Source organism: Paroedura picta, chromosome 6 (genome assembly GCF_049243985.1).
Source record: "Paroedura picta isolate Pp20150507F chromosome 6, Ppicta_v3.0, whole genome shotgun sequence".
Taxonomy (NCBI): Eukaryota; Metazoa; Chordata; class Lepidosauria; order Squamata; family Gekkonidae; genus Paroedura; species Paroedura picta.
In genome coordinates, this window is record NC_135374.1 from 32,897,225 (window position 1) to 32,950,312 (window position 53,088).

Here is a 53,088-nt window from a genome sequence, read left to right on the forward strand (position 1 = left end):
TCCATTTTATCTTACAAGTTCACATAAGAATATGATAGTAGTCCAGTGGCACCTTAAAGATTAACAAAATTCATTCCAGCAAAAGCTTTCATGATTTAGAGCTCACTCTGTGCTCCATATATCTGATGAAAGAAAACTTCTGCTGAAATACATTTTGTTAGTCTTCAAGGTGTCACTGGACTCCTGTGTTGATCTGTTATTGCAGACTAGCATGGTTTCCAATCTGGAATTAATGTAAATGGTTTAGCTTTTTGAGTTACACGGAAGTTTTTAAGAGCAAAGTTGATTACAACTGCAAATACTTCTAACCATTTTTAAAGGGCAGAGGTCATATCATAAAATGTTGAGCTCACATGTCACTGACTGATGGACCACTGTAGAAAAATGGAAAAAATAAATTGCAAATTGTTTCTTAAATTTATTACTTAGCTGAATCCTGTGATACATCACTGGGGTGTTCAAAGGAAAATAGTATTCCTAAGTTCTTAAAGTGGCTTGTTGGGTCACAACTGATGTTTTAACAATGGAGTGGGTTTTCTGGTTCCTTTGCAGTTCTCTTGTAAAAAACACTTTTGATTTGAAACTGGTTAGGTATTGCCTTCAGTATAAACATTACTGCAGCACCTTAGGATGGCACTCTTCATTTCCAAGTCCACCTGACTCTCTTGTGTTCCTTTTGGTAAAATCCAAGTATCTGTGGTCATTAATGCATTGATGGTTGTTTTAACTGAGCCAAAATGAATATTGTATTCCCTGGTGTAGTATAGGTCTACCAGCTGACCAATAGTAAGAGGGAAACCATTTCAAACCCACATTATGTGGAGAGGGCAGCATAAATCTCGACAGCATGGGGAAATGTTGACAGCCAACCCAACATTTAAACATTAATCTGCACTTTGCAAGCCAACTGTGGTCTACAAAATGATCATCTGCATGTTCTAAGCACACCACTGATGGTGTCCTATCACTTGCTACTATGCACTAGCCATTTATTGCCCACATCCTCTTTGTCAAATTATGTATGTGTTAACCCTAAACCAATTGTTCCTTGTTTGAATGTAGCTTGTGAAATGTAACACATAGTACAGGCGGAAGGAATGAAATGCTTTCCTTTTGTGGGCTTTTTTCTTTTCCTAAAACATCTGCCTTGTGAAATCACATGAAGAATGGGGGAGGCCCCACAGAGGAAAACATTACTTTAGTTGAACATAAATTAGTTCACCCACTGCAGTTAGCACACGCCCCCTGTTCCTAGATGTTCCGGTGAATAATTCTGAGTTTTGATATTCTCTACTAGTGAAACCTTACAGGCCCAGATATAGTCTACTGTACTGAATGTTCCTGAAACTGTAACACTAAAGGATTTAGTGTATATATATAGTCTCTGTTTGAAATTATTTTAATGATGTATGAAGAGGGGGGTTAATGGTTTTAAAAATGTAATGTTATTTGTTAGCCACCTTTGGGGGCTTTTGAGGGCAGAAAGGTGGGTTATCAACTTTGTAAAACAAAAATAAAATAAAGCAGCAGGAGACAAATTCTCAGCCAAACAAAAGTTAGCACATGTGATTCAACTCTGTTACATCATCAATATATCTAATATTCAACATGGTACCATCTGTGAATACTTAAATACAAAAACTGGAACCATGAACAGACAGAATAGATTCTCCTGCAAAACTATTCTCATTGTTGCAACTAGGTGGCCAGCTAGGGATGCCAACAATGGATTGGGAAAAACCTGGAGATTTTGGGGGTGGAGCTGAGAGTGAATGGATTTTGAGGGATTTGAGGGACCTTAGTGTATAATTCCAGGGAATGTCCAACCTGACATCCCTGTGGTCAGCTTTGCACAATTGGGTCCAATCTTGCAGCTAGAATTGTGTAGTTTTTCCAGGGGAAAATACCACTAATATTTCTGTCAAAGGGCAAAAAAATAACTTTTGGACAATCTATAGATATCAGTAGTGGAAAGAGATATCACAAGTCAAACTGGAACAAGAAAAAACAAAACACAAGAATCTTAATCCAGCTACAATAGTTGTGATATTGTTCTATTTTACATCTGAAGCCAATGGATCAAGTGACTTGAAATGATAATGGTCATTGCTTTCAGTGGTATTTACAACATAATCAAGAACTCCACACAGTGGCATAGTCTGCACTTACTTTGTTTATTCCATTGTCAATCCTGTTGAATTCAAACCGCTTTGAACTCGAGTCTTCCTCTCCCCCCCCATTGAAACAGGAAAGTCTTCTGCACGTGGTTAGGGAGGCTCAGAAGGGGGGGGGCAAATGGACACTCTTTCTTTGTTTTCTTGAAGGGGGGGAGGATCCAAGAAGTCAGAGGAGGGAAGAAAAAATCCTTTCTTTTCTTGAAGGGGGGGGAGAGGATCGAAGAAGGCAGGAAAAAAATCCAAGACGGACAGAAGTTGAGAGAAATTAGGGGTTTCTCTTTTAAGGCAAGCTTGTCACATGACCACCTGTGGCCAATCATGGGTTCTCTACCATGGAGGAGAGCCCAGATTCAAAACAATGCGATTTTAAAACATATTGAGCATTAAAATCACTCTAAGATATCGCACAATAAAGGTAGGGTCACTCCGGATCAATCCTTCTTGCTGCAGAAGGAAAATTTAAATCGCCCCAAATCAAAATGAAAATTGCATTCTGTGTAGAGGGCAGGGACTGAATCGACCTGGGATTGAAATAAAAGCTCCATGCAGTTTACACCAATGACTGGAGAATTAAAGTATATAGAAAGTTCCTTCAAGTTGTGTATTTCCAAGATGTGAAAGACTGATTTAAGCAACCATGGTGTGTAGCCAGTCATGATTTTTATCTGGTTTTTAGCCAAGTTGTCAATGTTGGAGGCCCATAAGGATCTGTGAAGACCTAAATAATTAATAGTTCCATCTAATAGCATGAGATTGCTGAGCTGTGTTAGTACTGTAAAAGGTAAACATCTGGGTTATAACTTGGTATCTCTGGAGAAAAATAAGTCTTTCTACTTATAAGGAAATGTGAATTGTTTTTGTTTAGTTTGTGTTTTATTGCTTCTTTGTAAAGTACAAGTGAAAATTTTGGTGGGAGCAAGCACCAATGATGCTGTGTATGTGGATCTGTTGAGGACCTAGCTTGAGGTCTGAGGCAGGATCCAAGACATGTAATTGACCAATGTGCCGCTAGATCCCATCTGACAGATCCAATCTGATTAAACCTGAAACTGACCTATAGTACACACTGGCAGGAAGAGCCATCATCTGTGTTGTGTATATATGTTGGGGTTTTGGGGGGTTGTTGGTTCAGTCTTGACTTCTCTTGAACCACGCTAAGGTCGGATTAAACAGTTTATTGAACTCCCTGTGTCCTGGCTTCCTTTGAACCCATGGATTTAACAAATGGGATTTCTCTCAGGTTGTAAGAAGTATTTAAAAATTCATAAATAAATGCCGCTGTGAAGGAGAGAGGACATGGCCTTGCCTAGCATGCTTGGCAGCTTAGGACCTCCCACACTTCAGTCTCTCTTAGGAGGAAGAGGCAACTCTACAGCTCTTTGTGGGATTAGGGACCGAGCCCCAGCTACAGCAAAAGGAGGGCATGCTATAAACAACGTCCCTGGAAGTGGCTAACAGGAAAGAATCGTAGCAAAGCAAGTTTATAATACTGCGAGGAAACGATGCAGAAAATACCATGAGGAGTGAGTGCAATGCATAATTAAAAATACTCCAATGGGTTTTCCATGGCGAAACCACTGCCACTTGCAGAATAAAAAATGAAACATTTTTTGCAGACTTTTTGTGAATTTTCCTGTTGTGCACAACCAACTCAGATCAGCTTTCTTTACTACTTGTGATCCTTGACTCTTACTGACAACGTACCAAAACAGGGTATGTTGTAAAGAGTTAGATGGAAGATATAATAGAAGATTGGGTATATTTCTTCAATACTGGCCTGCCTTTCACTTTGATGATGATATCTATTCTGGGTGGTCAAGTAATAGCAAGAAGAGAGTACAAGCAATGAAAAAATTCCATTCTGATCCTCAGACATGCCTATTTGGTCTCGCCACCTAAAGAGTAATAAAGGGAAGGGGCAGCAGGTGAACTCACCATCCCTAGAGAGTGATAGCTCCAAAGGTGGAAAGTATAATCAATTGCCCCTGCAGTGGCTTGAAGCAGCAAAGTGGGAGAGGTGGCAGCTAGGCAGACCCTTTAAACTGCCATGCAAGTACAGAGTACCAACCTATCCAGCAGGAGAGACTCTCAGCCTTGCCGGTGGCTGCAGTTAATATCTCGTATGAAATTTTATAACCCCGAGTAAAAGAAAGTGGTGGTTGTACCAAATCCCCACAATTAATGGAACTAATCCATTGGCTCCAAACCAAAGTGTCCCTCCAGTGTCAGGCTCACCAAAGCAGCAAGTTGATACCCACAAACCATTCAAGGACAATCCTGATTCATCACTACTCCACATGCGTTAGAAGATGAACACAAATAGCAGCGCTCAAAAACACCCTGTAGTTTCCTTGAGCTACTCTCCCCCCACCCCACTTCCTGCACAGAGCAACAGTTGCTGAGGTTTTGTTCGTATGATGTCTGGAGGTTTGCTTGCTTCCTGGTCCTAGAGGGCAAAGGAAGCACATACCACAATGTATGACTTTTAAAGTTTTAGAACAACTTAAAGGGTAGGAAAAAGCAAGGAAATGGGGGAAAAGAAGAAGACAAAAGTGGTCTTATTGTGCAGTCTCCCACTCCAACTGCTAACACAGAAAAGCAGGGAAGGATGTCAGGCATTTCTCTGCTGAATTTATGGCCTGCTGAAAATTCCAGTTCATTGTGAATATTTTTTCCATGCAAAATGGAAAATCATTCTTGTCCAGCCTGTTTTGATTATTGTTGGGGCCTCTGCTGCTCATAATCCAGGCATTATTTGATTTATCGCTGAAGAGCAGACTAGTTAGCAAATCAGCTCCCCTTTGGAAAACATTTGTTTATCCGTTTTGTTTAAATCCAGGTAAATCCTTCGCTGTAAACAAACTGTTCTGCTGTCCTTCCACACTTCTTAGCAATCTGATTTTGATTGTACAAATGTTCCCCATATGACTTGTCAGTCCAGCAGGAGACTCAGCAGTTCGGGGGCCCTTGAAAACAACAGAGTTATGTCGCTGGTGATGGGACAGTGTCACGTCCAGTATGACCAGAAGGGATGTCATTTAATCACCAGCTGTGCCCTGGTTGTGGAAAATGCCCTCCAGTCACAGATGACCTATGATGACAACCCAGTGGGGTTTTCGAGGCAAGAGGCTGCTTCTGCATCATGACTCTGGTAAAAGGTAAAGGTAAAGGTATCCCCTGTGCAAGCACCGAGTCACGTCTGACCCTTGGGGTGACGCCCTCTAGCGTTTCCATGGCAGACTCAATACGGGGTGGTTTGCCAGTGCCTTCCCCAGTCATGACCGTTTACCCCCCAGCAAGCTGGGTACTCATTTTACCGACCTCGGAAGGATGGAAGGCTGAGTCAACCTTGAGCCGGCTGCTGGGATTGAACTCCCAGCCTCATGGGCAGAGCTTCAGACAGCATTTATGCTGCTTATCACTCTGCGCCACAAGAGGCTCCTTCATGACTCTGGTATTACTTGGCAATCTCCCATCCAAATACTAGCTAGGGCTGACCCTGCTTAGCTTCCAAAACCTGATGAGATTGGGCTAGCCTGGGCTATCCAGTTTGGGACAGCTATGCCGCGGTTCCCTCTCTCCACCCCACCCCCGCATTAAAAAACTTCCCAGGCCGCAAGCTTGCGGCCCGGCAAGCTTCTTACTGTGGGAGGGGGGAGAGGGAAGCAGGGCCACACATGCGCATTGCACATGCACGGCCGAAATCGCGTATGTGCGGCACTTTCGCACATGTGCATGGCATGCACAGTCAGGCAATCGCCCTCCCTGCTGCTGCCGGTCCCCATCCTCAAAAAGGTTGGGGACCACTGCTCTAGCACACAGTGAAAACTCTACAGTTCAACCACAGAGTTTTGGCCAAATGCTGGAGCACTAATATGATGACATCATTTCCAGTTACTCCAGAAGTGAAGTCATCGCATCACTGCTACCACCAACTGGCCACCCTCCCCCCTTTTTTCCTCTTGCACAGCTGAGAGGCATCAGGAAGGGCTAGCAACAGGCCAATCTCCAGTCAGCAGCAGGAACCGGGCAACTCTAGCTTCCAAAAGATAATCTATTACCTCTGTAATCTGTTAGCACAGTGGTAGCTTTCATATGGAGACTTTGCTCTGGTTTTCAAACATCAATATGAAGTTATCCCCTAATCATCTACTTTCCGAGTTTTCCCTTGCTGCTTTGCTGTGATCTTTCCCTGAAGTCTTTAATACCTTCTCTCTTTTTTTGAAAAGAAAGTCACAGAAAAATAGTCAAAGAATCTTTGAATGCCACATGGATAGAAAAGTACACAATTTTGACGGTCCTACCAGAGGACCGGAGGGGATCAGCAGTTCCTAGATAACATCACAGCAATCTATTGCCATGATCTAGTCGCTTCCGCCTCTCCCCCCTAGTTTTTACTTTCAAATGTTTCCCTCCACTGTTTGCCCTACTAACCCAAACAAGGTCATTTGCCTTATTACAGATGAAGGGGAGGATGAAAAGGACTGGGAAGGAAATGTCTGGAGCAGCTACCTGTTCTCCTTGCTTGGTACACTGAAAAATAAATGTTGGTCACTTCGACTGCAATCTGACACTGATTGCCATGGGAATCTTGATCCAAACTCTTCCATAGAAAAAGTTCAATCAGCATCCTTTTGAAGAAGAAGAAGAAGAGTTGGTTCTTATATGCCGCTTTTCCCTACCCGAAGGAGGCTCAAAGCGGCTTACAGTCGCCTTCCCATTCCTCTCCCCACAACAGACACCCTGTGGGGTGGGTGAGGCTGAGAGAGCGCTGATATCACTGCCCGGTCAGAACAGGTTTATCAGTGCCATGGCGAGCCCAAGGTCACCCAGCTGGTTGCATGTGGGGGAGTGCAGAATCGAACCTGGCATGCCAGATTACAAGTCCGCACTCCTAACCACTACACCAAACTGAAGCAGTCATTAAATCCCAATAGCAAAAATCCCATTCATTCATTCATTCATTCATTCATTCATTCTATTTGTATGCTGCCCTCCCTTAAGGCTCAGGGCAGTTCACATAGAACTAAACAGAATAATACATGATTATAATGAATGAAAAGTAACAGTAATAATAATAATAAACAGAAAAATGACATTCTAATGTCTACAGTAAACCCAGGCATTATACACGTCACTCATTCTAAAGAAATAAAATATTTCATAGGGGCTTCTTTTAGCGCTTCCCGAATTCTCCAACTTTTTCCATTACAAGGGGAAAACAATATACTCTTCCCTGCCCCCCAGCTGTTATTCCCACTGCTGAAAATGAAACTATAAACCATACTTCCAGGTCTTTCTACCTCCTCCAATCCTTAATGTATAACATCATCATCATCATCGCAATACATGACCTATACAATTGTGACTGAGTTTAATTGGCCATAAGAATGCCCACACCATTTCCCTCTGGGTTTGAGACTGCAGGTCATAAAAAGTGTAAAAAACACAAAAATCCAAGATCAAGATAATCACTGATCTTACACCCCTTCTCTGAAATGATTCCTCTATTCCATGCTTCTTTTTATTATTTACATTATTCATAGTTCACTTTACTCACTGAGACTGAAGGCAGATTACACAGCGTAAACTGAATTAGCCTGCAGCATGGATCATCTATTTGGACTGAAGAAATCTGAAGAGAAATCACAGAAGACTCAAAAAAGGCTTCTATCAGCTGCAGTATAGTTAAATCAAGACGAGTAGTGTGTGACCACACATAAGTACAGAAAATGTATTACACACGAGACAATTTTGCCTTGACCCCAGCCAGCTAATTGGAGATGAATACAGAAAACCATACATGCATAATTCAGTTTTAGAGTTGACAATAATAAAGTTGTAAGAACCTGCTTTAAGAGGACTAAAAACACAGAGGGGGGGGGGACTCATAAAACTACCTAAGTAATCATTCTGCCTAGCATATCCTTCATCTAATTTATTTAATCAGTAAATGAGCTCAACAGAGGGGAACAGCTCAATTCTGTCACCCATCAAAGGGAAGGAAGGTATAACAGACATTTTTGTGACATAGTCGGGATTGATGTCAGGTAATACCTTTTCCTTGAATTCTTAAATAAATCTGGCACAGATTTATCAACACAGCTAAATTAAAAAGTAATGTTGACCATTGTAAGAAACTGAAGCAATATTTATTTTAAAAACCTAGCTTGGATCCACAGGAAAATTATTTTATTGTTTTATTTATTTATTGTATTTGTATATAGTTCACATGGAACATAAAGAACAATACATCAAACTCATGAAGTAAAATACAGCAATAGTAATAACAACAACAACAATAGAGAATAACTATTTAACAGAACAACAATCAAACAGGTCCAGGGTACAGTTCAGGTATATGGATTCCTAGGAGGGAGGTTCAGGGGGCCAGTGGTGTTATTGGTTCCGGTCAACCTCAACCAAATGCTTGGTGGAAGAGCTCCTTTCTGCAGTCCCTCCAGTAGGTTTTAAAAATTCATTAAATAAATTAAAAACATTCTGAGGGGAGGGGCATGGTGTTAAAGCAGAGTTATTCTAATAGTTCTTAAGTTTTCAGATGGCATTTCAGATAGAGAGGCTAGTATTTTGTTTATGTTGAATTCCTGGCCTCACCTGTAAGCACAGCAGAACAGCTCTGTCATATAGGCCCTCTACAATTGTCCAGGAGGGCTCTGATCTCACTAGGCAGAGTGTTCCACCAGGTTGGTGCCAAGACTGAAAAAACCCTGGCCATAGTCCAGGACAATTTTACTTCCTTAGGCCCAGAGACCCTGAACAGGTTTTGATTTTGATCTTAGTTCTCTCAGGAAGGGCATGGAGGAGAAGGCGATCCCATAGATACAGGGGTCCCAGATCATGCCCAATGAGCATGAATTTGGTCAGTGAACTTGGAGTGGCATTCTTCTGGATTATGGTCCCAGAATAACCACTTCGATTTAAATTTCATAGAATATGAAAGCACTGACTCGGAAAATCCACTCAGGCAAAGTAGCAGAAGGGCTTGAAAAGAGGAAGGGCAAATCAGAATTCAGATGTTGTTTTAACGAGGAGAAAAACATCCGGTGGCCATTTAAAGATGTGGAGAACAGAAGTGGCCAGACTATGAGTGGGAAAAACCCTCTGGGGTGATGGCTGAACTGGAATGCTCTAGCAGGAAACGGCTGATAATTTGTGGGAAGAAAAGGGACATATAGTCAAAATGTAGTCATATAGTCAGCACAGCACACGTGAACATATTTGAAAAATGGTGGGAAATCTAAATATTAAGACAAGGCTGTTCTGTTGGCTTTGGCAAGGTTGCCCCACAAATGATAAATGTTACTAATGTTCATTCAAGGCAGCAGATCATTTATTTCTATGCTGAAAACCAACCCCCCTGTCAAGTAAGAAGAGGACATGAAACCGGTTTTCCCAGTTTCATGGCAAAACGGCATGTTATGTAACCGTGTGTTTGTTCTACCAATTTCAGATTACAAGTGTCCGCACAGTTTCCTCACATGGGGGTGAAAGCAATTTAAGAGGCAGAAATTTGGGGTGAGGAAACCACTGAAGTGGAAAGAGTTTAGAAGGCCCACTCCTGGAGCCCTTTATGCCTATGATGGTGGGAGAGGGGGTTATTTAGAAACTAGTCATGAACTGACACCTCAAGTGTCGTTTTACTATGAGGGCGTAAACAGCAGTCACGGAAAGAGGCTAAAGAACACAAAACTCTTTGAAGTTGGCTGTCAGAAGCTGTGCTGTGAATGCCACACTAGCTGCTGCAAACTTGCTGCTAAACTTTTGCTCACACATACATCTACAAATTAAAAAGAAGCATACAAAGCATACCGATCATCTCCAGCCCACTTCCACTCTAGCAACTACGATGTGCAAAGCAATGTTTATAAAAAAGGGAGTCCTCCCCAGAAACAAGTAATCTTGAAACCGGTTCCTATTGTTTGAAAAAAAGATATTAGGGGGAGGTGGGGGGGGGGTTCCCCAGAAAGAAAGCAAGACGAGCACTGGAATATAAACATGGGGTCACTCCACACGATCTGCTGCAGAGTAGCCAGTCTCCCCTGATCACCGGCAGAGGATGAGGGGAGGCCAGATCCAGGTTGGGAACGCCTGGAGATTTCAGGATGGAGTCTGGAGAGGACAGGGACCTAAGTAGACTACAGTGCCCTGTTGTCCACCCTTTAAACATGTATTTTCTCCAGGGGAACTGATTCATGTAGTCTGGAGGGGAGCTGTAATTACGAGGGATCCCTGAGTACCACCTGGAGGCTAGCATCCCTAACCAGATGTGACTTTATGTAAGAATTTAGAAGACTCCCAGGACACTAAATAGGATCATACAAACATTATATGGAGAAACAACAAATACATTTGTGTAAGGGAGCAAGATAGTGCCTTTGCCTTTCTGTCCTCACCCCCAGCCCCTCCCCAGGCACAAATTCTGGAAGAACCTATGAATGCACAAATGAACCCTTTATGGGCTTTGTAAATGTAGATCCCACTTTATGTATTCATAGGCTTTTTTTCATATGTATTTCCTGCATAGGCAATAAAGCAAAGCCATTGTGTATAATTGTAACTCTCCTATGCCCTAGCCAAGATATCTGCATAGCCCTAAAATAATTTAATATTGACTAATATTCTTTAAAACCCTGTTATATGCGGAATAAGAATTGGTAAAAGCAAATAAAACACTTTCTTCCACCCCTCATCCTTCTGAGATCATGCTTGTATGCTAAACTGAGTATAAATCTTGTGCGTATCCTGGATCAATTTACCACTATTACAAGGGTGTGATAAGTTATGCATAATATTGGTTGCATTCCAGCTTCTCTAAGCCATCTCAGCATTTAATCAAATAAGCAGAATCTACCCTATTGGTCAATGGTGCATTGGCTGAAAGGTTGGCTCATGACAAATGCCTTTGCGTCACATCGAATATAATGGTTTTCTGGGTATTTTTAGGCCTGGTAATGAGCTCCATTCAATCAGCCAGAGCAAATGCCATTAAGACAGGGAGTCTGCTCAGAGGTTCGCTCAAATCTCAACGGTTCTGCTGACGGCATGTAAAGGATTGTGACCAGGGGACTAGAAATAGCTATTCAAGTAATTGTCCCTTTGCAAACTATTGTTCCCTTGACCTCCACTATCAGTCATCAGTTAGCTGTTAATGGACACATAACTTACATTGCTGTTGTACCAATGCTAAAACTTTACAGTCAAGTAAACTTGTTCCTTCTGGTATTCACCTGAACCAGTAGGTGATGCTGCACTTTCTCCTACTGGGTGTTGTGACAACTCTCAGATGAAGAGCACCACCAAATCAGGTCATGAGTGAATCATTGGGTGAATGTTTCATAAAGTAGACATACCATATCAATAGCTTTCACCATTCGTATGGTTCTTTAATAGAAGCTGTAAGATTTTTTTCTGCATACTTAGGACTTCTCCTAGATATGTGCATGTTTACCAACAGGCCTGGAGAAAAGTGTCCTGCCTCTTAATATGTAGAATGGGCAGGTGAAGCTTCTTGTGGTATAGAGGTGAATAATATGGCTTAGTAAGTAATAACTTATTAAGCCTAGTTTAAAGGGATGGGATACCCCCCCCCCGGCAGTTGGCAGCCCTAGTTCCAGAACCTTCTCATTTCTTCATGCTTGGATCATGGATTTCACTACCTACATCAGGGTCAACACTTTAAAACCTGACACTTACATGTTGGAAGCATGTGGCAGAGGGAAACTCCCTTCACCCCCACAGACACACACCGTCACCTTCTTTCCTGCTCCACTCAGACTATTGTCTTCCCCATTCTATAACCCATTTGGTTGGTCAGTTTCCTCCACCCTTGTAACTTTATCTCCCCACACACACATACACACTCTGTTGTCATTTTCATGTTTATCCAATGCCTGCACAGGAAGAGACAGTGCAGGTTACTTTGGGAGATTTTAAATTCCCCTTTTACATTTTGAAAACCGGTTTGCATAAAAACTTATAAACTTATAAATAAAGTGGAATTTAAAAGGGAATTTAAAAACATATAAAGGAGGATTTTAAAGTATTTCCAATTTCCCAGAATCACAAAGCTTTTCCATGTTCTCATTTTCCCCACATGTGTTCCTGCTGCTTCAGGATTTGTTTCCTCCCCCACCCCCATTCCACACATGTTTTGCTGAATGCAATATTACACTGCTTTGTGTCTAGCATAAAAATTGAAAGTTTAAATCTGCAGAGATATGCCAGGCATAAAGTGATGTAATATTGAATTGACCACTAGAGGGAGCAAGACACACAAGCAGAACAGGAAAAAACCCTGAAGCAAGAGGAACAAATCAGCAAGGACAATAAGAATATAGAAAATCCCACTGTTTATTAGCCTTGAGTGTCCCTACTTGTGGATTTTGTGAGCCATAAAGGATAGATACAGAAGCTGCCTATCAAGACCTTTATCAGTATACATATGCATAAACACATGCTAGGTTCTCTTCATGCATACAATTGTTTCTGTTAAATGCAAACTTGTGCTACAATAAATTTGTTAGTCTTTGAGGTGTAACAGGATTCCATTTTATTTTAGACTAACACAAGAAATTCAGGCAAACCTAGATGCCAATTAGCCAAGTCATTTCCTTAGTAGTCTTTATTTTAATTAGAGGCTTGTAACCCACTTGTCTGCCCAATGGAAATGCATAATGGCTTACATCAGCATTCTTCCTCTACCATTTTATCTTCTCAACAACCCTGTGAGGTACATTATGTAGAGAGAGAGTGACCCAGTCATGACCTTCATGGGTTATATGTTTGACCAGGAAAGTTTATATGCTAATTCTACAGGTGCAAAAGGTGCCACAAGCTTCAACGCATACATTACAAAGGTAGCCTGTAGTACCAAAGTGGCATAGTGGCTAGAGAATAAGACCAGGGTCTATGAGATCAAAGTTCAGTTCCCTACTCTCCCATGGAAGTTTGCTGTGTGACCTTGGGCCAGTCCCACCCTCTCAGCCTAAGCTGCCTCACAAAGTTACTATGAGGATAAAATAGAGGAGGAATCCCCATAGGGAAGAAAAGTGGGGTATAAGTGAATAGGAAAATTGATGCCTTTAATTAAGCAGGAGTTGGTCTTTTAACAGCATTTTGGTGGGGTTTTAGCCTGGAAACTTATTCTAAGCTGCTCAGTAGTCTATGTTTTGATGGCCTATATTTTTATGCTGTGTTTGGACTTTAATTAAGCATTTTTAATGTTTTGTTTTTATTTTGTAAGCTGTCTTGGGAAGGCTCCTGGAGAGGCGGCATACATTTTTTCTCAACAAATACTTGAGAAGCACAAAGCCGTCTGCCTCAGCATTTGAGTTAACTCTGAGCAATGATATCAAAGCCATCCAGCAATGGAGCTTGACCCCTGTGTAAATGAGGACTTCAATCACAGTAAGTCCGACAGGCACTCACATCTGCGGCAAAGTTCTCAGCATCCTTGCCTCCCTCAGCACATCCTGCACTCTGCCAGCCTTTACAATTAACAAGCTCCTCTCTGCATGCCTCCTTGTGCTCCTCTGACAGATTAACAGCATGCTGTCAAGCCAGGGCTATTGCCGCTGGATACAATGGACAGCTTTCTGAAGAGCACCCATCCTTTCAGTGTCAAAAAGGAGGTAGTGACATGAAATTACCAGTGGTTTTTTTTTTCTCAGCATGTTTATTAGCTATTTTTTTTAAGGAAAGAAAAAGCAACGTAGGAAATTTGTGTGAAATCACAGAACTTCTGAAGAGCTGTTGGTTACTTCAGGCAGCTTTACACATTTTGACAGGGAGGGAATTGAGGGTCAGCTGAAAGGTAAACTAGGATGATGTCAAGGTCATACTTGCTGGTACATGTAATTTATGGAGTAATTACAGAGTTATACCCATTCAAATCATGGGATTCGAAGGGTCTAATTTCTTTCTAAGGATGGCACTGATATGTTTCAGTGAATTAAGGTCGAATTTCACTACAGGCATCTTAACTAAGTACATGGTTTTCCTAGAATCTGAAAAGTGGGTCACACATTTCCCTACCTGTGTAGGGCTATAACCACTGTAATAAAGTTCATTAAAAGCAACATGGTATCTGTGAAGTTTCAGTGTGTCCAGGTTTTGTTTTAATAAAGCCATCTTGGTTTCTGGGAACTGACAGGCACAGAGCTGCCTTGGGGAGCAGCAGTGGTATTCTCTTTCTTGGCTTGTTCCTATATGAAGCCCAGCATCCCAAGTGGCATGACAACATGTTCTCCCAGCAGGTGTATTTCTATATAAACAATCATATTATGGGCACACCACTCCTCTCCAGTACAATAAAGGTGACCCGACCAAGCTGCTCTTTGAGGTGTCTAACCATCGGGAAAACATGAAGCTCAAAATGAAACGTGTATTATGGAATACTGAAACATACACAAGTGTAATGGGAAACCGTAGCTGGACTAAAGACAATGAAACACACACATCATACCTGGAGTCCATGGGGTCTTGAGATCATGAGCCCAATCACTATCTCCTTATGCAGATTGTTTTATCTATCAATACAGACCCTGAAGGTGTGGCTCACTTCACTCACTTCAGGGTTATACATAAGAAAAGAGCCACAATACTGCAACCTACTTCTGCCTTCCTCCCTTTTTATAGCCCCAGCTCCATACCTGGTCCTTGAGCTAACCTCTGTCCTCTTCTCCTCTACCTAAAAAAAAAAAATCCCTGGGCCCAGAGAGCCATTGTTCTTCCACCCAGGCTTGCTGACTGCCTCCACACCCTTTGGACATCCTGGGCTGGACTGCAAAGGTTTCCCTACTGCTGAGTCTATCCTAACTGCCCCTAGGCAGGGCATCTGCAATGGGATTAGTTTCTTCACAGATATTTCCTGGGGCGGGGGAGAATGAGCCAACAGGCCAGACTGTTTCTGGTCCATTGACAACATCACAAGGTCCATCTGTGGAGCACTCAAAGGGGACTTGTACCTCAGCGATCTCAGGACCGAAGAGGGACTTCTTGTTACCTGCAGAGTTTGCCAACTGGTGCAAACCATGAGAATTGTACTACTTTGCATAATTATAAAATGTAAAAGTATAAATACCCTAGTTTTCCATAAGCAAAATTACAAGTGTACTGGAGGGAAGGACTGCAAACTGCTGCATCCCATGAGTATGTTCAGTTCTGACATTGAAAAAGAAAAGAGAATTTTAGTAGTGATCAATATTAAGTATATTGCTTGGACAGAAAGTCTCATATAGTCATTACTGGACTAGCAGCATATCTGGATATTTGAGTTAAAACTGACCTCTTCAATAGTATGTTGTCATCATACACATTAAATATTAAAATGCAAACATTTCTTTCACTATATGTGCACCTAAAAAGCTCTAAAACATCAACATATATCACATACTACTGTACAAATTCAAAACTTTTTTTTGTTTTTGACAAGAAACCAGAAAACTGAATGCATTTCAACCCCTCTTGGGGTTTTCTTCAGTGGTCTAATATTGAAATGCACTCCTGTGATGTAATAATGGGAAGTATAAGGTGGTAAGCAATATGAATGGAGAGGCTCCCCCACTAATGAAATGTATCCAAATATATCTCTTGGAGCTCCCCAATTAGAGTATTTATTCTTCAAAGTGCCACCCTTATTGAAGCCTTCTCTCAGCCTGAGAATTCTTTATTTTTAATACAGGACAGTTAAGAAAGGATTATAAGAAAAAGAACAAAGCCTTTTACATTACAATATAGGATTACATTGGATATTGTTACTATGTTATTTTATTTCACCTCTAACCAATTTATTTTTTGTCCACCTTCTAATCATTAGTCCCTTTTCATTCTGTTGCACATATGCAAAGATCTATATTCTTTAATCTTCAAATCCACAAATTGTCCATCTGTTTTTTCCCCTTCTGTGTAAAAAGTCAATAAAAAGTTTCCACTGTGACACAAAAGTAGATGTTGATTTTTCTCTAACCAAAGTAGTAAACTTAGCCATTTCAGTCAATTCTAAAACAACAATCCAATCTACTGTTGTGGATAAATTTGAATTTTTCCAGTTCTGTGCATATAGAATTCTCATTGATGACTTCTTCCATGTTTTTCAATTGCACCCTGGCAAGCATGCTGGCACGAGCTCCCTCTGCTGTTTGGATGGCAGCCCAAAAGAAGCAAAAATGCCCAGGTCACAATACTCAGCAAGGTGCAACTTGGCATATCAAGTCTGAAGAGGCCTGTGTAGGCATACTCTTCATACTTTGACCTTCCTTTATGCCTCTTTGATTCTCTTTGGGCAGTTGGCTAAATTCTTATGTGGGGTGCGATTACAGCATCAACAATCTGATTTCCAAATATCTTCCCAAATCTTGGGAAGGATTCAGATCACCAGGAATAGCACCATATGCTGAAAAGCTGGCTGGGTGGTGCTCATAATCCGACAGAGAGCTGGGGACACTGTTTTCAGAAACTGCGCACTGACTGTAGGCACACTACAGACAACTGAGGAAGTCAGTTGGCTGCTTAGATTGGCTTCTCAACAAATTATGCTGCCAGTATGTGTCCTCACTAGCAGAAGTGAAATGGACCAGCTCCAGAGATAGGAGGTTGTGTCCTACCAGCCTTTCCACTCTGTCTTGCCAATTCCATTTCATACCACAATCCCAGTTCTGCATGGCTCTTGTCCCTTTGGTTCACACAAAACTTGCTGTCTTTTAGGCAGCATAAACACTCTTAATCTCCCAGGACTTCCTGTGATCTTCCCCAGTCAAGTTTTAGTGGAAAATTTTGTGAACTTTTATCTGATATTGTCTGACTCCTGTCTGTTGGTTTTATGATGCACTCAACTTTTATAGTGCTGCTTTTTATTTGGTCAGGACAATGTAATGGATTTATCTGCTGATGCTATTTTTAATTAGTGTTCCGGTGTTTAGGGGTTTTTCGGTATGGATGCTATCACTTATTTGCTGTTTTTATCAGACCGTTATTGTATTGCTTTAAGTCACTTCAAATCTAACTTATATGAATGTGGGCTATAGTATAGAGAGGAATAGCACACAGGCACTCAGCTAAAAGTCAGTGTGGCCTAAGTCAAAACGGCAGCTGATGTAAAGGACAGCTCTACCTGTCCTTTAACTGTCAAGAGTAAGCTAAAATAGAGATGCACAGGTAAGGTTGCAAAGTTTGGTTGCAAAGCATATAGCTTGCCTAGAGAAGGTCTGTGGGTTCACTTCCTGGTATTTATAGTTAAAGGATCTTAGACAGCAAATTTTGGAAAATATCTGTTCGGCCAAAAATTTTGTGGAAAGCCAGGCTAGATGAACCAATGGTACAGTTCAGTATAACGCAGGTTCTAATGTAGAATGTGCAAACTTACAAGATTGGCAACTCTTTTTTTCCTTTTGCTGCTTTCATAAATTATCTTCGGATAAAGGTGATTCTGCCAGGGGATTCTTTGGGTCAGGCTGCCTTCAGCCATTTCAAAGAGGAAGGAGCAACAGAAATTCCTGGATGCAGTTCTTCTGAAGTCTAGCCTGCCCCCCCCCAGGAAATAGAAACATGATACATATTTTGTGTTTTAAATGTGCATTTTAGCTGTGCATGGTTTTAAACAAGGATGTGGAATGGTATAGTAACAGGAACTAGCACCGAATTTCTTAAAACCAGCTGAGAATGTTCTGGTTTGTATGTGCCACAGAACGAAGTGTTAATGCTTTTCCTGGACTGTTCCAAATTTGTCTGTCGAAAACAAGAAAGTCAGAGAAAAATGGTGCTGGCTGGCTTTCTAGCTGGCACCCTGTTTTATGTATACAGGGAGTCTTTTGCATGAGGCAGTACTCTAACATCCAACCTTCCACAGGCAGGCAGTGAGTGAGACTGATCCAGGGAAACATCACTACTCAATTTCTGCTACGTTGCAACATTTGGAAGGCTGAAATGGGGCCGACTCAGTGGTTAAATTTCTGTATACGGGAGAACAATGGAATGCTCTCCAGAAAAAGAAAGAAGAGGCTGATGGCGATTTCAGTTTCGGAGAACATTGCTGAGTATAAGAGCATTTCTTAGCTTTATAGGTTCATTTTCCTCCTCATTTTCAGATGTCAGCATTCACTGCCGGGTTGCTATACACTCTCAGTCAGATGGATACACAGAATGACACACCAAACAACCATCTATTTCCTGAAGCTACTCTATTAACTGAGTATCCCTAGTTCCCAAGACTACGCATATGCCTGAATGTGGTGCTTTGTCCAGAGTTTACTGAACTTTCTACTTATAGGGAAAGTTGTTTATAGGTAAATAGAATGGGATCTGATGGCTATCATTTGGAGGTCAGTGGTAATTCTGGGAGAACTCCAGGCCCCAGCTGGGGATTGGCAACCATACAAGGCTTAGGGCTGCAGTGCAAGTCTTCACATGAGAGGGCAGATTCATATTTATCAAATCCCCTGTTCAGATTCACCAGTTCTTGGAAGAATGAAAAAAATGTTATTTGTTTTACAATTGCTAATAATAGTAATTCCCCTGCCCACTAAAATCGCCACGTCTCAACTCTGTCAGACCTCTGTCCTCAGGCAGATCCCCTGGCTGGGCAAACAGCCACAGTAACAACTGCTACTAGAACTTCCTCTGATCCTACTTTTACCTTTCTCCCCAAAGCAGCTTTCATCCTTCTCTTCTCCTTACAGCAACCCTGTGAAGGAAGCTTGGGTGAGATGGGATGGTAGGCTCAATGTCACCCAGCCGGCTTCCATGGCAGAGAGCGAATTTGAGCTGTGGTCTCCCAGATCCGAGTCTGACACTTTAACCGTACTGGTTCACACTGTCCACAAGAAGAATTCAAGGGAGCCGTATTCTGTTTCTATGAGCATGTGATTGGTCTTGTAACAATACACCTGCCATTTGTGTGTGTGGAGGGGGGTGTTATTGGCAGAGCTCCTGTATGGCTGCACAGAAGGCAGAAACTGAGCAACATTTGCCCGCCGAAATAAGAAGTGACAGGGAAAAAACCCTTAATGTGCTACATTTTCTCTTCCATGGAGCTCTGAAAGGCATGGCAGCCTTACCAGAAAGGTTGAAAAACCTAATTCCTAATTAGCTTCCTGCAGCAGAGGATCTATGATGACAGGTAATTATGAAAGTGGGAAACGAATTACAGAAGGCGATGGATGGCATGATTCAGGAACTGTGGTGACCAAAGGTGAAAGCCTTCAGTTGAAATGTAGAGAAGAGGTGGGAACTCCAAAAAATGAAGATGGGAAAGAGACGCTGACTTCCACCAGCAGCAGAAGTTTTAGAACAGCTGCTGCTGCTGCTGCTTATGTTCAGATATGCTAACTCCATGTTGGGAAATACCTGGGGGTTTGAGGAGGGCTGCATTTGAGAAGGGGCAGGGTCTCAATAGGATGTAATGCAGCAGGTCATTTTCCAAGGCAGCCATTCCCTTCAGGGATACTAATAGCTGTTGCCTGGAGATACTTGCAATTCCAGGAGGTCTCCAGGCCTCACCTGGAGGTTAGCAACTCAAGGTGTGACCTGCTGTGGTCTGAAAGGATATGAAGGGGAGGAGCTAAAGGAATGAGTTCTCTGAGGTGGCTGCCCTAAGTGGCTTGTGGGGTTGTCATGAGGCCTGCCCTTGTTTCCACCATGCCCTGTGTTAATGGATGCCCTCCAAAATCAGAAATCTCTTTGTGCTGTCTTTCTGATAACAACAAGAATACAACAGCAGATCGCAAAGCCCCAGAAGGAAGGGCAGGTTTCTGTATCAAAAGGAAGCAACTGATCAGCTTACTGTCATCCAGAGCAGGAAAAGGTGATTGCAGAAAAGTGGATACAATTTTGAGCAAGCAAGGGAGGCAGAGTCCCTTGCAGGGTAGGCCCTGTGTCAAATACACATGGCTCAGAATTTGTGAATTCTAAGCCACTAACCTGGGGAACCCATTTATTCAGGCTGTGCTAGCTTTCTGCTAAGTTTTGTCCATTCTGCATTCCCCCAGGTATATGAAATTCTTCCATTTTCTGTAATCCCCACATGTAATTGCATCCACCTTCCATTCTTACTCTGTTTTCCCCAAAGAAAGTTGTTGCTGAATAATTTTTAATGTAGCAAGTTGCAGTTGCAATCCCACCCCACCCCCACCCCCTTGTCCCTTTTTTGGTCCTCCAGTGGCCTGAGTGTTATAAAAAGAATTTGTAGTACCAACTGTTTCTTGGAAACAGAGATAAGAAAGGAGGCTATTCTTAACCACGTTCTGAGCAACACGCAGGTGTCATCTTCAGGAAGTCATTTTGATTGAGCCACTGATAAAAACGAAAAAAATATTGCACAAATACATCTAGAAACTTTGTGGTCTGTCATATCAGAGAACGTGCAAACTTTAAAGGACAAAGGAGATGTTTGCACGAACTCAGCTCCCTGTTCAAATTATTAATATCATGACACACTTGTTAAGGGACAAACTTCAATAAACCACAGAGCTTAAAAACAGTAAATAGGTTATACCAGGGGTCCATGGATCCCCAGGGGTCTGTAGCCTTTCCTCTCTTGCCTTAATGGACTCAGCCACTTGCTAGGGAACCAGCTGCTTCCATTGCTCCCCCTCCCAAGCAAGAATCAGTCATCTTGTAGTTTTAGCACCTGGGAGGGGGCGGAGCCTGCATGCCTACTCCTGCTTTTAACCACCTCCTGCCCCTCCTCCATCACTCCCCTTGAACCTTCCTGTTAATATGATGACACTTCAAGTGATGTCACTTCCGGGGATGTGGGAGGGAGGCATGGCCAGCTGACACAACTTCCAGGGCTCCTCGAAGTCTGAAAAATTATTCCAGGGACTCCTCCATGGTCAAAAAGTTGAAAAAGACTGGGTTATACAATCAACTTCCTAAGCTGCAACAAATCAATTAAACCACTTAAATGTGCAAGTGCACCACTCTCTGGTAGGGATGGTTGTAATCATTATAACTTTGCCTCTTCAATTAAGCCTATAACATAACATTTAGGAAGACACATAATCTGTAATTCAAAATGGTTTCTGAGTGTGTCTTCCTACTCAAGTTCAACACTCATAAACCAAGGCTATGTCACTGATAACTGAGGCTTGGGGTTCAGGGCATCTTGATGGTGGGCTTTTCAGCCTCCAGCTGGGCCTAGAGGTCGTTCAGAATTTCAAGTAATCTTCGTACAACAGAAATCAGTTCACCTAGAGAAAATGGATGGTTTGGACAGTGAACTGTATGGAATTATATCTTTCTGAGGTCCATACCCACCCTTTCCCCTGGCCCTAACCCCAAAATCTCTAGGTATTTCCAAACTCAGCCCTAGCAATCCAATTGCTAGATCCAAACTCTCTGCTATGGGCATATTGTCTTTTGCCTGTAGTGTCATAACAAGAGTCCTCAGAATGTTTAGGCAAGTCCTCCTCAAAGAGAGGATGCCTTTCAGAAGGTACAGGGACCTATACAGACATATCAACCATTCCTTACTCTGCTGTATCCTCTTACCGTATTGCTCATCATTTTCTACCAGTTCCTTTCTCCCCCCCCCCCCCCGTTAATTGTTCTATCAGGCCTCTATGTTCTACAAAGGAGCAAGCAAAGTCTGTCTTTATCAGTAATGACAGATTGCTCAGTTGATTAAGCACTGTGACTTAAAAGACAAAAGACATAAGTTTTGCATTTTTCCTTGCTGTCCCCCCCCCCCAGGTGTAGCCATACTTTCTCCCCTTTCAGGGCTGTAATATATTTCATCTTGTCTCTAGCATCTTGTTTTTGATATTCACATACCAGCCTCATCTGGGCTTTTACTTTTCCAAAAGCTTTGATCAGTAATTACCATAGGCCTGTGCTATGTCCCTGTTTTGTGCAGGTGTTGCATACCTCACTTGTTCTTGCTGCCAGACGAAGAAGTCATATGGAACCATAGGTTTATGAAGCCTCAAAATAATGTCAAAAAGTAAGTAGTGGATTGTTAAATGACTGCTGATATTAGGAGCAAAGACAGCATATGGAACTTTTATATCCTAATCCCTCTGGTCTTCACTTGCCAGAATTCTAAGCATAGAACCAGTTGAGCAGTTCACCTTCCCACTTCCCCACTACTAGCGGGGTAGGTAGCATTCATTCATTCATTCATTCATTCAATTTGTACACTGCTCCTTTTGTACTCGCTGACTCAGGGCGGTAGACAACAAAGTTTGTCAACAATAAAGGTAAAGGTAAAGGTAACCCCTGTGCAAGCACTGAGTCATGTCTGACCCTTGGGGTGACGCCCTCTAGCGTTTTCATGGCAGACTCAATATGGGGTGGTTTGCCAGTGCCTTCCCCAGTCATTACCGTTTACCCCCCAGCAAGCAAGCTGGGTACTCATTTTACCGACCTAGGAAGGATGGAAGGCTGAGTCAACCTTGAGCCGGCTGCTGGGATTGAACTCCCAACCTCATGGGCAAAGCTTTCAGACGGCTGCCTTAACACTCTGCGCCACAAGAGGCTCTTCAACAATACAATTATATTAAATAATAAAATTTATACATTATCAATAACAATTAACACATTTCCAAAAATATTAAAAACAGACATTGCTATCAGCAAGCAGTAGTTGATACAGTAGGTAAAAAGATGGTAACTTCACCAGAATATCTTTACCTTTGTTATCTGCTGTTGCCAGCACAACTGCAGCAATCATGATTCAAACACTTTGGTCACAGCAAAATACAATTTGGTGAGTCAGATTACAAAATAACAGAGTGCATTTGTCACAGTCTCAGTCCTTTTATTTCTTTTGTTTGGCAGATGGCTGATTACAAATCGGTGGAAAAGGCCGCGAGGGCAGCCATATGGAAGTGGGGTAAATACCCGCTTCCATATGACATTGCTGCCAGGCTGCTACCCTCCAGGGCTGGTGCCGATCAGACCCCAGAAGCCCTGGGCTAAGATAATGCAGAAGTTTCCAAGTTCCATTGGCCACTGTGGGGGCCAATCAGTTTTTGGGATTTAGATTACTGTGATATGCTGTCTATATAGGACTGGCCTTGAAAAGTGTTTGAAAACTTCAGTTAAAATAGAATGCTGCTGCCAGGACTGGTTGACTGAATTGGGACATAGGGACAATTTCACTCCAGTCTTGGCCTATCTATACTTGGCCAGTCTTGGTCAATCTATACTGGCTCCCAATTGGTTTTGGGGCATAATTCAAGGTGCTGCTGTTGAACTTTAAGGCCTTTCATGGTTTGGAACCAATATACCTGAAATACCTCTTACTCCTTATGAACCTACCTGGACCAAAGCAGTCATCTTGGGAGGCCCCTGTTGTGCATATCCCTGTCCTTCTGAGATTAGATGGCAACAAAGGACAAGGTCTTCTTGGTTGTGGCTCCAAAAACTCTGGAACTCTCAACCCAGTGAGATTGATCTGTCCTTTGCTATTGCTATGTCCCAACAGACTTTTGTGTTTTGCCATTCCTTTAACGATTCCTCCTTCCTGACCTATGTTTTGATTATTATCTTTGTGTGTTTTTATTGCTGATGTTGATTGTTTTAATGCTAGAGCTAAGTAGGTCTGAAAGTGGGTAATTCCTGGACAGATGCCCCCTTGCAAATTGATGTATGATCAGGAGATGAGGGTATAAATAAATAACAATCTTGACTAGCTTTCCTTGTTGAAATCATAATGATTTCCCAAATCATACTGATTCTTAATTGTACCTACTACTGACTCCTGGTGGATATATTGCTGGCACTAAGCCAGTATGTTTGACATTAGAATCAGAATTGCTGTGTTTTTCCTTTGACAAACTGCCTAGTAGTCAGTGGGTGGATCAGAAATGACTGCTGAGCCACAGTGTTGTGCGGAAGCCATCTGGTACCTATCAAGAGCATGGCAGCCGTGTCCTCTTAGGGTGACTTTGCACAAGACAAATTTCCTGCAAATCACAAAAATCACAAATCCTGTGTATGGCTTGCCATTTCAGTTGCAAGGCACCATATGGGAAATTCACGCAATGGAAGTGACCCATGTATAGGAAATTTCATCTTAGTTATTTCAGAAAGAACATACCATGACAGAATTATCTTCTCCCTGCTAAGGTTAGAAGAAATATAAAGGTTATGAGCACACAGGTCATCAGACAGAAAACAGACGTCACATTTGCTTGAGGTATAAAGAGATATTCATTATATTGCATTCATTTCCCAACTTCCTTCCATCACACGGTCCCTTTAATGCCTTTTGCAAGCTGCAAGTAAACTCCAAAGGGACTAAAAGGGCTTGCTATCCCTTTAAAGGAGGGCAGGATGCTGTTTCTGTTGGCTGCAGAGGAGAGGACACGCAGTAATGGGTTTAAACTTCAAGTACAACGATATAGGCTAGATATCAGGAAAAAAACTTTCACAGTCAGAGTAGTTCAGCAGTGGAATAGGCTGCCTAAGGAGGTGGTGAGCTCCCCCTCACTGGCAGTCTTCAAGCAAAGATGGATACAAACTTTTCTTGGATGCTTTAGGATGGTTAGGGTTGATCCTGCGTTGAGCAGGGGGTTGGACTAGATGGCCTGTATGGCCCCTTCCAACTCTATGATTCTATAAACACTTTCTGCAAGTTGTGAGTTCACCACTTGAATCTAAGATTAGATATGTTACCATCTGTTATCTCTGAGATAATAGATGGGGTTGCTCCCTAGCACTTTCTTTCTCCTATATGAGAGAAACTCCATGATTCAGCTAAGGACTGGGAGAAGAGAAAAGGGATGATTTACCCTTGAATTGAACAGATATGCAGTTAAAGATTGGCTTACCAAAGTATTGTTTTAAAATCTATCGTGAAAGCCAAACATGAGCAAAAGGGGGTGGAGGAATTTGGCTTTTTGTAGATTTCAGATAACAGTTGAAAGAGAGATAATATGGTTGTAAACATATACCTTGTTACCTAATATAATGCTATATTTGTTTACACACAGCCCACATAAAAACAGAACCAAAGGCCAAGGACAAAAAATAATGGCCCACTATGGAACACAGGGATTAGTAAAGCAAAATTAAGAAGAAGGCATTTGAACTAATGGTTACAGAATAGCCAGCACAGAAGAGCATAATCAGAGGAGGAAGCTAAAAATCTGATGGCTTTGAAATTTTAAAATGAAACTAGATGATATATTCCTCTCTGTACAGCAGACAGTCCTGCAGTATCAAGGACAAGGGGCTGTGTGCCTTAAAAAGAGGTTTATAGCATTTTACTATAAGCTATTATACTTTGTAGCAGCTTTCACCTTGAAAAATTCTGTAGAGGTTTACAGATTATACACATAACAAAAGAGACACTCAACAATGATGGAGGCAGAAAAATCAATAGTATCATGGCCATCAGAGAAGACAAATGCATTTGACGAACCCAAGGAAATTTCAGGGAACAGTGCTGGAAAAAAAGAAAAGGAAGAAAAACAACAATCAACTATAGAAAAAAGACCGAGAGCCAGTGAAAGAAAAATCACTGTGTAAATTAACTTTTCGCAGGCAAAAAATACCCATGCAATTAAGAGGGAGGCTGGTTCTTTACAAAAAGCAATGCAAATGCCAAATCAAAGCTCAAACAGAATTCTACTCTCAAAATTCATTAGAAGAAAACAACTCTTTCCATACCCCTCCAAGTGATACACCCATATTAGCATCAACTAATCTTGGTTCCATGAAGACTCTGCCAGTATCTCTTAATACAGCTTTGAAAAAAATGCATTTTGGGGTGGAGGTCTGGCCTGAATAAACCTTCACCAAGAGGTTTTTTGGTTTGTTTGTTTTTTTAAGTTTTTCTCTTTGAGCAAAAAATAGACAGGGAGAGTCAACTCAATGGCTCTCCAGACTCATCTCAGCTACCTCTTTAAAATGCTAATATATCCAGCTAGAGACAATAGGGCGGTGCAGTCTTCCCTCACTCTCCAAACAAAGAATAGAGAGGTATTAAGTGCTAAAAAGACTTCAGGAAGAAACTTCAGGAAAAGTTTCTTTGACTCAGCCTGACCTGTGGGTGGAGAAAGGAGGATGATAAAACTCCTGGGAAGAAAGAGGAGGTTCTGTTTTGTGCTGATTCCATCAAGGCAGACAGAATTCTTAACTGAGGTCTGGAGAAAGAGGCCCTTCCATGGAATGGAAGGAGGTTTGAAGGTAATGGAACTCCTATAAAGATCTGTAATTCTCTAAACTCAGGAGCCTGCCTCTGACAGGGCATGTGTAGAGGGAGAGACAGGAATTGTGCCTTACCTTTTTGTTCAGTTTGGTGCTGTGCTAAGAATATGCTTGTGACCATTTTCCTTTAAATAAATGCCTTATAACATTTGAACTTGGTAATTATTTTCTATGCCCCATAGACCTCCACCATCTTGGACACATTATTTTAAAAGGAGCACCAGGAGGAAAGGAGGACAGTCACTTGGTAAGTGGCTACTCCCCTAACAGTGCTTAAGGCAGCAAGCTGTTCCTGTGGTAACCAGTCTCTGGGTAACAGGTAACACAGAAGTAAGGCTTCATGTTCTCTCCCAGTGGACAATTAGGATAAGGGAAAGAAAAAGAAATAATGTAATCGATTCCTTTGTATGTGCTTGAATTAATGCATTCCAGAAAAAATGAATGCATGTTCTTCTCTGGGCTGAAAGTTCTAGAAATCTGTCTTGTTTCTATATAAGACAAGGTAATGGTAATGACTGGGGAAGGCACTGACAAACCACCCCATATTGAGTCTGCCATGAAAACGCTAGAGGGCGTCACCCCAAGGGTCAGACATGACTCAGTGCTTGCACAGGGGATACCTTTACCTTTTACCTATGTCAAGTATAGTTAGTTAACACTTAGTTTAGACCACTTTTTAGCCTAGCTCATTGTGAAAGAGGCCAGCCTACTGCAGCGGGCCCAGGAACCCTTAAAGGGCCATTGCCAAAAAAAGGTTGAGAATGGCTGCCCTAAAATACTGACAACCTTTCTATCTTGTCTCTTTGAAGCCATCTAATTAAACCATGGGCTTGTTCTACTGCAAAGGGAGAGAGCGACTCAGATACTAGCTTGCTTATGAACCTCCATAGTATACTTTTCTAATTACTTTAGGTTGAAAAGATTGTCTTTCACTGTTGAGAGTAGTCTGTTATCTGCTGATTTAGCAAGTGTTCTTTGATGTGCCAAATCCACATGATCTGCAGCACACATCATCTAACCAGATGTCCTTTCTGGAACACTATGTGACTGCAGCATGCCCTAGATTAAAACTGAAGCACCACAATAGTCTTGTCCTCCCAGAACATTCTGCTTGCTGTCTCTGCAGTCTCAAAATAAGAACATTCATTTTAGATGGGCAATAACAAAACTTGGGATGCCTTAAAGCTTAACAAACACAAATGGCACCATCTTTAAAGCCTCTTTGTTGCTTTCACTGCAACAGAGCAGCACAGCTACTCCTCTGGAATTTTTTTAGGCAAAAGTACCACCGTGCCCTAATTATTCCCAGTGCAACCGATTCTTGTTTATTTCTTAAACTGCATCCCTGTTGCATGATATTCTTTTTTGTGTTCTCAATACCTCCTTTATTTTGGCTCAGCCCTAAAGTGTCAAGCAATTATTGTCATTAAAGATATTTATACCCTGACATTTCTTTAGACTCAAGGCAGCAAACTATGCAACAAAAGACCAGCAAAAGATGGAAGGACAGACAAGCAGTGTAAGTATTCAGCATTGGATTAAAAATAACACATAGTTAAAAACCCATCTACACAGTTTAAAATGGAGCCCAATCTACTAAACAGTTTCATTTCCTATGGAATAAAACAATGGTCCTATGGAATAAAACCATTTCACACGCGGTCCTGAATGCAGTGAGTGAAGTCTCTCTCTGTGCTGGGGTGGCCAGTTCCGATTGGGATTCCAACCATTACCCAAAGAATGAGTCCCCACATTTGAGATTTCATACTGACCTCTGAGGCCCTAAGGAAAACCCTCCGAAATCTCAGAGACAAAGCCTGAGTCCTGACAATCCCAGCATCTAGGGGAATGGCAGAAATGGGAGGAGATTGGGCTACAGATGGGAGGGAGGGAGCTAAACGTCCAAACAGGGGGCATGCCTGGCTTATCCAGGCCCACCTGAAATAAAGACAGGCTTGCTCCCTTTCTAATCTCTGACCCATCCCAAGAACTACAGGGGTGAGGCCAAGGGAGATAACCTGACTCTGACCCATTAACAACAAATGTACCCTGCAGTCATATTTTGCAGAGCATGAGGTGAATTTGGCATGTGTGACTGAGATCTGCATGAGAGCAGGCAAAATGGTCACCCTGAAAGAACTCCTCCTGCAGATATGTTTCTTTCTTCTGATACTGCCTTTGAGGTATGAGAGTCCCTGAAAAGATAAGTCATAACCAAAGTATCACCATGTTGGAAGAAACAGCCTTTTTAAGCACCAGCATTCATCTTCCCAGAAACTGTGGCAATGCGAGTAAAGGAAGAAGTCACAATGTAGGCTAAGGGCTTCTACCACTGGCTCTGTGCCACAGAAAGGCGTTTTTCCGCAGTGGCTTTCAGGGTATGACATTTATACCCGAAGGGGAGCTCCAGAGGTACCTTGACTTGTGAGAAAGGATAAATTAATAGAGTATAACCCTTTATTTATCTATTTCTTGGCCTTTTGATTTTAGAAGATGACTTTGTTGAGCTGATGTTTATAGGCAAGCACCACTGGATACTTCTGTAGGAGATTTTTTAAATGAAAGAATAATTATGAAGCCAACCCAAAAGCAAGTCTCTTCTCTTTGGGGAAAAGGGACAAGAATTATATCATCACTTGGACCAGAATAACCCACTGCAGTTCAAACCTCAGGATTTGCTTATGAGTTAGTTGCATAAATGCATTGGTACAAGCCTCGGAAACCAAAAGTGCAATGCATATCAACATTCAGTTGCTGTGTAGACAAAGGTGGTCATTTCCCCTCTGAAGAACCATAATTAATTTGACATTGAAAAACCACAAGCATCAACTATTCAATTTGGAACCCGTTAACGAGTCATCACAAGACACATCTGAAAGCACAGTCCATTCAGAAGAATTATTTCCTACATAACTACAGAGAACCAGGATATTCATGGAACAAGCAAACACAAAACACAAAACCAAAAAGAAGAGGCAGTGTGGTATAGACTAGAGAGTCAAGTGTCAGAGCAGGATCTGGTTATCTTAGGCTGAATTCCCCACTCTGCCATGGCTGGGTCAGTCCACTCAAGCTCAGCCTGACCTCATATAAATAAAGTATATAAATAAATATGCAACCATTATGCATTGCGTTAATAATCAAACGGCAGGTTTATTTGAGGAGATAAAGTTTTCCGTTGTTCAAATCTGCACAGATTAATTTATTTCCCATTTTAACACATACTTTCTGTGTGGCTGCTGTATTTGTTTTCTGTGAAGCCTTCGATATAATTCAGAATTATAATGCCCAACAATAATGAGACAATAATGCCCAACAATTTTGCCCTAACAAAAAGATTTCCTTCAGCAAACAGTCCAAAAGCTTTAACTAGATATAACTGATTTCTTTTCACATCGTGAATAATATTCAGTACTATCAGTACAGCCTGTTGTACAAAAAATACAATAGGCTCTAGGCTGCCCATGTTCCTTTACATTAACCCCCCCCCCCCCCAGCCTGCCAAGGTAGGGGGAAGTATTGAAAGGGATTGCGGGCTGCCTAATGCATGAAAGCTGCAGAGATGTCAGAATCAGCCGTAACATGGGGGTGAGCAAGTCTGGGTTTTGTCACCTGGTCAACCACCCCCATCCACCCTGGTTGCAACCCCTTGAAGTCCACATGTCCCTAGCCCTCCCTATTTTAGCAGGAAGCTTCACACTTTTCCCTACAAACAACCTTCACCCCCCTACAATAGACAGATAGGTCTTAGGGTCTGCTTAGATTATACATTTTTCCTTAAACTCATGTGTGACTTGGAACTCACCTTGAAAATAGTGTTGGGGAGGGGGGGGAGAATAATCTCCCAGATGTGGTACAGCAACAGAGAGCAGTTCAGTATTCCATTCATTCTACCTTGTGTGCTTTCAGAAGCACAAAATGGCTGCGGGAAAGGGCAGGGGCTGTTTGTTTTACTGCCAGTTCCATGTTTGCATCTGGGTTTCCCCTGTTGGAGTATGATGGCTCAACATGCCTGGACATTGCAGGGAAAGGGGGCTACATTGCTCTAGATGTTTATATGAGTTATCTTCTCAATGAATGAAGTGCCTCTCTGTTTCACCTGGGAGCTTCTGATTCTTCCTTTGTTTCCTGTGCCCTTTATTGCTCTTTCCTCCTGGACCTGCAAGGAACAGGATACATGTACAATTGTCTCCTGTAGAAATCATGCCATTTATTTGCACAAACATGGTGCTGGACTAGTTGTGACAGATAGTAGCATTCTTTAGCTTAGGCCTCTCTCTCTCCCGCCCCCCTTCAACTGTAATATGGATGTGAATTGTGTTTGCCTCAATACAGTTAAGTTGTGCCTGTTTTCTATGGAGGTTATTTACTGCACACAATACTTCTATGATTGCGTGACTTTGCTATAGGTCCAATATCCCCCAACACATGTTAAAAGTATGGTCCTATCAGATTTTCGGCATCTTCCTCTTCTAGATAGTCCCTTCTTCTGATGATTCTAACGTCTCTTTATTCACATTTGGGGACCTCACTTCAAAATAATGTTATTTCCATTGTATATAGGTCCTGCAGTTTCAGGTAAAGAGACAAGTCTCACTAAATTTACATAAACAGATTCAGGTACATAGCATTAGGACCAGATATGTCTAGCTTTTTTAGGCCAGGCTGTCTTTCTTCTTTCCTTATTATCTCTTTTGTACTCTCATGTTTCATGGCAAACACTGTTCCAAAACCAGGTGATATACCCAATTATGCTTTGGAAGACATCAGACATTGATGCTTGCTCTTAATTTCTTTCTGCCAGCCTAGTACACTGCTTTGAACATCTAGAAATGGTAATCCAGAGAGCATTTAAATTTGAATACTGTTTTTCAGTGACCATTTTAATCCTAAAAGCACAATGATGTTACTTGAATTCTTATTCTCTGGATCAAAAGTTTCTCAGCAAAATGATTAAATGGGAAGACCACGACATTTGATTGGTCATTAGACATCTGAATGGCAGTACAGATTATAACATTGTTTTAGCAGCAGCTATCACCACAGTGTTTGTTTTATTCTTTCTCACTGTTCTCTCCTGGTATATTTTTAATTAGTTTTGTTCTCCTTACACTGAGGCAACCATTTTGTGATAAGCTCCGCCTCCTGTGGCAGTCATTTTGTGGTTGCGCCCAGTACCTGGTGCCAGAATTCTAAATTTATGTATTTGTTTGTTTGTTTTTGGATTTATACTCTGCCTCTCTTGAGAAATGCCACCTCGAGGCGGCTTACAGAATAAAACAGTAAAACATAAAATCCCATTAAAATATTAAAATAGCATTATCCACAATATCAAACAATTATAAAGATGACAGTATAAATTCATACTCCCCAAGCCAACTCAGCTGATCCCAACCAGAGACCAATACCATGATCCTGATGGTGTAACTCTGGGTTTTGATCTTCCGTGTTCATTATAGAAACATTTAGGATAGGATAGGACAGGGCCCCAGTTTGTAACTCCAGTCAAGCCCCCCTCTGCGGTATTTCTTTGCAAAAAATATAGGAACCAAACTTTTTGTGTCATATCATGCAACAAAAAGTTGTTTGGGGAAAATGAGTTCATGTCACTCCATATTATAAAGGTTTACTGACATAATTTTGGTTGGTTAATTTTCTGAAAAGTACATTCAGGCATCCAAGCTCAGAAAGGATTTTAAGTTGGTGTTTGTGGTTTTCTCAATACATTTAAAAGTTTTCACACTAACAACACCTTATGAGTGTTTATTATAAACGTTTGCTGTAGTGGTTGTATCTAAAGCATATAATCACAATAAAAGACAGCATCTGGTTTCACAACCACAAGCAAAACCTTCATGTCCTTAAAGGTAAAGGTATCCCCTGTGCAAGCACCAAGTCATGTCTGACCCTTGGGGTGACGCCCTCTAGCGTTTTCATGGCAGTCTCAATATGGGGTGGTTTGCCAGTGCCTTCCCCAGTCATTACCGTTTACCCCGTAGCAAGCTGGGTACTCATTTTAGTGACCTCGAAAGGATGGAAGGCTGAGTCAACCTTGAGCCAGCTGCTGGGATCAAACTCCCAGCCTCATGGACAGACAGCTTCAGACAGCATTTCTGCCGCTTAGCACTCTGCACCACAAGAGGCTCCTTTCATGTCCTTACTTAACTCTAATTTTTCACCAAACAGTTTTTTGTTTGTTTTGTGACTTCAGTTTAACCTATTGATGTCTTTCTTCCATACTGATTTCTCTTCTGAACTATTAGTTGCGCAAGCACTACTGCTTAGTCGGCTCTATGTACCTGGAGTAGGAGACTCTGAAGTGATATCCCCCTGAAGAAATCTGACACAAAATGCTCTGGGGTTACACAAATATTAGTCTTTCTCTACAAGCAGCAATTGTTTTTCTCTATTACATCCTGAGAAAATGATTAAGGAAGAGAGAAAAAAGAAGGAAAGAAAACTCAAAGGACCAGCATAACACCACTGCCGTGACAGATGAAAAAGATACCTGCTGTAGATGAAAACAGACCATGTGCTGAGTGATCCGTGATATCTTCCCAGTCATTTGGGGGGGGGGGGTTTATGACTTCAGAGAGTGAGACCCATTCTGTACCAGTGGCACCATGCCATGCTGCCACCAGGCATTTCGAATGGGGCAAGTTGCCTTACCTCTTCCCCGGTCTGTACAGGGGAGCATTTCCCCTGCCAGACTGAGTCCATCCTAGGTTGGTGCCTTCAGATGAGGCAGCCAGAGTGGTGTGATTTTACTACCCTGTGGGGGAATGGTCACCGATTTTAATTTTTAAGAATGGGATATTGTGCTACAACACAACACCCCATTCTTAAACATTTAAAAGCTGCCCTAGGTGGATCCACCACACCTTGGGCATTCTTTGTCCCTTCCAGGATGCCATATTCATCGCTGTGGGTGGGGAGGAGCTAAGCCAGGATAGCCCGACTCTTCCTTTCCCCACAGCTCTGACCTGACATAGGCCTGGGGCAAAAAAGGGCCTAAGTCAGGCCAGGCCTGGGACAGCCACAGCCTGGCGACATCATCATCTGGAATTTGCCCCACTACCAGACGAGCAGGAAGGCGGGGCAAATTCCTGGTGCAAAAAATGTCTAATTCTGTTCCCTTCTAGCGCCCATTGTATTCCAAAATACAATGGACATTAAATCTAGTATATTCATAGAATCATAGAATCATAGAGTTGGAAGGGGCCATACAGGCCATCTAGTCCAACCCCCTGCTCAACGCAGGATTAGCCCTAAGCATCCTAAAGCATATTATATGTATAAACTGTCTGTACTGGTTGTTTTGATATTTTATATTATCCACCCTGAGCCAGTGTGGGAAAGGTGGAATACAAAGATAAAATTATTATTATTGTTGTTGTTCTTGTTGTTGTTATTGTTATTATTATTATTATTATAAAAGAGCCAGTTTGGTGTAGTGGTTAGGAGTGCGGACTTCTAATCGGGCATGCCAGGTTCGATTCTGCGCTCCCCCACATGCAACCAGCTGGGTAACCTTGGGCTCGCCACGGCACTGATAAAACTGTTCTGACCGAGCAGTGATATCAGGGCTCTCTCAGCCTCACTCATCTCACAGGGTGTCTGTTGTGGGGAGAGGAATGGGAAGGCGACTGTAAACTGCTTTGAGTCTCCTTTGGGTAGAGAAAAGCAGCATATAAGAACCAACTTATTATTATTATTATTATTATTATTACTACTACTACTACTACTACTACTACTATTACTACTACCACCACCACCACCACCACCACCACCACCACCACTACTACTACTACTAACCTAGGAGGCTATGAGGTATGGCACACTCTATCGACTATACAATGGGTTAAAATCAGTGCATCTGTTTTACTCTAAACAAATACTTTCCAAACTCTGCCGAGGAAGCTCGATATGAATTGGAGCCAGAGGCCTATTTTTAGCACATTCGGGCAGAACTTAAATATTGTTTTTATTTTCCTTCAAAAAAAACCAGAATTAGACATTCATGGCAACTGCTCTTCCAAGCTGACTGTCAGCCAGTGTAATTTTGAGCTGCTCAATCAATATCAGCCTCTCAGATGCTTATACAGTCCAGTAACACGGATGCCAGCCTACTTTTGTCTCTGTTTGCTTTTGCCATTTCTATACAAAGAATCCCAATCTTACCACATAACTGTGATGAGGCCCATTCAAGATATCCAGAGCCTCTCATGCCACATCTGCTGGCTGGCCTAATGCTCCAGTGACCCTTTGGAAACAAAGATGGTCTTTAGGATGCAGTGGAGGACCCAAAATACAGGTGGAATTGAGGATCCACAAACAGAAAACTGAATATGTATTTGAGCTATAAAAAGCAACCATCAGTGGGGATTTTACTCACAGTGCAAAGGAAAGGAAGTTAACATTCCACACACCTCAGACATTTTCCCATACTATAGCCCAGCCTGAAACCAGGCTCAAAGGGGGTCTAGGGCAGACCCCCAGGAAGTCTTAGGGCCATTCCACATCCAGAAAATGTAGTGAAAGGGTTACCTCTTGCAGATGCTTTTTTCTTTTTTTTTATGTTTTACATGACATCGTCAGCATCCAGTGTTCCAGCTACATCCTCCATTTTAAAGCAGTAGTTGGAGAATCACATAAAGTGGATTCCTGCAACTATATTGCGCAAGCGGGAGGTGAGCAACCAGCAACCATTAGCGAAATGGCTGTGTGTAACCAAAGTGGCCAGAAGTAGCATGATCTCCATCTCCAGCCACCTGCCCTTGTGCCCGCCTCCGTTTCCCTTTGCCCTGGAATGGGGCTTTTTCCTTCCTTCCTTCCTTCCTTCCTTCCTTCCTTCCTTCCTTCCTTCCTTCCTTCCTTCCTTCCTTCCTTCCTTCCCTCCTTCCTTCATTCCTTTCCTTCCTTCCTTCCTTCCTTCCTTCCTTCCTTCCTTCCTTCCTTCCTTCCTTCCTTCCTTCCTTCCTTTTTTTTGTAGCAACCTGCCTGGAGCAATGAATACAACTTGGTCCATAGAGGCAGAACAAAAAAAAATGTGTGTGTGTGTGTGTGTGTGTGTGTGTGTGTGTGTGTGTGTATACACACACGTATATATACACACACACATATATATAATGTGTTAAACATTTATTGGGTGATATGACCACATATGGTCATATCAACACACTCACCCACTCCCGTAGTGGCTAATGATGGGCCTGGAGAGGGTGGGAAGGGGAGGGGCCTCAGGTAGACATGTACATAGCAATGCTTCCCAACCATATTCTTCATGATCGTACCACTTCTGGGGTTTCTCAAAGCCTGAAGAATGTTTCAACAGTTTCTCAATGGTAAAGAAGTTGAGAAAGGCTGGGTTAAATGCTGAACTCTTAACTACCCCTAACATTGATGACACAGTCCCTTTAATGATTTTCTTTTACTATTTCATTTTCAAAATACAGACATAAGTCTAGCCAAAATTTGTGCCAGTTGAACAGCATTTTCTCACAAGTTTCATCAGAGGCAAGGCTCTATTGCTTAAATCTTCAAATACCAAAAATAAGTAATTTTTCATCCTTGTTTCCTGGGGGACATGGTTTACACTACTGTGAACACAGGAGGACTAGAGGTAACGTGTAGTCTGAGTCTGCAGTATAAACCAGGTCCCCCAGGAAACAAGGATGGTATAGCTAAGAGTTCAGCATTTTTCTTGCTACACATTACATTGAACAGCCATTTTTTCTTTAACCCCACTTAGAGGCTGGCAACCCTATCAGGGATGCACTCTTGCCTGCTTCTCCTGTGCTGCATCCTGCTCATCAGCAGAGTAGAGGAAAACAACATAGCAAAACCCCGGCAGATCTATGGCAGTGTGGTATAAAGTGTCACCTACTCACACACCGGACTTGACTTTTGAAACACTTCCTGAGAGGACTGCATAGTCCTGTCCACTTTTATGAGGTTTTTAATTACAAGTGTAAAACCTACAGTGGTAAATGTTTTATGAAATTCAAGCCCTACAATTGCTTACAGTGACCAACAAAGGAAACAGAAAACAAAGTGTTCTGTCAAAATATTTTGGCACACCTCCTTTTTTTTCCTGCCAGCATTTGGTGAGCTGAATGAATTGCTATTGTGCAGCAAAAATATTACTTTGAAATTCTGACTGGCTCTACATGGATTAATCAATGCCAAATCTTAAAAAGACCTATGCTGGATGCTAAAATGCCACCTTTAAATACTACCTTTCTGTGGGTTTGCAGACTGTTTGCATGAAGTTAAATTTGCAGATTAACAAATAACTGCCTCCATTGAATCACTGCAATCATAAATTCAGGCTCTTCACCCCTGACTGAACTGGCTTTCTTTCCAAGTTTCATCTTGAAGTGTCCTTGAACACTTTGTTCCCAGGGGAATGAATGGATTTCTGTTTCGTCCACAAGGCGTATCTCAGCAATTTTTCATGAAGTGAATAACAGAACCTTTTGGAGATTGCATGTTCTGTATGCTTGAATCTCTTCACTTACACAAAACAGTCTGTGAAGCTGTGATTTTGCACTGAGTGACGAGTGACAAGCCATTACCAAAACATTGATAAAGAGAAAGTGCTGAATCAGTTGGCCAGACCAAATCTATATGACATGGTATACATCACAAAAATGTTTTGTTCTGTATAATATGAGATTAAAAACCAGCAACGGTTGGAAGTCAAGCATCAAAACCATATCATGTGGTTGCTTTGTAGGTTCATGCCAGCTCTCCAGGGTAGACCTTCATCTTGTACTTTAGGGAGGCACATTCCAAAGGATCAGCCAACATGAGCATAGAAAAGTGCATTTCAGTACCCAAGCACTGTTTACACACTGAACAGGATCCTGGCCTTCACCTGTTTTTGTACCTATTTGACCTCATGTGGCAGGTAAATGTCTGCCATCTCTTCTTGGCATAGCTTAGGCAGGAACAGCCTCGAGCACTTTCACTGTGCAAGGATCACAAAAGAAACAGCTAGTCATAGGGCTGTGCAATGGAAAATGAGCCACAGTGCAATGCTAAGCCTGGTGGGTTTACCATCTGCTGCCCTTTTGGCTTTTCCTATCAAGCACACTGGCCACTACTGTGAGGTCCACATGATCTAGATATATTTCATGGCAGCTTTCAATCACTTGCTTGAGCAATGGTAGGCCTTGAGCCCTGTTGGTGCCATTGTAATCTATAACCATTAATAAAGCCAATAAGGGGTGCTGGGAGCAGCTGGGATTCTCCACCTAACCACCAATCAGGTAGGCTGTCCTGGCTGTCTCATTCCTTATTGGCCATCCATCCAACAAACAGCCAATCAGGAAGGATGTCCCGCCCCTGGTTGCATCCCCCTTCAACTTCTTCCATTTGGAAGAAGTTCCAGCCAGGTAAGCAGGCCTTGGTGGGCCCTTTGGGGGCAGTGGGGGGGGACCAGACAACTCGCCAGCGACTCCCCCCATCCCAAAAAGGCCCAGAGGCCTCTCCAGGCCTTGGTTGGCCTGCTCGTGGCGGGGGGGGGGGTGGCCTAGCACCCATTATATTCATGGATACAATGGGCTTTTCTGCTAGTAGTACAAAGATTTTTCTGATTCCTCTTGTAGGCTTCATTTTTAAACTACCAGGTTTCATGACTCGGTGCTTAATGCTATCAATAATTAAGCAAGAAATAGTGTGATGATATAAAAATATTTATTCAACAGCTTCAAAATAAGAGGCAACTGCCAGAATCACCAAAAACAGAAGCCCCCGAAAAATCCAAAAGTGACCAGTATTTATGCATTTTCATAGAGTTATTTCCCAAAACTTTCCCAACTTTCTCCTGAGCGTGCCCTGAGTATCAACATGTTACACATGTGCTCTCTAATTTTCTTTGTCCCATAAAACGAATTAAAATCTATATGTATGAACTCTCATCCAACTTAAACTCTTTCTCAGGAATAGGTGTCTGTGTACCAGCAAATGAACTGTCCAAGGACCCTTTAATGAAACTTCTATAACCTCTTTGGAATTCCTATGTCCTCTTGTTCACTGATAACTTATAAGAATAAAAGGATCACAGCTAACTGCTATATAATAATACTAGGAAGCAAGCCCGCTGTAAAATAAATACAGCGGGCGCTAGGCATGGGAGCCCCTGGCAGTCGCGCGGAGCACGGCTGCCGGGGGCTCCTTTGGCCGGCGGCGTGACGTGGCAAGAGGCGCGAAGTGCCTCTCACCGCGTCAGCCTGCCTGGCAGGGAGCCCCCAGCAGCCGTGCTCCGTGCAACTGCCGGGGGCTTCCTTGGGCAGCGGCCTGACACGGCGAGAGGCGCGAAGCGAAGTGCCTCTCACCACGTCAGGCCGCCGGGAAAGGAGCAACTGCGAGCCGCGTGCAGCGCAGCTCACAGTTGCTCTGGCGGGGACTTGGAGGGACCAATCGGCAGGCGCGTCCCTCCAGTAGTCTGTCCAGAGGAAGGGGCCAATCGGCACCCTTCCTCATCACGGACACATCCCGCCTCCCAAGCCCTTACCCTTTTATTTAGTCTGCGGCGCTCGCGGCGCCACGGGCTGTGTTAAGATAGTAGTTACTAAAGTTGCATAAAATTCATTCTTTTCTTCCTAATGGAATTTAAACCGAGGGCTTTGTTTACATTCTTACTCTTTGTCTCTTGTGCCTATTTTGGACCCCCCTTTTTCCTGTGTTTCTCATGCATTCCTGTCCTCTCTCTTTGGTGAAGACTGTGGTTCTTTTCCACCGGTGTGCTACTTTACTAACAGATTCCATGACTGATGCCTTGGATGAACATCCGTGACAATTTTTGCCTATCATGGGGTTGCCAGGCAGGCCTGGCAACTGTTGGGAGGGTTGAGGGCAGGGATGGAGGGGCAGTAGTGTGAGTGTGATGGAAAACCCAGAAGCAGTCATCATGCTTATAACACTGGCCCAGTTTTTGTTATTCCCCAACCCTGACCGGGTGCTTGGAATGGCATCAGATCTCTATCATGTTTTAATCCTGTTCCTCCTCAGAGCAGAGTGCATGATTCTCTCTTCCTCTCCTTCATATCACATCACATCCATAATAATCCAGTTGGTTGGTTAAATGGAGAGTGGGTTGGCCCAAAATGAGGATTTGAGCCCAGGTCTTCCCAGCCTTAGTTCAACAGCCTAACTGCCAAGCTCCCTGACCCATTCCATTCTATTATTGTTCTCACATTGGATGCAAAGACACCACCATATCTCATGATACATGCAAACATTATTCAGTTCTCATATCTGCCATAAAACCCTTTATAATGCTGTAATTTGCTATTATTCACAAGTCTTACCCATCACCTTTGCCAAGTTTTAGCTATATTTACTGCTGAGTTACTTCTGAAGAAGTGTGCTTGTACATGAGAGCTTATGCCCAGAACAAAACTTTGTTGATCTTAAAATTGCCACTGAACTCAGACTTGACACCAGTTTTACAACAGCTGTAAGAGAAAGATCATTTATCAGCAATTTTCACATGTAAGGCATAAACCACCTTTGGCTCTCTCTTGTGCTTCACTGTTGGAGAGAAACAGTAAGTGGAGCATTTATACTTCAACTATGCCTTCTAACCAATGTGTGTTTTTTCCACTGGCATTACAAAAAACTTTAAACAAAAATCACTTCAAGTTTTCTGCTTTAAAATATCTACTGCATCGCATTTAATTTGATTACACTTAGATGATCTGGATATTAGTAGATCTAGAAGAGAGAGAATATTTGGAATATATATAGAATAGAGAATATAGCTCATTTTCATTTGTAAAATATTGTTATTTCAAAAAATATCTGGATGTTGGAAAACAAGTATAAAAATTGACACAATGTCACTGAAGAAGTACACAAAAACGGGTGTAAACCTAGGCGCTCGTTTTGACACTTTTATGGACTATTAATAAATTTGCCATCGTCAGCTTGATACGTTTCTTCTGGATTGATTAAAATATCTGCTGACAGTAAGTTTGAAAAGCTTCATTGTCAGTCGCCAAATTATTGCCTATCTTCTGACACTTTTTTGCTCTGTGTGTAGCTGAAGATTTCAATTCTGCCTGAGAAGAACTCAGTGGACTCAAAAGTTTGTGTACCCTAGCTTCCAAACTACCAACAGAATCTGGTGCTATATAATATATTCTTGTTGCCTGTTTTGCATTTTTCACAATGCTGAATTAGGATGGAAGAGGTCTATTCTATAAAATGGCTATGCTCTCAGTCCCGCCTCGCAGACATTTCATTTCACAGCAGAATAAGAATGCAGCAGAGCAGCTTTCCCTGGGAAAACAAAAGAATTTAGAACTCAGCGGTGACAAGGACAGCTAAAACCTATGTTCAGGATAATTCCCAGAATGCTTTGCAGCTCCATCTCAGTCTGCTGCAAAACCAGTCAGCTCTGTAGAATGTCACCTTTGAAGCAGCCATGACAGATGACCATTCTGTTCTAGCAGCATCCGAACTGCCAGCTGATGAGAGAAGGAGCCTTACTCTATACAACAATCCATCAGTCTCTCATGCATGCTATTAGCAATGCCTCCTGGGCATTAGTAAAAACAGTGAAACGATCGGCTGGCAATGCAGCATATGCGTCATCCATAATTCTGTAGAGGAAGAAAGCAAGCAGGCAGGTGTGAGTGTTCCATTCTCCAAAGCTGATTGTTTCTTTTTTAATCAGATCTTATTAGTAGGCATTTTGTCTCCATCAACCTAGTGGCCAGAAATTGTAATAACAAAGAGTTTTTAAGCCAGGGATAAAAAAATAAAAAAAGGAGTTTAGGGGGCAAATTGTCAGGAAGGAACAAATTATTTAGAAATTGCACACAGCGGCACTGTGAAATTAACCTACATTTGCCAGGCTTGAAATGAAGGAGAGATTTACACATCCCTACTAACTCCATTCCCGTTTGCCTAGAAATAAGAGACTGCTTTCCCAACAGATATGGAACTGGAAGGATGGCTACTGGCAGAGGATGACTCGGCTTTAAACTGCTCCTGAAGCCACCTAGCTTGACTGGAAAATGGTCACACTACACCTCAGCCAGAATCCAAAAGATCATGCCCTGTGCATTATTACTACACAGTCGCAACACTATTCTGCTTGTTTTGGACTATTGTGGATGCATCTCTGTGACACAGAGAATCCCCTTCCCTTTTGATGCTTCCAGAAGTCCTGTAATGCCAGTTCACCATCCCAGTGGCTGCGGGCAGATGATTTTGGCAGCTCTCTGTTCTTGCTCTGTTTCACTAGTATCCAACCTTGGCTCTATCTACCGTGACACTTGTCCTTTCCTGCTTGAATTTACTACCTGTTCTCCATGAGAAGGCCTTAGGGTTTGGGTCAATGGCTATTTCTTGGGCATTGCTGCTCACAATTGTTACTCAGAACAAGATGGCGTTGCTGGAGGGACCGGTCTGAATGCTCTAGGCATCCATCCCTGTCTTGAAATAATTCCTTCTTCGACACGATCACAAGAGGCAATTACAGTAGTCCAGACAGATGGCAAGAGGAAGGGGATAAAAAAAGGGAAACCGCACAGACATACAATAGGGGGATCATTTGGGGAGGGGAGCAAAGATACGTTAGGAAAGAATAAAAAGGTAAAGGTTAAGGTATCCCCTGTGCAGGCACTGGGTCATGTCTGACCCTCGGGATGACGCCCTCTAGCGTTTTCATGGCAGACTCAATACGGGGTGGTTTGCCAGTGCCTTCCCCAGGCATTACCATTTACACCCCAGCAAGCTGGGTACTCATTTTACCGACCTTGGCAGTCTCAATATGGGGTGGTTTGCCAATGCCTTCCCCAGTCATTACCATTTGCCCCCCAGAAAGCTGGGTACTCATTTTAGTGACCTCGGAAGGATGGAAGGCTGAGTCAACCTTGAGCCAGCTGCTGGGATCAAACTCCCAGCCTCATGGACAGACAGCTTCAGACAGCATTTCTGCCGCTTAGCACTCTGCACCACAAGAGGCTCTAAGAAAGAATGCACACATCTAATTTAAATTAAACATATCATCTTTTTAAAGTCCCACTCAGCCATCTCTTGCCTTGAACAAAGAACCCTGCAGCTGTGACATAGTGCATCAACAATACATTGACAGCACGAACACTGTCGCTCCAGAGCAACTGAATATACATATGCCACCTCTCCTGAGAACTTCTGAGGAACCATAGGTGTTCCAGCCATGATATCTGCTGGGGTCACCATATAATAATTTGGCTCAATGTGTTTTCCGTTAAGATAGCTGATCTCTGCTGAATATGATGATATGAAGCATCCTGGCAGAGTTTGCCATCTCCCTGACATTTCCAACTGTACTTTGACTCACTCTTGAGGACTACAACTCCTACCACCTGACCAATTCATTGGCTTTTCTCAAGGACACTGTCTTGGGTGTGCCCCATCAAGGACTATGCCCCATAACATGCAAGGTGGGAGTGGGTGGAGACCTGGGAAACAGGGTGTGAAGAGATGTCTGCCTTTCAGGAGGAGGAGAAATAAATAATCGAGCATTGAATTAAGCATCTGGAAAATTACTGCAGCCTCTATGCTTCTGCCACTTGCTACCCAGGATGAGTCATCAACCGGTTGCTAAGGTAACAGCTATTTCCCTCCCCACTGTTGATCAATTTTGTCTGCGCAAAGGTCCTATAAAGCAGTGAGCGGTGCAGATCTGCAGTCAAGTCACACATTTTTTACCAAGCAAGCGTTTGCAGTTTTTCAGTGTGTCAGGCTGCGGGGCTCCTTCCAATCTGTATTAAGGTTATTCCCATTTTAGCAAAGAGATTACTGCAGCCGCGGAGGGTGGGGGGGGGGGATTACTGACATTGAGGGCATCATGACTCAGCCTGGTAGCCCCAATCGCCCTCACCTATGGATACCAATTAGCATGTCATCCTGGAAAGGAAAAAAATGGAAGCTGCTGGGGAATGACATTGGAGCCCTATTTGTGAAGCCAATGTGAGTACGTGCATGCATAGCAGGGAGCGGGATCAGTTTCATTGGCCCCATCATCTCTGACCATTTTGCAGTGCCCACAGCCATATAGGAAGAAAAGCTGGCTCTTATATGCCACTTTTTCTCTGGCAGAAGGAGTCTCAAAATGGCTTACATTCGCCTTCCCTTTCCTCTCCCCACAACAGACACCCTGTGGGGTAGGTGAGGCAGAGACAGCCCTGATATCACTGCTCGGTCAGAACAGCTTTATCAGCACCGTGGCAAGCCCAAGGTCACCCAACTCACTGCATGTGGAGGAGGAGTGGGGAATCAAACTCAGCTCACCAGATTGGAAGTCCCCACTCCTAACCACTACACCAAACTGGCTTTCAATCTGTCCCCATGCAATTCATTCTTACACATGTAGTCCTTAGTCACAGCTGACCACTGGTTTGTGGAGGTCAGGGTAGGGCTGGTAGATGAGATCCTTCTCTATTCTCACCATCCATGCATCTGTAACCATAGATCTGTCATGTGACAAGGGCTAATGACTTTGGGATTCATGGCCCCTGAATTCTGTTCCGGCATTGATTCTGTGGCCTTAGACAAATCTCTTTGTCTCCAGATGTGCATGTGCTGAGACACAGAATGGTGCAGTGGTTAGAGAAGACTAGGATCTTGGAGACCCAAGTTCAAATCCCTACTCAGTCATGCAAGCTAGCTGGATGGCCTTTGGCTGGTCACTCTCTGTTAAACTAACCTACCTCATGGGGCTGTTGTGAGGACTGCAGGGGAGAGGAGAAAATGTTGTAAGTCACTTTGGATCCCCCCTGGGGAGAGAAGGAAGGAACCAATCAACCAACCAACCAACCAACCAACCACCTTTGAAGGAATCTTAAAGCCAGCCACCTAGTTCTAGTGTCCTGGATCTCATGCACTATGTTCTTGTGTGTCCTTGTTCCACTACATATTTTCCACATTCAGACTTACGTCAAAGATCCATAGATGGGTCACACCACCCATAATTCTGCATGTAGAAAATACCAGTTTGTTATTTCATTGTTTAAAACATTTCTGTGTCATCTTTCCAAGGTGATGAACATCAAAACATTTAAAGTGCTGAAACAATATTTAAAGCATGTTCATTTAACCGATCTCAGGTGTCAATGCTGGGAAAGCCCTCTTTCTTGGACTCTGGAGGCCAAAGAGGCTCCTTTGGATCATCAGGGTTCAGTAGATGCAAGAAGCTCTCACAAGGGCTTCCAGCTGCCTCAACTTCCTGAGCAGTCTTTTGTGTGCTGCCTACTGCCAAGATCCTTTTATTAACTCAGCCTCTCTTCTTTTTTTTACCATTGCCTGTCTCGGAACGCTTTCTTTTTTCTCAAGCTACTTTCATCTCAAATGAGACCAGAGAGACCGGACCAGCGTAGCAATTACAGTCTATACTCAGGGTAGTGAATGAACTCTGGCAGCAGCCTGAGAACTGCTGAGAGAGTAGCTCTTCAAGCTACCAGCTCTGTTGGGATTTTTATTTATAATCTTCCTGGGTGTGGGGTGAGCCTGTGCCTATCTGGATGCTTTCCAGATAATAGAGACCAGTTGCCCTAGAGAAAATAGATGCTTTGGGGGTGGGTTTTATGGCATGTGACCCTTCCCCAAACGTTACCCTCCCCAGGCTCCCCTTCCCTAGTCTCCTGGAATTTTCTAGACTGGGATTGGCAACCGTAACCTACACACACATTCAAACTCCAGAGTGCTACAAACTGTGCACATTGCATAAAGACTTCCAGGACCGGTGGCTCCAGAAGGTCTGCATGCCTCGCAAATAGCCAATGCCCCCTAGAAGCAAATCCTGGCTGGGAAGATGCACAAAAAGGATAAAATCAATTTTAGATAAATATAAACAGTCTTTTATAAGGGCTCACACAGTTCAAAACCATAAAAGAATATCTTTTTGGCACACATACAACATAGAAGTGCGTACACCAATAATGCCAAAAAGATTACACCTTGACCTAATGTGTTTCGATCTAACAGATCTTCATTAGAGGTCCGTTGTACAGATGCACATGGATGTAAATAACAAATTCCAAATTAAAAAAAAAAACTTTGAATGGCATAGTAGCAATAATCCAAGTGCATAATCATTATCAGATATGTTCAGGCTACTGAATCTAACAATGTTTTTACAATTTTCAGCAGGGGAAGGGGGGAAAATGTAATTCGTCTGTTCTGGCTAGTTCTGGTCCTGCAAGGTGTTCATGTTAGCAGAATCCTTAGCCAGCAAATACTTCTTATTCCTCTGCTGGGTACTGGAGAATCCAGAATGGATCTGTCTTCGGAAAAGCACAGAGTAAGACTCTCTAATACCCTGGGGAGGAATAAGAGCGCCTTGCAGGACCAGAACTAGCCAGAACAGACCAAATAAGTTTTTCTCACTCACACTCCACCATTGAAAATTGTTTTTAAAAATGTTATTTATATCTGTGTGCATCGGTACAATTGATCTCTGATGATCTGTTAGACTGAAACATGTTATTTCAAGGTCTAAATTTTTTGGTATTATTGGTGTAAGCTCTTATATGCTTTATGTGTGCCAAATAAATATTCTTTTATGGTTTTCAAACATTTGAGTTCTTATAATAAACTGTTTATATTTTTCTAAAATTGACTTTATCCCTAACCTTTTGGGTTCTTACCTGTCCTTCAGGTTGAAGTTTTGTTTCCCTTTGTTACTTGTTAGCAAGATGCACGTGAAGCATCTCGGATACCCTTTTCCTGCCATAGAATCCTATAAACTGGATTTCAGGGTAGCGTATTTTGGTATAATTAGTTTGCCTGAGCTAGAGGCTCTCTGTAGGATATGGAACAGACTAATTATATATTTTCCCTGTATTCATTTTAATACTGTGGTTAATAGAACTGAAAAGGGTGGAGATTACTTGAGCCTCAATGATTCAACAAAATTGCCTGTTACAGAAAGTGAAGTTAGAGTATGACTCATGGATGAATCTTTCTAACTACTTAGACCGATAATTGAACCGCCTCCTTCATACAGAAGCAGCAAGCCTTTGGGGTATATGAAGTAGGGGGTTCAATTATCTGTCTAAGACAGGGATTCCCAACCAGGGTTCTGTGGAACCAGGGTTATATGAGAGTTCCCCAGGAGTTCTGTGGTATTTTCCAGATGTTCAGATGGCTGCTGACATCACTCGATGCTGCTGGAGCCCATTTATCCTGCTGTTTTACAGCAGGCTTGCTCAACCAGGTTTTAGTGAAACCCTGGGGTTTCTTCACAGCCCTGGAAGCATTTCCTGAATTGGTTAAATTGATTATTGCATATATATTAAAAATTTGATAAACCTTTATCAGGTAATGTGACCATATATTGTCATATTGACCTACCCTCCCCCCTCCCAAAATGGCCAATGATGGGTCTGGATGGGATGGGAAGGGGAGAGGACCTCGTAGGCACATACATAGCTATGCTTCCCAACCATATTCTGCACGATAGTGCTATTTCTAGGGTTTAGTGATTGATTTAGACATTTATATCCTGCTTTTCACCCTAATGGGGACTCAAAATAGGCTAACAATAACCTTCTCCCCCCTCCCGCTGGGGAATGAGTTATGGTGAAGGAATGTGCAACATGCACAAAGAGACTCAGTAGGGTTGCCAACCTCCTGGTGGGGCCAGTAGATCTTGGGGAATTACAAGAGATCGTCACACTAAAGAGATCCCTTCCCCTGAATATAATAGCAACTTTGGAGGGTGGGGTCTATGCTATTATATCCTCCTGAGGTCCCTCCCTTCCCTCTCCTCCTCAGGCTCTGCCCTCAAATTTCCAGGAATTTCACAACTCAGAGTAGGCACCTGTAGCACCCAGCAGACTTCTTAATCTGAGTTGCCTAGCTCCTGTACAACTACACATTTGCAACATTTTGGAGTCCCTTTTCATTTGGGTTCATTTGCTTTCCTTGTTTTCCAAGCAGCATGCCTTTCTTGTACCTTCTTCTCATAATCATTCCTATTCATTATCCCTTGACTTCCTCCTAATGTCCTTTTCTTCCCTATGCCCTTCCCATCTTCCCTGTTTCTTCCAGGTCTTCCTTAATGTACTCAGTCTTCTAATTAAAGTAAGTATCTTAAATGCTTCTTCACATTAAAAAGTTAAGCTCATGCAAAGATATTTATTAAAGCTCACTCAAAAAATGTTGGCAGCTCTGGTGGGTAATTATAACCCTCTCCAAGTGATCTCAGAAATCAAACCGGAGTCAGGAGGAAGGGAAATGTTGGGATCCAGACCATCTGCTTTTCAGGACAGACAGCTGCGAGGGAAGAGGAGACCATGCGCAAGGCCAGCACACTCTCTGCATGTTCCCTCTCTGCAAAACTTTCCCTCCATCTCCTCCTTTGTGCCAGGTCTCTGAACATTTCAATACACCCAAGTGCTATTCTTAGTGGCTGCTCAAGAACACATCTACAAAACGGAATATATTATCTCATCACTAAAGAGCTGTCACTTTTGTAAAGCACATTTCTTAGCATTGCATAAATTATGCTCTGGAGTTTCATATCAGACGCACACAGTTATTAATTTTCCACTCCTTTAATCATGTCACAGAGATACATCAAAACCTAGTGCTCTCTTTCAGACACCCACCAAAATGGCAGAAAAACCCAAACTAAACCTGCATTATACTTTGTTGTTCTTCACATGCGCCAGGAGTGGTGTAGGAGATTCTCGCAGTCCCATGACACTGGGGAGTGTGCATGGGAATGAAGCGCTTATGTGGCAAAGCATGCAGCCTAAGCAGCCACAGGGTGGGAAATCTGTCATGACCATGTTTTATGCATGCACATTGCTACCAGCCTAAAACAGGGAAGCAGCCCCAGTATCACTCCCAGAAGATCTGCAGTATTTGACTTCTGTGCTAATGACAGGGGTGGAAAATGCCATCAAGTCACATCAAGCTGACATGGTGACCCCATGGGGTTTTTAAGCAAGGACATTCAGAGCGGCTTGCCACTGCCCACTTCTGTGCCATGACACTGACATGAAAATACTACCCAGAGCTGACCCTGCTTAGCATCCAAGATCTGTCAAAATGGAAGTGATAGAGGGTTACCAAATCAAGTTTCTGTTAAATTAACAGGATAGTTAAACCCACTGGGCAACCACTTTCATTTTTGAACTTTCACACATATCCTTTGCAAACTATTCAGTTTGGATGAATGTCTTTCAGTTTGGTGGTCATCAAACTGCCCCCCGACACCATCTGCTGGCGTATGAGGGCGGAAAGGGCCACCAAAGCACTGTTGTATGGTGAGATTTTAGGAGAAAGTAACCAGACATTTTTCTTTGAAGAAGGACCTTCCCACCCCCTCCAGGCCCATCACTGGCCATTTGGGGAGGGGTGGGGTTTCCACCATGAACATATATGGTTATATCACCTGACAAATTTTGAACAAATTTTAAAAATATATAAAACATTAATTAGCTCCCAGCCATTCAGGTAACCCTTCCAGGGCCATCAAGGAATCCCAGGTCTTCATGAAACCCTGGTTGATAAACCCTGCCCTAGACAGAGCCCCTGATTAGGATTCCACCCATGGATTTTGTAATGAACTACTATGGTCTTCTTAGATACAGCTGTGGCTATAAAGAACAGAGTCGGTAGCACAGCCAGCTGCAAGTTGTAGCACCATAGGATAGCAAAGCGGAAGCAGAAGAGAGGAGATCTGGGCCTAAGTTGTCTTACTGAATGATGCAGCAGTTATGTCTCTTTTTATATTGGTACTAGTTTGGAAAGCTAGTTTGGAACTTCACATTGTATTCATTCACTTGATACAAAAGGCACTCAGTAGCTGTTCCTCATTATGTCTGTTCAGGCACCACAAGCTTGCTTACTGACATGTAGATCCATGCAAAACTAAGTACATTGGCTTGACATTTTAAGACTTAAGCTGCTGCTGACCTATTCTCACACTATTTGTTTTAGTTACAAGTATACAAGCGGAAAACCACTGGGCAGCCTCAGGGCAACTCCACAATATATCCAGAGATACCCCCACCCACATAGAGAGATCTTGTACATTTGAAGAGCTTCAGCCCACCTTTATGTGTCCTCCCCTCAGCTGGAAGGAGTCACTTTCCTCAAGTTCTGATAGGTACTTGAAGAGAACTGCCACGAGACCATCTCCTAACAATTCACACCCTTTAAGGAAATGGCAGCTGATCATTCTCAGCCAGGGTTTTGTGAAACCGTGGGGCTTGATGGCCTTGCAAGAGTTTCCCAAGTGAGTGGAAGTTAATTCTTTATATATATATTATTAATTCTTTATAAAAATTTGTTAAGCATTTCTCAGGTGAAATGACCATATATGGTCAAATTGACCCATCCTTGGTCAAACTGGCCAACAATAGGCCTGGAGAGGGTGGGAAGGAAACGGGCCCTGGGTGAATGCATACACAGCTATGCTTCCCAACCAAATTCTGCACAATCGTGCCCCTTGTGGGGTTTCTTGAAGCCTGAAGAATGTTTCAGAAGGTAAATGGTAAACAAGTTGAGAAAGTGTGTTCTAGGCTAGCGATCCCCAACCTGTGGGCTGCGGACCACATGTGGTCCGTCAACTAACTGGAGGTGGGCCACGAAGGACACCTTCTCCCCCCCCCCCCGGCCCTTTACTTCATCCACGATCCGGCAGGTGCACATGGGACTATCTCGTTGCAGAAAAACAAGCTCAGGGTTCCCATTGATCTGTCATTGTTGTGAGTTAAAATTTCCATGAAAATAAAATGTTCCTTATGTTCATTGTTGTGGCATGTCTGTATCTTATTTTGAAGGGATGTTTAAACATTACCATAGCGACCAGAGTTAGAGAGCGTTAGGTCAGTGGGCCTCAGTAAAATTGTCAAGCGTTGAGTGGTCCCCGGTGATAAAAAGGTCGGGGACCACTAGGCTATTAAACCAGCAAAGGAAAGGACAACTAACAACCAAAATGCAGCATTCAAGGCTACCAGATTGCAAACAGGAGAATGGTTATATGCCTTTTAAATTCCTCAGTGAAGTAAGAACTGCAGTAGTTGTGCAGCGTCTCCTTCCTCTTCCTCCTTCGTACATATTCTTTTCTCTGTGTGAACTCATGGAATGTCTGGGTAGGAGTAGCCCTGGCTACCTGGATTCCCTGCAGGTGGAGCGGGTTGAAGGCACATTCTCTAGTCTAGACTATGACCTGATGTTTCTGCTCTTACCTTCCTTACCTGTTTCTTGCCAAAACTTTGTTATTGATGTACAGGTGGTCAGATAAAGAAATCCAGAAGTGCTTCTTTCTGTAAGTGTCTTCTGCAAGGCAGACGGGACATGTCATCCTGCAATTCCCTCCAGCACTCCCAGTATATCAGGGTTTAATTGTCTGTTTAAGATTTGCTGCAAACACAATGGCGGCTCCTGCTTTGCTTGTGCAGTTTCGGCACTGCTGAGGTATGAGTCATCGCTGCCCAGGGATAACATTGCGGCAAGCGAATGGAGCTCCCTAGAATTGCAACGTGATTCTCCAGATGTCTCATCTGAAGCAGCCCCAAGACCTAGCCAAAGGGGAGGGGGGAGAGGAGAACCCTATAGGGGATGTCAGCTGTTAGAGGCCTAATGCAAAGGACTGATGTCTTCACTGGTGAATAGATCTGCTGGCAGAAAAGGGTTCCCAAATGAACAGAATAAGGGGAATAGAGGACTTCCAACAAAACCAAACTGTTCCTGATGCTGAGGAATCAGTACAACTGGAAGACTGAATCAGATCCTCTGGAACTATTCTGCTAAAGGTAGCACCTTTTACAGACAGGTGGCCACTCTCCAGGTAGTGGCTGGAGGTCTCCAGGAATTACAACTGATGTCCGGACAACAGATATCAGTTCTCCTGGAGAAAGTGGCTGCTTTGGCAGGGGGACTGGGTGGCATTATATCCTGCTGGGTTCCTTCCTTCCCAAAACTGCATCCCCTCCACGCTCCACCCCCAATATCTCCAGGTATTTCCTAACCCAGAGCTTGCAACCCTTTATGATACATATAGTACTGCTATAAAGATTTTTTAAATCTTGCAAAAATATTGTTAATAAACAGGGAGTGAAACCTCCAGATTGTGGTAATATTCTGATCCATGAGAAATCCCAGTTCACCGGCTGTATTCCTTTAATACCCGTGACAGCATGGGATCACAAGGAGGGAAATGGCTCCTTTCAGTTGGTACTCAGTTCTGAGAGCCAGCCTGGTGTGGTGATTAAAAGCAGCAGCCTCTAATCTGGCAAGCCAGGTTTGATTCCCCTCTTCTCCACATGCAGCCAGCTGGGTAATGTTAGGCTAGTCACAGTCCTATTAGAGCTGTTCTCACAGAGCACTTCTGTCAGAGCTCTCTCAACCTTACAGGGTGTCCGTTGTAGGGAGAAGGAAAGGCGATTGTAATTTATTTGTTTGTTTTTTGTTTGTTTATTTATTTATATGCCGCCCTCCCCGAAGGCTCAAAAAGCCTCGTTGAGACTCCTTCAGCCAGTGAAAAGCACCGTATAAAAACAAACTCCTCTTCTTCTGATAGACTATTTCAGGATATATTTTAATCATGTCTTGTTTCGAAGAAGAATGGACAATAATAGCAAATGTGCATTCCGTGAGATGAAAATAATTAACAATTATGATCACTTCATCAGAAGCTTCAAGGGTTTCCACAATGGGTTCTGGTGCTGCCTACAAAGTACTCCCTCATACATCCATCTAATTTTTAGAATGCATGGTTCTCCCCTCTTCCATTGTATCATCCCAACAGTTTTGTGAAGTGGATGCAAGAGTGTGATTGCACTGAGGTCACAGCATCACTTTCATGTCTGAAAGTGCCCCAGTAATCATTCCCTGAGAGACACTCAGTTGAAATGTCCAGTGGGGAATGACTGGCATGGGAATGTATTGTATTGTACTTTTATGTTGTAAGCCCCTGTGAGCGGGCAGGCCAGGAGTGGCAGCCCAGAAATGGAAGGAATGAATGAACAAATGGACGGACAAATGGATGAATGAACAAATATAATAAAGGGCATTCACTTTTACAATCCAATGATTTGTCTTGTTTCTTGGTCCTGATGGTTGCCTAGCATAAAGACCATTAGAGGGTTCCAGTTTGCAGCTAGACACAGCAGTAGGATACAGTTCTCTCCTCCAGCATACCAATTTACAAACAGAAGGCTATAGATCAGTGGTTCTCATCCTGGGAGTCGGAACCCCTTTGGGAGTCGAACGACCCTTTCACAGGAGTCGTGACAGGGTGAGCATCTTGTGGGGTAGATTGTGATAGAGTGTTCTTCTGTCTGGAGCAACAGAAAAGAGCAAGTTCAGCATGGTGGGACAAGAGGCAGAAATGAACTGAGAAACCCTAGGGGGGAAAACCAATTTATAGACAATCATGAACAATGGGTCTTCACGCCATTGGTCAGTTTCAGTTTAATTTCTGTGAAAGAACACTTGCATAATGTTATGGTTGGGGGTCACCACATGAGGAACTGTATTAAAGGGTCACGGCATTAGGAAGGTTGAGAACCACTGCTATTGATCATCATCTTGTGAGGTCTGCTCATATGGAGTCTTGCTTCTTGAAACACCATAAGACTTCAGTGTTCTTTTTTCCAAAGGAAACCGTATGTAATAGTGCTACCCCTGGAACGTATCACCAAGCAGGCAAGTTGAGAGTATTAACAAAGTTAACATAGATCCAGGTGGAAAGCCATGTTGTTGGAAGTAGCTGAAAAAAAAT

General features: G+C 42.7%; 2 long non-coding RNA genes across 2 annotated transcripts; one reads left to right on the forward strand and one right to left on the reverse strand.

The window, feature by feature from the left end:
- Positions 1-7,306: 7,306 nt before the first annotated feature.
- Positions 7,307-18,999, reverse strand: LOC143839683 (uncharacterized). Its single transcript, XR_013231820.1, has 3 exons — positions 18,829-18,999; positions 15,280-15,359; positions 7,307-7,812 (listed from the first exon to the last, which is right to left on the reverse strand). It is a non-coding gene; the product is annotated as an uncharacterized LOC143839683 (long non-coding RNA).
- Positions 19,000-19,104: 105 nt separating this feature from the next.
- On the forward strand, positions 19,105-33,655 carry LOC143839682 (uncharacterized). The gene is made up of 5 exons (XR_013231819.1): positions 19,105-19,311; positions 22,048-22,134; positions 26,531-26,595; positions 27,807-27,867; positions 32,612-33,655. It is a non-coding gene; the product is annotated as an uncharacterized LOC143839682 (long non-coding RNA).
- The last annotated feature ends 19,433 nt before the right edge of the window (positions 33,656-53,088 follow it).